This window comes from Triticum aestivum, chromosome 4B, assembly GCF_018294505.1.
Source record: "Triticum aestivum cultivar Chinese Spring chromosome 4B, IWGSC CS RefSeq v2.1, whole genome shotgun sequence".
Lineage (NCBI taxonomy): Eukaryota > Viridiplantae > Streptophyta > Magnoliopsida > Poales > Poaceae > Triticum > Triticum aestivum.
Window position 1 is genome coordinate 306074988 of NC_057804.1, and position 72089 is coordinate 306147076.

A 72089-nucleotide genomic window follows, 5' to 3' on the forward strand; every position below is an offset into this window, starting at 1 on the left:
TCTGCTATTATTTCTTATCGAAATTCTTTTTTCAAAAGGCATATGTACACCGCGATATCCCTTAATATGCCAGGGGCTTCATTGTACCCATAATATGGCAATAAAGTCTGAACACCTTCACGGTCGTTCGGCACCCCGAACTTATAGCATCATATGCATCAGCTCTGAATCATGCCTTGGGTCAATAGTTGGGTTTGCCCGGCTCCCATGTTCTGCTGCCTTACGTTCCGCTATGTCGGCTAAGGCAGCACAGGGAGAACTACTGCGATTGTGTCCCGGTTCTTTCGGACGAGCGCCTCAGTAGAGAAAGCTGAAAACTAACTGTCATGATACGGCGAGAGCTGGTCAGCTGTTCAAGAGGTTATAAGATCTTTAAGGATTTCTTCCGCATAATTCCATAACTAATGCAGCGTACGATGGATCGGCTCTTCTGCCGATCAGGTGCTTATAGAGCCCCTCGTGCGGTCTTCCGAACACCAGGGGTTGCGCCTACCTTCCTTTTGTCAAACTCCTATGGCTAAGTGCGAGTGATAAAGCCCTATAGTCTGATTGCCTGGTTCGTTGTGCTGAGCACCTCCTTCAAGTACCCAAAACTGGGATAAAGAGTGCTCAGGTTTATCTCGAACACCCCTGTACTTCCTACGTGGGGGCGGAAGCCGACGACTGGCCAACTCTCAGGATTAATATATAAAACGGCCGCGCAGGAGGAAAAACTTTCAAATAACAGGAAATAAATAATGACCTTGTTCAACATTACAAAGGACAACATGACTGTATTCATGGAAATATAGTGTCCTTGGTGCATAGCTCCGCCGCAAGGCGGGACCCTTTCAGGACACTATCATAATATAACTCAGGCTTGCGGTGCTCCTTCCCCTCCGGCGGTCCCTCGGTCATCAGCTTTTCAGCGTCCATCTTCCCCCAGTGCACCTTTGCATGGGCGAAGGCCATTCGCGCACCTTCCATACAAACCGACCGCTTGATGACATCAAATCGAGGGCAGGCGCTCACAAGCCGCTTCACGAGCCCGAAGTAGCTGCTTGGAATTGGATTGGCGGGCCACAGCCGGATAATTAAGTCCTTCATGGCTAGCTTGGCGGCCTTATGCAATTCGATCATCTATTTCAGTTGATCGGCAAAAGGCACCGGATAATTCGGTGCCAGATACTGCGACCAGAAAAGCTTATCTGCAGTCCTCCTTTCTTCGGTTTGGTAGAATTGGGCGGCATCAGATATGCTGCATGGCAGCTCCGCAAATACCCCTAGAGAAATCCGAACTCAAAATTAGAAGCATGATTCTCTCCTCAAATACTCGCTTTACATGGAAAAAGCCTTACCCGCCGTGATCTTCCTCGCCTCTTGAATCTCCTGCAGGGCGCCTTGGGTTTCCCCCCGGGCATCGCATGCGGCCTGATGAGCCTTGGTGAGTTCGGATTCTTTCTCCGTTAAACTCTGCTCCAAGGTCTCGCATTTCTTCACGGCCTCTTGAAGCTCTTGCTCAGCTTCAGTAACCCTGGCCTCGTGCTTCTCACGAAGAGCCCGCTCTGCGGCTGCCTTTTTCTCGGCCTCGGCCACAGCCTTCCTAAGAGCCTCGACTTTGGTCATCGCCCCTCGAGCACATCATAACAATAGTTTCATCATGCTAACTTATTCATCTGCACTGAATGCGAACAAGGTTTCCTGCATACCTTGGTTATCCTCCAACCGCTTCTTCACTCGGCCGAGTTCTCCTTCGGCCCGCTCCAGACTCTGCCTTAGTCCAGAGACTTCCGCAGTTTGAGAGGCGGCGGTCGCGACAGATGCCTGCTTTTGAACAAAAGTAAGATGCCATAAAGTGAGTCTCCTGCGAACATATATTTGATCCTCTGTTCGGATCTTTCTTTCACCAAACAGTGTATCAGGGGCTACTACCTATATTATAATGCTCTTCAAAATCCCACAAAACATACCTCAACCGCGTTATAAGGCTGATGCAGGCTTCATCCAGTCCACTCTCAGCGGACTGAATCTTCTCAATCACCGCACCCATAAGGGCACGGTGTTCATCGATGATGGAGGCGCTTTTTAGCGCCGCCGATAAAGTATTCGGCACCTCTGGTTGGACAGAGGTTGCCGGTGGAACAGGCACACCCCCTCCAGCCGAGGGAGGCCGCCTGCCTGATTCTAGAGTCGTATTGGTCTCCAGAATTGCGTCCGGTTGGGGGCCAAATTCAAGATGGCCCGCGCCGTCGACGTCCATGGGAGCCTTCTCTCCCATGTGTCCGGCCCCTGCAGTTAGACCTCCTGGCGCCGCCTTCATAATCTTTTCCCCCTCTCCTTGGCCTGGGTCCATCTGGGACAAAACCTCGGTGTCATCCACATGTTTGGAGGTAGGGGCCTTCGGGGGTGTCCCGCTCTGCATAGCATCCGAGCCTAGTAAATCCTTCGACGAGGATTGTTTGGTACGGGACCTCGCCGGACAGCAAAAAGTATGGCTCAGGTTAAAATATTATGACATGATGAGTCTAGACGCATGAACGTGTTTGGATCTTATATACTCACAAGTTCACCAGGGGCTGGGCCCTGGGATCCCACTCCGGACTGCTGTCAGCAGCGGCGGTGGACTCCTCTGGAAGGGGAGCTTTTCCCTTCTTAGGCGACTCGGCCTCCAAAGATGTGGAGGTCGTCCTTTTCTTTCCTCCCCTCGCTGGGGACGGGTCTTCCTCCTCTTCTTCGTCCTTTCCGGAGGAAGATCAGGCATCGGAGTCTTCGGATATTGTGTCCGAAGTGCCACGGTGACAAAGGCCGCCCCTGGTCCTTTTGGCCTCCTTCTCGGCCTTCTTCTTTGGCGCCGTGTAAGGCGCCAGGACCAGCATCTTTGTCAGAAGTGGGCCGGCCAATTCTTCCGGCAGAGGGGCCGGACAGTAGATCCGCCCCACCTTCTTAATCCAGCCGTGGGAGAGTTGTGGAAAACACATTAAGCATTTTCCTCAGGATATGCGAATAAAACATATGAATTGCCAACATATAGTGACTTACCGAACTTGCAGGGCGGGACAGTTGGTACCCGCGGTCCTCGGCGGAGTCCGGCCACGATTTGCTGGACTTAAAAAGCACCTTCTAGATATCGTTGTGCGAGGAGCCAAAGAGCTCCAGTAGGGTTTGATGCTTGGCCGGATCAAACTCCCATAAATTGCAAGCCCTGTGTTAACAAGGAAGAATCCGGCGAACTAACATCACCTGGACTACATTGACGAGTTTGATATTCTTGTCTTCCATATCCTTGACGCGCGTCTGGAGCATGGACAGTTCGTTGGACATAGACCGGTTTAGGCCCTTCTTGGGCCAAGACGTAAGCCGAAGAGGGGCTCCGGATCAAAACTCAGGAGCAGCGGCCCATTCCGTGCCGCGTGGCTCAGTGATATAAAACCACTACTGCTGCCACTCTTTGACCGAATCATTGAAAGTACCTGTTGGCCATGTGACATTGGGCATCTTGCTCACCATGGTGCCTCCGCACTCGGCGTACTCGCCGCTCACTACCTTGGGCTTCACACTGAAGATCTTCAGCCATAAGCCGAAGTGTGGCAAGATGCGGAGAAAGGCCTCACACACAACGATGAATGTCGAGATGTTGAGGAAGGAATTGGGGGATAGATCATGAAAATCGATCCCGTAATAATACATGATGCCGCGAACGAATGGGTGGAGAGGAAACCCCCAGCCCGCGTACAAAATGAGGAAGGAATACAACCCTCTCATGGGGTTCCGGAGTAGGGACAATCTGTCCCGCCGTCAGAAGACGGAGGTTTATTTTCTTGGCCAGATATCCGGCCTCCCGAATCTTTTTGATATCCTTCTCCTGGACGGTAGAGGCCATCCACTTGCCTCCTGCTCTGGATCCGGACATTTTCGGAAGACCTTTGTGGGCGGAGAAGATGAACGCTTGGGTGCTAGAGCTCGAGCGAGGGGGAACGGATGAGTAGAGGAAGAAGAAGGCGTGGGTGAAAAGGGGGGGACCTCATCCCCTTATAAAGGCAGCAGAGATCCTGCGCCTCCCCACTTGCCCAGAAAACTCGCTTATTCCCCAAGCGCCGTGTTGATGGCGCTGTTGGGTTACCCACACCCGTATTGATGAGAATCCCGTGATAAGGGGACACGATCTCTGCTTCGATAAGACGTGCCAATAAAACCGCCTCACGATATGTGCGGTGGCAGGTTGAGAAAAATGGTTCGCATAATGACCGGGCCGCGGCGTGATGTCACACTATGAAAAGTTGTCAGCAAATTAGATTTGTGGAATATTGTACTCTCTACGGTGGTATGTGGAATTTGTTTTGCAGAGCCGTACACGATCCTTGTGTTCAAAATATTCTATGGAGTATTCGGAGAAGGAACCCACCTTACAATGCCGAAGACAATATGCGCGCCGGACTCATCAGCATTGAAGCCTGGTTCAGGGGCTACTAAGGGAGTCCTGGATTAGGGGGTCCTCGGAGAGCCAGACTATATACTTTGGACGGACTGTTGGACTATGAAGGTACAAGATTGAAGACTTCGACCCGTGTCCGGGTGGGACTCTGCTTTGCGTGGAAGGCAAGCTTGGTAATTCGGATATGTAGATCTCCTCCTTTGTAACCGACTATGTGTAACCCTAGCCCCCTCTGGTGTCTATATAAACCGGAGGGTTTAGTCCGTAGGACAACAACAATCATAATCATAGGCTAGCTTCTAGGGTTTAGCCTCTACGATCTCGTGGTAGATCAAATCTTTTAATACTCATATCATCAAGATCAATCAAGCAGGAAGTAGGGTATTACCTCCATCGAGAGGGCCCGAACCTGGGTAAACATTGTGTCCCCCGCCTCCTGTTACCATTAGCCTTAGACGCATAGTTCGGGACCCCCTACCCGAGATCTACCGGTTTCGACACCGACAAGAGGTAAGGTGACTAACACTACTAGGGAAAATCCTATACACAGAATCTTACCAGCAGCGCTCCTCAAAATAGGACGCTACTGCTATTTAGCAGCAGCGCGTGATAGCAAAGCGCGCTGCTGAAAGGAAAATAGCAGTAGCACGTCCACCACAAAACGCGCTACTGCTCTAATTGCCATGACCTCGGCCCCCCACTAGTTATAGCAGTAGCGCCCTATAATGAACCGCGCTACTGCTATGGAAGTTAGCAAAAGAAAACCGCTACTGCTAAGATCAGCCCACAAGTTTAGTCCCACCTCGCTCCGTGAACAGGGTGTTTACCACCTTAAATATGTTATTTCTGAAACTATCACAACCAGTTGGTCTTCACTGAACTCTATGTGTAAAATTTGTGGCCGCAATATGAGTCCTCTCCGGTTCCTCCCAGAGAGGACTCATATTGACAATTCAGATTGTACCCAAAAAGATCATTGATGGCCAATGTATTTTTGCATTGACCTATTTTTGTATAGTTACACTTAGCAGTAGTGGTTTATATGCAAAGTGCTACTGCTATTCAGATTAGCTGTAGCGCGTTTTGGCAAACGCGCTACAACTATCCCTACCTTATCCCCACGCGCACGACCGACCCTCTCTGTCACTCACACTCTCACTCTCGCCCGCGTGTCGATAACTGTCGTCGTGCGTCGCCGCCGCCGCCTTCGTCCGTCCGCCGCCGAGGTACTCCCCTCCTTCCGTCCCTCCTCCCTCCTCCTTGCACATCCTCCCTCCGCCTGCGGCCGCCCCTCCCTCCTCCGCCGCCGCCCTCCTCCCTCCGCCACCGGCAGCCCTCCTCCCACCGCCCTCAACCTCACCGCCGCCACCCGAGCCCACCCAGCACCGCTGCCTCCCGAGCCCGGTCCTGCCCTCGCTGCCCCTAGCTACCTCTCCGTCGCCCCCCACCCCCTGCCACTAGTTAGTACTAGATTTAGTAGAAGTAGTAGATGTTAATTTAGGGTTCGTAGCTAGTACTAGATGTTGCTTAGTTAGTACTAGATTTTTAGTAGTAGTAGATGTTAATTACTAGTAGTGATGGTACTAGTTAACTAGGGCAGTATGATTAAGAGTAGTTGTAGTTGAACTACTTTAGTTGTAGTTGAACTAGTTTAGTAAGTAAATTAATAAACTAGTTGAACTAGTTGAATTAATAGAACTAATGTATTTTTAGTAAGATAATTAATATAACTAGTTGAACTACTTTATTTTTAGAAAGAACTAGTTTTTTTCTATTTATAGTAAGTTTATATTTAGTAAGAACTAGTTGAATTAATAAAACTAGTTGAACATGTCATATTTGTTGTTATTTTTTAGTTTAAGCAATTATCCGGGATGTATTAGTGATAACTTATACGGTTTCAGGTGACCACCGTCGTCCCCGTCACCGACCCCCGCCGACATCCCCGCCGTCGTCCCAGTCACCGACCCCCTCCGACATCGAGGTGAGACCAGCCAAATATCCTTGTATATCTTGTGTTGTTGCTCAAATAGGATATGTGGTTGCCCAAGTGGCTGTTCATGTTTAGTTTACATCTCCGAGTGGCCTATGTTTTGCCGGAGTGTTGATTAATTTCCGTTCCAGCAAATTTCAGGCGCTCGATATGTCCTTTTTTAGCAAAGGTCATGCCGGATTTTTTCGTGAATTCTGGCATGACTTGTGCTAGAATATGTACACGTTTAATCTTTGAATTATGAACGTAGGAAATGTCGTACTCGGACAACGACAGTCTCCCGGGGGAGTGCAGCTGGTGCCACGACGATCGAGGTATGTGCGACAGGTTCGTTGAGCTGGACGAAGATGGGCGCTTCAGCATTAAGCTCGAGGAGACCTTCGATGTTGAAACGGTACGCAACAACGACAAGTGTTTTTTTCGTAATTAAGCATGACTTCAACTATTTCAACGTCTAATTTTCATATTTTACAATTCGACTAGCTTATCCCACGCCATGCAAGACGCTATGTCTTGGAGAGGATGGGTTTTGAAGACCATGAAAATTTTGAAACAAAGAAAATACACCTAAGGACCCATCATAATATGGATTTTGAAGTAAATCTGTGCAATGCTCAGAGCATAACCCATTTTGGTTGCCAAAATTGGGAAGCACTTTGCAAAATGTATGGTTTTTATGAGGGTATGATTGTCACCATGGATCTTGCTGATCCTGACATCAAGCAAGACAATATGGACATTTGGGTCCTTGTTGATACGCTTCCGATTGTACCGCTATGTGAGTTTCTCAAACATAGTTATTAACTAAGTTATATTGTTTATTTCAAAATAGTTGATAGCTTATTTCCATTGACAGCTTATTTTGATTCTTCAAAGACTGTGCGGAAGATGGTAGATAAAACCCACTACACCGATGGCACCGAATTAACGTATAAGGAAAAAAATCATCTGATCGCATTTTGTACTCTTCTTGAGAATTACAATAACTATTATCGAACTCCTCCAAATTATGGTGAATACGTGCCACTAGTGCATGTGTTGAACCACGGTAACTTCTCTGGAGATACCCTGGTAAGATTTTTTACTATTATGACATCCGTGCATCTTTTGCATACTTCTAAAACTAGTACATCATTGCTAACTACGAAGTTATTATTATGTTTTTCAACAGAAACTCCCGATGGATTGTGTGCCTCATCTGATATCTCTGAATGGTCGCCTCTCAGTTCTGAACATACTGCCAATCTAGGGAGCTCACCTGTGCATATCGGATTTCTAAAACCGGTGAACACATGTTTATCAAAGAATGGAAGAAATGTATGGACATTCGCAAGGAGGTTCTTGGAAGTAACATTGAGTGAAAGGCAAGAATTGGAGACAGGCTAATCTCCATTCTCCATAATGGAGAGTCAGGGGCTATCTTGTTTTTTTCTATTTTACCTTAGAAAATGTAGTAGGTCTTAATCGAATGTAGTAGGTCATATGAGGTACAATATGTTTATTATGTGGTAATGTGTTAGAGTTGATAATGAGGATTACTTGTGATTACGACTAGTGACCAATTTGCTATGTGATATCATTGATGAAAACGATGATCTTGAGGAGGTGTTATATGACAATGATGTATTATGATGATAAGTTGTTAATGATATGATGATGATGATGATATTATTATATCATTGGGTGAAAGAACCGCGGATTAGTTTCAAGTGGATGGACATCCACTTGAAACTAGTCCACGGTTCTTTCACCCCGTGATGCAATAACTCATTGTGATGTAAAAACAATCTCTAAATTCCTGTTGTATGAAAACTTGTGTAAAGGTGTATGAATACAACATGAAATAAAAAAGAAATAAAATACTAAATAATAGTAGTAGCGCAGGAAAGGAGAAGCGCTACTACTAATTACCAGTAGCGTTGTTCTGAAGAAGCACTACTACTAAGTCAATTTAGCAGTAGCGTGGATCTAGCCTCGCTATTGCTAAACTTTAGCTGTAGCGCCTTATCAGTAGCGCTCCTTCCCGCGCTACTGATAGGCCTAAAACTCGCGCTGCTGCTAGGCTTTTCCCTAGTAGTGTAAGGCTGCATTATTTCTATACTACCAACACTGCTTTAAATCCCAAAACACCTTAGACTAGTCACAATGGATAATAACTTAGACTAGTAACAGGCATATGTTACTAGTCCATGTTACGACCTCTATAGTGGAGAGTAACATTGTGTGGTATCATGCAACACTTCATTTATTAGATTGTAGACTCATTTTGTCTTGGTATGTGTGATGTTAAAGTAACTAGATATGTTACCACATGCCTCTCTTTCCTCATTAATTACTCGCCACATCATCTATTTTGCCTAAAGATGTGTGATGTTACCACCTATGTTACTCCCACTGTGGATAGTCTTACCACCAAAGCCACATGACACGATTATGATTTAAATCCCAATGACTCCCACGCAAAAAAACACGGCATGCTTGTCACATGAATGCAGGAATGTATAAAAGGTTGTTTTCCTCTTGTTGAACATAACGGGAGGATTGTGTAGCTGGTTAGCCTATTCGCTCATCAAACTTGAGGTCTCGGGTTCGATAACTACACTTGAGCATAATTTCGTTTTTTTTGACTTCTTTCTTCCACCCAATGACAGGTAGGCCCTGCATGACAGACAGAGAACGTGATCTAGGGCGGTGCCAGGAGGATTCTTTGACTGGTCAAAATCGATGGATACGGAGCTATACGATCTCGTAGTGACCGTATAATCACCTCATCATGTATAAGCTGCAGCCTCGGTGCTTGTTTTCTAGGATTTGCACTCTTCACACTCGCTCTCCATTATATATATACACGTTGGAGCCTCAGCGCTTGTAGTTGCTCTCTTCACACTCTCTCACCCTCTCCAGATCTATACAAGACTTTGTTGGCCTCTCTAGAATGCTTGTAGTTCAAAGAGGAAAGGAATGGGGGAAAGTAGTGGGGAAAGTTGTATAGCATGAATCTAGAACATGGTTCAAAGAGGAAAGGAAGGGAGGAAAGTACTAGTACAGACTGGCTATCCAGCACCTATGTTGGCGAAAAGGGAAAACAATGACAAATGCAGTACGCACATCTGTAACAAACTGATCTTTTGTTTTGGGGGACAAGGCTGTAGAGTTTGAGCAAGACTAGATTTGCTGCACTCACATAGGGAAATGTGTCTAAAGATAACAAAACTAGGACCAACACAAATATGCTCCTTGGTTGTTTGTTCTTTGTTGCAACAGACTCTGCATCACCCCTGCATACATCGCTAGATGCACATGGTGCTGGTGCGTCCATTGTCCCGTGCAACTCTTTAGCTATTGTTAATCTAAGGCCCTGTTTGGCTAAAAACTCCCTAGTCCCTACCTGCTTGGTTCCAGGGACTAAACATGGACTGAAGGTTATTAAATGACATGCTAAAAGACCATGTTACCCCTAGTAATGAACTAATAGAGACAAGGTGCGATGCGGGGCAGGGGAAACTGTTGGAAAAAGTCCCAAAAAGACTCTCCCTCGGGGTCTTCTTTCTTTAGTCCCAAATGCCCACTTTTAGTCCCTAAAAGTCCCTCCTGTTTGGTTTAGACGGGACTGACATGGAGATTTTTTTAGTCCTTACACCAAAATGTCCCTATAAACAAACACCCTCTAATAATGACGCTAGAAAATTGATGCAATGCCACAGTTAAAAGCAAATTACATGTTTAACGAATTTTATTGTTAATATAATCTTTCTGTTAATATTAATCGATGCCACCGTTTGAGAAATGCTACTGTCTTGCTTTCTTTCCCATTTGAATAAGTTAGATGCTTCCTTTTGTTGGCTTCTGTGTCATCCGCCGTTATTGAACATTAGTTGTTTCCTTTGCACCTCTGTGTAAATAGGGTTATCTACTTCACCTTGATTGGCAGTCCTGTAAGCTCATCTTGCATACAAATTTTGGGGGTACCAGGGCCTGCATCCACCAAGAACATTTCTTCCCTTAAGCGTAAGCGTAAAACTGAAGATTGTGAGGCGTTTCCACTACATAATAAGAAACTAGAATTAGATCTTGGAAATGATCGACTCCAATAGATGCTCATCATAAGCTTTTTTTCCTCCTATTCCTATTCATCAGAAGTATCCAGCAACGCCACGCCAGAGTGACTTCCGAAGCGCTACGGACGGGACGAAATCCGGCAACCAGTTGCTGGCTCTGAATAACCAGCCCAGCAAGAAGCTAAATTCTTCCATAACATAACATAACGGGGCGGGGTTGCGTGCGAGCCGAGTGACGTAGGTGCACAAGAGTACTTCGCACCACAACCATCTCTTTTTTATAGGTTCTACGGACCGATGCCTCCTGCTTCATCTGGTAAAAAAGAGTCATAGATATGCCTGTAATTAGAAGGAAGAACTGCCATAAAAATCTTCCTTGTGTATCGTCTGTAGCGGAACTATGAACGGGAGCTAGCAATCCGGACCGTATTGAAAAGGTTCCTAAGACACAGCATGGAAGAGTCAAAATATTCAGAAGCGAGGTCCAAGAATGAAGAAGGGGTATATGCCGGAGATGTCGCCAGTGCTATGGGCTTTGGGTTATGTAGATCAAAAATGATGAATGGGATTGTGGCACTCCACTCGCCGCCAATGCGGAAGGATGCCGCCGAAAAGAATGGAACGCTGCTTCGCTCTGCTGGATGCGTCGGATCCCATATAAGAAGCTCGCTCTTTACCCGATCATTCAAACATTTTGTGGGCGGCGCGCCTGCTCTATTGTTGCGTAGCAATAGAAGCGTTGTGACCTTTTGTTGCACTACACAAAACACATTTTCTTTAAGAGTGTTTGGTGCAGTTCAACCAAAATGTCACACCGACAACGTTGCTTGATTGCTTGATCTTAGTGGAACTGCACAAGAGGAGATCTTACTTCCTATCTGTGTTGGCAAATTTGGTTCAGATCTTCTTCTTGTGAGTTGTTTGAATTCCACGTCATGAGAGGTTAGCACTAGTCTTCTTTCACATGATTCTGCAGTGTGCTTTCATATGTTCTCCTACTTGTACGGTAATGTTGCTTGATTTTAGTGAACTGCACAAATGGAGACAAGACTTCCAATCTGTATGTGCACCGCAATATCCCATTGAGGTAAGATAAGGATATTTCACAACTGTTGGCCTGTATTTTGCCACTTTCATCAGAAAATTAATGCCGTTGTTTAGTGCTATACTTGTGCTCCCTAATTGACATGGCAAATCTTACATTGAAGGCGAAGCTTTTCTGTTATTGAAACAAGTGATGAAGGGGAAGAACAAGCGGAAGAAAAACAAAAATCAACTCCCGGTGTTGTAATGAAGCAATGGAACTATGATGACACAAGTAATGATATAGTGTTGCATCTTAATTTATTGCAATGGCTGGAATGAGCAATTGTTTTGCCACTGATTTGATGCCACTCTTAATGTAATATGTAATTGTCTCCACTTGTGCAAACAGGGACCTTCTTTGAAGATACCATATATTTTAGTGGAACTGCACAAGAAGATGTTGGAAACATTAAACTAATCGAGGAGTATATAGTAAGCATGGCCACCACAGTAGATAGCAACAGATGGTTTCGGAGAAGTGCTTCATTTGTATGCTCTACACAATAAGCCTCCTGACAAAGGTTGGTACTCGCCCACAGATTTCATCCATATGATTGAGCTTTGTCATCTTTATTGGTGTTGTGCTACTATTTAGATACTGTCATGAGAAAGTGGTATTGTACTTGAGAAGTGCTTCATCTGTGTTGTTTTAAATATTTCCTTTCCTTTTTTTCGAGCAAACAGGGATGCTAGCATTTAGTTGTCCTCTTGTCTTTGCACAACAGGATCATCCTCCTCTGAAGAAGAATATGGACTACGTGAAGTGACTAGTTCCGATTATGCCAGGATGAAGAAGCCATGTCTATCTTCTCATCAGAAGGAGCAGTTGAAGGATAGTTACATTACTCCCCACAAGACCAAACTAACTTCAGCTCAGAAGGACTGACAGATCTCCATTTTTTTGCTCCGATGCGCTAGTACAATGCTGTTCTAGGATTCTTTCCGGTGAGTTCCATTTTTCTAAAAGTGTGCTCTACATGGACCATGTAGGTGCTTGTTTAAACTGTCAATTCATAGTACAATTTGCTTTATACTAATCACTTTTTTGTATTTCTGCAAACAGGGGTGCTCAGCTTGATTTCAATGGGAACTGCAAACAATGTTCATGAATACATTGAATCATTCATTTCCACCACAAGAAAGGAGGTGCCGATAAGTTCAAGGTGTTGCAACATATAAGGGAGAAACCATGCAAGCTAGGCGCGAATTTGGTTGATTTTGGTGGAACTGCACAAAAAGAACAGCTGGTTTATTTAGCATGAGGTGCCATGTCAATGTCCGAACTGATGGCTAACCCTGCCCATTCTATTATCATAGGCATTTGATATTTTGGAACGGCCCATTCCACTATCGTAGGCATTTGATATTTTGGAATGGGACAACCTTGTCAAATTTTCTCATTGATGTTAGCAAGAAGACATACGTTTGATATTTTCGAATGGGACGCCCTTTGCTATTACCAGCGTCGATCGATTTTTCTTTATTCTTTAGTTGTGAAGTAAATATTGGCTCTAACATGTGAATCACTGAGATGCACAATCATCGATTGTTTTGAATGTTCTCTATGAATTGTCAGGCCTGTGTGTTTGATTGCAATGTACAGGAACGCTAAAAAGCTGCTCAAACTCTTTGTACTCCTTCCGTTCCTTTTTACTTTGCACATTGTGAAAGTGCATACTTTTTTCTATAAGATTGGTCAAAGTAGAGATACTTTGAGTGCAAACAAAACTTATATGCAGACTAGAAAGGACCGGAGGGAGTACATGTGAAACTACTGCAAACGAGGTGATCACCCTGGGAATAATGCTAGTACCTATTGTTTTGCATGTTCATCCAATGCCAGTGATATAAGAATTCGAACTAATCAATGCCGTCGCGGACATGTGGCCCTATGATCCTGGCTTCCCTAATGAGCAGCGGGCGCTGTATCAGACCATCCGTAGGGGCTGCGAGGCCCTCTCCGTCGTCCTTCGAGTTTTTGTGCTCGCCATGGCGCCGCCGTCTCGCGTTGTCAACATGGTCAACGGACATGAGGAATGAGGAGATGACTTTACTTGGAGAGGATGACAATGGGGACCCCCCAGGGCCATAGCCGCACGTACGCAAGTGCCTCCTTATTATATACAACTGTAAATTTTTTTGCTTCCTCCTAGTTTCTTGACATCACGGTCCCACACCATTGTCAACCTATGTAGTCAATAAACGAGAGAATTGCACAACGAGCAACCGACAACTGGGACCAAGCAGCTCGAGCAGTATTTGTGTTTTTAAGGTGTGAGCACTACAGAGTTTTTCTTAAGCAATGTTTTCGTTGTTGTTCAGAGGAGAGCAGGGTATTAACTGGGTGGGCTGTGGCCCGTCTAGCCCAGGCCAGATATCCAGCCGAGATATTAATTTTTTCAAGCTGAAAAAGGCTAGCCCAGCTATACTTTTTTTTGAGGAATACCCAAGCAAGGTCAACTTGTTATTCTCCGCCCCACTGGGCTGCAAATCTTTCCTAGGAGGGATGCATTAGTCTTAACAAGAAAATGGGCTTTAAGAAATAATAAATGGGATGTAATTGTATTTAATCTGACTAGAAAATGCGCATAATGTTTCATTGCATTTTTACGTAATACAAATTTATATTGAAATTGTATTTAATCTGACTAGAAATTTCTGGATAAAAACATTTCGGATCCCATCAAAATGTGCGAAATTTTATTGAATTCTGTTTTGAATGGTTGGTTGAAATTATTAATCGTTGTCCTAGGTAGAAAATGGGTTGTACTTTTAACAAACTGTAAATGGGCTGTAGTAAATTCCATTAGAATTCAAAAATGGGCTGCACATTCTTACAAATCTCAAATGGGCTATAAGATCTCTACCACACACTTGTGGGCTTACTAAGTTGACACGTCCCCTCAAATTTTAATTGACACATATGCAAGGCTTTGTCAACTTATAGTCAACACACGGTTCTAGCAGTAGTGGCTGTTGGATGTCCATCCAACGGATGTCGTGCGTCTTCTTCAATCTCGGATATTCTAGCTTCACCCGCTCAAAAAATGATTCCTCCCCCTGACATCTGGGGCGCACCATTTTGGAAGCTGACCTGTGGGCCTACTAAGTTGACATGTACCAAGGGCTTTGTGAACTTAGTCAATATAAACGATTCTAGTTGTAGTGACTGTACGATGTCCATCCAACGTCCATCGTGCTTCTTCAACCTCTGGTCTTCTTGCTCCAGCCGCCCAAAGCAGTGTCAGTCATGCTGCCTGCTCCTGTCTCCCGTGGCCGGTTGTGCTCCCACGGAGGCCTCACCGCCCCCTACTACTCCCACCGCTGGCCAAGCCGTCCCTCCACTCACCCACACCCCCTATTATTCTGCGACGACGGCAGCCTCACACCGCAGCCGAACCAGTGAACCCTCGTACTCCTCTCCATGTGGGCATCCACTGCCGCGTCCTTCCCGGCTCCGCGTCGTCCCATTCCTAGGCCTCGCCATCGTCCATCGCCTTGGTGCTCTCAGCGCGGCGGGATCAATGTGGTCAACGACCAACTTCCAACGGAAGAATACTGTACGTGGAGAGGCTGACAGCTGGGTCCATGGCCACAGCAAGGAAGTGCCTCCTTATTATGCAGAATATATTGATTCCTCCACCTGACAGCAAGGACCCACCGGACGGGCCACCGTATTTCACGAAAAAGATGTTTCCCCTGTCTGCTGGGACCTACCAGCTACATCTTCGCACGCAAGGAAGTGCATCCAGATTACGGGCAAAAAAATGATTCGCCCCCCGACTGCTGGGACCCACCAGCTACATATTTGCACGCAAGGAAGTGCCTGATAGTCGGGTCCCACCTGGTCAAAGCGTGCGTAGCGTTGTCATTCTGGTCGCAACGTGTACGTACATACGATCGGTCTGTCTGTAGGCTACAGCGATGAACCGTACCCGTGTAAGGAAGGGCATGTGTCCTAGTACAGGCGTGCACATAGCATGTACACGTGCGTATAGCGGCCAGGGTGCAAGAAAGAAAATACGACCACGTACGTACTTACGAGCGGGGTCTCGAGCTCCTCCCGAGGGAAGGTGTTGCGATGAGGCCAGACAATCAGCTCTAGGGTTCCCTGAGGTTGATATAGCCGTGGGGCCGCCCTCAATTGTTTATCACGAGCATGGAGCATAGCGCTTTCGTATGATTACGGGTATAGCCGCTCCTCAGCAGTGTCGTCTGCTAGCGCGGAGCATGGTGCTTCCACTGGTGTGTGGGAGGGGGCCCCCTAGAGGAGAGCCCTTGGGGCGTGTACAGCCCCGCCCTGACATGTGGCTTGCACGGTAGGGCTAGACGAGGTGTATATGGGCACTCGTGAGCCAGCGCGGGACTCACGAGGCCCTACCTCAAGCCGGGTTGCTATAGGACCTTGAAGTATGTCTAGAGGGGGTGATTAGACTACTTGACCAATTAAAAACTTAACCTTTTCCCAATTTTATACTTTGGTAGATTTTATCTATGTTTGGACAAGTCAAGCAATCTTCACACAATTCAAGCAAGCATGCAAAGAGTATATGAGCAGCGGAAATTAAAGCATGCAACTTGGAAGAATGTAAAGGGAAGGGTTTGGAGGATTCAGACGCAATTGGAGACACGGATGTTTTTGTCGTGGTTCCGATAGGTGGTGCTATCGTACATCCACGTTGATGGAGACTTCAACCCACGAAGGGTAACGGTTGCACGAGTCCATGGAGGGCTCCACCCATGAAGGGTCCACGAAGAAGCAACCTTGTCTATCCCACCATGGCCGTCGCCCACGAAGGACTTGCCTCACTAGCGGTAGATCTTCACGAAGTAGGCAATCTCCTTTCCCTTACAAACTCCTTGATTCAACTCCATAATCTTGTCGGAGGCTCCAAAGTGACACCTAGCCAATCTAGGAGACATCACTCTCCAAGAAGTAACAAATGGTGCGTTGATGATGAACTCCTTGCTCTTGTGCTTCAAATGATAGTCTCCCCAACACTCAACTCTCTCTCTCATAGGATTTGGATCTGGTGGAAAGAAGATTTGAGTGGAAAGCAACTTGGGGAAGGCTAGAGCTCAAGATTCATATGGTAGGAATGGAATATCTTGGCCTCAACACATGAGTAGGTAGTTCTCTCTCAGAACTGGTAAGTTGGAAGTGTAGGTTTGTTCTGATGGCTCTCTCCACGAATGAAGAGGAGGTGGAAGGGTATATATAGCCTCCACACAAAATCTAACCATTACACACAATTTACCAAACTTAGTGGGACCGAATCAACAAACTCGATCGGACAAATTTAGTAAATCTAGTGACCGTTAGGGTTTTCGATGGGACCGACATGCAACTCGGTAAGACCGATATGGTTAGGGTTAGGGCATAACGTAATCTCGGTGAGACCGATTACACAAACTTGGTGAGACCAATTTTGGTAATTAGCTAACCAGAGAGTTGGTCAGGTAAACTCGGTGGGACCGATTCACTCTTTTCGGTGAGACCGAAGTGTTACAAAAGGGAAACAGAGAGTTTACACTGCAATCTCGGTGGGACCGATCACTCACTTCGGTTAGACCGAAACGTTACGAAGGGAAACAGAGAGATTACAATCCCATCTCGGTGAGACCGAGATCCCTATCGGTGAGACCGATTTGCCTAGGGTTTGTGGCAGCGGCTATGACATTTGAACTTGGTGGCGCCGGATAGAAAGAATCGGTGGGACCGATTTTGACTTTGGGTTTAGGTCATATGTGGATGTGAGAAAGTAGTTGAGGGTTTTTGGAGCATATCACTAAGCACTTGAAGCAAGAGGCTCATTAAGCAACACCTCATCCCTCCTTGATAGTATTGGCTTTTCCTATAGACTCAATGTGATCTTGGATCACTAAAATGTAAAATGTAGAGTCTTGAGCTTTTGAGCTTGAGCCAATCCTTTGTCCTTAATATTTTGAGGGATCCACTTTCATCATCCATGTCATGCCATTCATTGAGCTTTCCTGAAATATTTGTCTTGGAATAGCATTAGCTCAATGAGCTATATGTTGTTATGAATTACCAAAACCACCTAGGGATAGTTGCACTTTCAATCTCCCCCTTTTTGGTAATTGATGACAACATATAGATCAAAGCTTTGACAAATGATAATAAGATTGAAAAACATCGTCGCTTTGAGAAGTATGTGTCACGCCCAATATGCGACCCTATCCAAAAGGAACTCGAAGGTCCCACCAAGGATAGACCCGCATATTGAAACGCTTTTGCAAGGTGGATATCATTACATCAACATTACATAATAGGTAGGGATACATACATAAGGCATACAATGCCACACGAATACAACATCATCTTACAAGAGTAACATCCGACTACGGATGAAACACAAATAGAAGCTCAAACGACATCCACCCTGCTAGCCCAGGCTGCCGACCTGGAACCTATCCCCTGATCGAAGAATAAGCAGAAGAAGAACTCCAAACAAACAAGCATCGCTCTCGTGTCATGATCATCGCAAAACATGTACCTGCAACTATTGTGGTAGTAATCTGTGAGCCACGAGGACTCAGCAATCCCATTACCATGGGTATCAAGACTAGCAAAGTTTAATGGGAAAGGAAGGGGTAAAGTGGTGAGGTTGCAGCAGCGACTAAGCATATATGGTGGCTAACATACGCAAATAAGAGCGAGAAGAGAGCAAGCGGAACGGTCGTGAAGCTAGCAATGATAAAGAAGTGATCCTGAACTCCTACTTACATCAAACATAACCCAAAACCGTGTTCACTTCCCAGGCTCTACCGAAAAGAGACCATCACAGCTACACACGCGGTTGATGCGTTTTAATTTCGAATCTGGTTTCAAGTTATCTACAACCGGAAATTAACAAATTCCCATATGCCACATAATCGCGGGCACGGCTTTTGAAAGTTTATACCCTGCAGGGGTGTCCCAACTTAGCCCATGATAAGCTCTCGCAATCAACAAAGGATATACCTTCTCCCAGGAAGACCCGATCAGTCTCGGAATCCCGGTTTACAAGACATTTCGACAATGGTAAAACAAGACCAGCAAGACCGCCCGATGCGCAGACAATCCCGATAGGAGCTGCACATATCTCGTTCTCAGGGCAACACCGGATGAGCAATCCGTACAACTAAAACCAGACCTCAAGTTTCCCTGAGGGGGCGCTGCAAAGGGGCTCTAGTTTGGACCAACACTTAGACAAGCATTGGCCCGGGGGGGCTAAAATAAAGATGACCCTTGGGTTAATTACTCCCAAGGGAAATGTAGGTGGTGGTGAGGCAAATGGTAAAACCAAGGTTGGGCCTTGCTGGAGGAGTTTTATTCAAAGCGAACTGTCGAAGGGGTCCCATAAATCACCCAACCGCGTTAGGGATGCAAATTCCGGTAACATAATACCGATATGACGAAAACTAGGGCGGCAAGAGTGGAACAAAACACCAGGCATAAGGCCGAGCCTTCCACCCAAGTATATAGATGCATTAATTAAATAAGAGATATTGTGATATCCCAACATAAACCTATCCACCATGGAGCAATCTTCAACTTCACCTGCAACTAGCAGCGCTATAAGAGGGGCTGAGCAAAGCGGTAACATAGCCAAGCAATGGTTTGCTAGGAAGGGTGAAAAGGTTAGAGGCTGACATGGCAATTTGGGAGGCTTGAAGAGCAATTGATAGGTAGCGCAGCAAAGCGATGGAACGAAGCAACTAGCAAAGCAATGATAGTAGTGAGATCCAGGGTAGCGGTCATCTTGCCTGAAATCCCGCTAGGAAGAAGAACGAGTCCATGAACAAGATGAACGGGAGTAGTCGAACGAATCCTCACAATCGCAACATTACGGGAACTAAGAAGCAACACCGGAAAGAAAGAAACAACATGGTAAACAAACAAGCATAAGCATGGCATGATGCACAAACAAGTATGATGCATGACCGATTTAATGAGGCATGGCATGGCAATATGCACAAACAACACTACAAGTTAAGTTGAGCTCAATATGCAACGAGTTGCATATTGACAAAACACCACATCCATTATTTAGTTCTCTCTCGTTTAGGAACACAACAATATTACATGTTATTAAACATGGCAAGAGGTGAAACATAAATAAACTACCTAACTAGGCAAGTTTAAGTGAGGCCGGAAACAACAAACAACAATTCCGGAAAATCCTCATGTCATCTAGCAATTTAATGCAACAAAAATTTTAAACATTTTAATTGTTGTTATCATGATGCGGATGACATATGCAAGTTTTAGGCAATATTTATGAAAATGTTGACATGAGCATGTTATGAAGCATTTGGTCACCATGGCGGAACAAAAAGGGTGCCACGGCGGCGAAATGGAAATGGTGCCACGGCAACATTCCGGTCCCGGTAACTCGATTGAGATACCGATGCAAGAGAGAAGTGTGCGGATGAGTGTGTCATGCAAAAGGTGATGGGGTGATCCCGGTTACCGGGTTCCCACGGGTCGACGGCATTGCAAACGAGGAGGAACGTGCAAGGATCAATTCGGGACATGGTCCAAACATAGGGTGCATCTCATACAACACATGCATTCGGTCCACGGACGTCGTCTCGGGGTTATACCTTTGAAGCGTGCATTTTCGGGTGGAACGAGTTCGTCGAAGGAAGTAGTGGTACACGGGCCGTAGTGGAAGTAGTCGTTCTCGCGACGGTAGTGGAAGTAGTGGTTCATGTTTTGTAGATGTTTAGGTCATCGGTAGAGGTACTTGGTGAAATCCATGGGTGTCAGTAGTTGTACACGGGTCTTTGGCGTCGAGGTACTTGGCGTTCCAAAACAAAGCAACACCAAAAGGCCTCGGGTCTTGGCGTCCTTGACGAATCCAAGTGACACCAGGCACACGTCCACGGTAGTCTTCGGACTTGGGCTCCAGGTAGGACTTGAGGGTCTTGGTGGCGGCCAGAGGCAAGCAGTAGGTGAGGCGCATGGAGGCGGACAGAGCTGCTGGTCTTCGGCACCATGTCCACAGCGGAGATGGAGGCAAGAGTCGGCGATGCTTGCGGAAGATGCGGCGGCGCGGCATAGATCGGGAAGGAGGTCGAGCGCTGCAGGCACGCGACAACGATGGCGTCGCTGTTGTCAGCAGCGTCCTTGGTGCGAAGCGGGGGGAGGCGAAGCTGAGGAGGGGGCACAGCAGAGGAACGAAGTGGCCGGCGTCGGAGCTTCGCGCGGATCCGAACGGCGAGGCCAGCGCGGGACTTGGATCTGCCAGTGGAAAAGATGAATGGAGCGGCGGAGCTCGGGAAGACCATGGCGCTGAGCTCCTGTTGGTGGCGACGAAGAGAGGCGGCGGCGCTCCTGGCAGTTGACGAAGAGGGGGATGTCGGAGAATGGAGCGACGACGGGGCGGTAAGGCGGTCCTTGGTGGTGGCGAAAGGGCGCGACAGCGATGGGGCCGCCGGAGTTGGCCGCTCCGGTGGTAGCGCGGAGGCCGAGCTTGGCTCGATGGCGAGCGTGGGGGTCAGGCGCGAGGCTCTGCTCCTCTCTCTTTCTCTATGGGAGGTAGTGCGAGGGAGCAGACGAGAGGGAGATGGGTATCGGGCGATGGGTATGTGGCAGCGCAGGAGGAGAACGAAGGGGGAGATGGGGATTGAGCGATGGTCGGGCTAGGGTTAGGTAGGGGTGCGAGCTGGGCTTAGGAGGGTTAGTTGGGCCGCTGGTTGGGCCTCATGGCCTGCTGGGAGCAGGCCGAGCTGCGGCTGCTCTTCTTCTTCTTTCTCCCCAAAACAGAAAATGTCAAAGAAGAAAAAGAAGAAGAAATGAAGGTAGATATAGAATTTGGGCATGGGGATTATTTTACCGGACTCACAAAAATGTGAGGAATTTGACAAAAATAGACTGAGGATTCTTAGAGGAAGCAAAATCCACACATGTTGGATTTAACTCAGACAAGTTTGAATTTCGAAACCCATTCAAATGAACTCCAAATGGGTTGAAATTATAGGGGGTGACCCTACACACCAAATGTGATTTATGGGCAGATTTGGAACATTTATGGAGAAGTAAAATTGCAACTCAATTTTACTAAAAGGTCAACAAGGAAGGATAGAAAGTTGAGTCGGATAAAAGAAGAGTTGAAGAATAATGCAAATATGTTATGGGTGATTTCCCGTTAATGGAATATTTATTATAGCTCCCTAATAATATTGGGAGTATATGTTCTAAAGAGAAATCACCATTGTGAATATCCCTTGATTTAAATGGACCGAAGATCCATACGGTTTATGTAGTTGAGTTTTAAAAAGGGGGTGCAAGATGCCATGATGCAATGCACATGAAGCAATGAGATGAAAAGTCTGACATGAACAAAATGCAAAACGAAGACAAAAACCCAACCACGAAGGAAATAATAATATCGCATCTCCGGAAAAGGCAAGAGTTGGAGTTACGAATATGGAAAGTTGTATCTGGGGCGTTACAACACTCCACCACTACGAGAGGATCTCGTCCCGAGATCTAGGAGGGCACCGGAGAGAAACGAAATAGGAAGAGAGGATGTAAAACTAAGTTGCTTCTTTGACAAACGAGTGAAACCAACAAACCTCGAGAGGTTGAAAACTTGAAAGAATAACACAATAAAGTTGAACGAAATTGAGAGCATTGCAGTAGAAAAGAGAAACAAGGAATACCATTTGAACCTTGGAGGTTGCAAAGCTATGAATGACGAGTACAAAGAACAAGAAGGAATTGAAACCACTCTGGTTGAAACGAGATAAGAATGAATAAGAATGATATAATTTTGGCAGCACTCCGACTGAAAATGGAAGGAATTGAACATGAACTTGAGAAGATGGGATGATACTTGATGAAATCAACAACGCACTGCCTCTGGAACTATTAAAAGAATGGCACAAGGGGTAAGAAGGATTTCAGACAGCAATCCGGTTGAAAAGAGAGGCAAAACTTGATAAGATGAAAAGAACTTGAAGACGTGACACAACACTCCGGTTGAATGGATAAGCATGAAAAGAACATGATCCTCAATTCGAGAAGATGAGTGAAGAGAGCAACATCACAATGCCTCCGGAAGAAATGTAAGAATGGAATGGAATGAACGGAGGAAAACTTGATCTTGAAAGAGCACGCTTATAGGAAAAGCTAGAACGGAGTTGTTGGATTAACAACAACGAAAGGATAAGCTTATTGTGGGCTTATGGAAAACATCTCAAAATTATGAGGTGACAACCGGACACGAAAGAGAGAAAGCTTCTTCCACCGAGGTGATAAAGAGATAACTTCGATCATTGATAACCACCACAATTAGCAACATTCCTTAGGGAAGGCTTTAGGTGAAATATTACACAAGATAACTCCAAAAATGAGGTTGATGGTTGAAAAGATCTCTTGAACAAAGAGAAAATGATGAATTTAAATATGTCACTCTTGAAAACTTGTGAATCATGAAACGCGAAGGGAAATTGTCAAGAATGATATAACACCAGCTCAAAAGATAAGGTAGAAAGAATTGCACTTTGGAATGCAAGATGAAGAATGCCTGAACTCCTCCAACAAGAATCTTGAAGAACACTTCGAGAATGAATTAAATCCTTGATGAACCACCATGAGGAGCCTCTTGGAAGATCTCCGGAAAAGAAAATGATTATGAAGAAGAATTGGAGGTTGAAGAGAACCAGAATTGAAGCCTTGTAATGATTTAGATGGAGCTACGAAATGAGTAAACTTTGAACTCCTGTCACATCCCTAGTTCTGGTATGACCTGGGCTAGCTAGTCATTTGTGCATCATGTTTAAATTCCATTTAAATTTTAAATGAGGATTTGTGAAACCCTAAGAATCATTTCTGGAAATGACCCAAATAAAAATTGCTCCAAAAGGGTCCAAGCATATGCTCATGTTTCTCTCTGAAAATATTGGACAGAGATAAAAATCAAACCAATATTTTTAGGAGCTCATAAGTATTTATTTTGGGCATTTGGAATTAATGCATAATTATTTGCATTGGATATATATTTCTTATATATATAATATATGTCCAAAAATTATGCCATTTGTTGAGGAGCTCTGGAATAATACCACTAGTTCCTACAAAAATTGGTATAAGTAAATAAAATGATTTAGTATTATTATTAAATCAAAACAAATGTCAGAAAAATAGAAAAGAAAACAAAATGGGAAAAAACTACCTGGACTTACCTGCAGCCCCTGTGCAGCCCAGCGGCCTAGCAGGCTGGCCCAGCCAGCAGGCGGCCCAGCCCAACTGCCAGGAGCTTCTTCAAGCTCCTGCCAGTAGGAGCTGTTGCGTGGCCGCGCCACAGCCGGCCGTGGCCATGTCTCCCCGCCACCTCCTGCTTCTCCCCCTCGACGCCTGGATCACGCGCGTGTCGCCATGCACCCCCCCAAGCCTCCCTCGCTCTCTCCTCAGTCCTCTCCTCTCCTCTCCCTCGCTTTCTCTCTCGCGTCCGAACGCGCCCGCCGCCACCGAGCACCACCGCGGCCACCGGCCACCCCTCGCCCTGCCGCTGCGCCCAAAAGCTCCGCCATGTCACCGTCCACCTCTCCGTCGAGCCACGCACCTCTGGACGGCCTCCATCGTCGTCACCGTCGTCTTCTTCACCACCGGCCGTCGTGGATCTCCACCGCCCGCACGTCGCCGTCCGGCCGTCCCCGAGCCCGCTTCGACGCCTTCTGCAACTGCTGTGAGATGCCGCTCCTCCTCCCCCTCTCCTTTCTCGCCCTCGCACACCACAGCCGCATCCCCGCTCGTGCCCGAACACCGGCCGCCGCCGCGAGCTTCGCTCCGGCGCCCCCGCGGCTTCCCGTCTGCTCCCCTGGATGCAGACGAGGACGGGCTACGCCCCGGTGGTCTCCGCCCGACCAGCCGCCGCTCGTAGCACAAGTCCGGCAAGTCGCCGCCGCGTTGTTGGTCGTCGCCGGCCAAAACTCCGACAGGCTGACGTGGCCTTTAGTTAGGCACTAATTACCCCCCTAGAGACACTGACAGTGGGCCCTGCCCTACTAATCTGTAGTTAGGTTAGTATTAGAGTTAACTAACTATGTTAGTTAATTGAGACACTGACGAGTGGACCCCACACGTCAGGTTTGACCCTGGTCAGCCCCGGTTGACCTGCTGACGTCGTGCTGTCGTCATGCTGATGCAGTTATCCATTTTCTGGATTTAAAATAACTCAGAAAATTCCAGAAAATGGTTTAAACTTCAAAAAATCATAGAAATTTAACCGTAGCTCAGATTGAAATAATTTATATATGAAAAATTATTAGAAAAATGCAATCTGTCCATTTGTACTAGTTTCATGCATGACAAACCAACCTAAACCTCCTGTATAGGTGAAAACATATGAATGGCATTTATAAATGTTAAGTTTGGAGTTGCATTTGAACCCTTGGTTCAAATGGACTTCATTCAAACAGAATGCTAGTTGCATTAGCTCAAATAGCATCACATCTACATGCCACGTTCATGCATCATATTGTTGCATATGCTTGTGTATTGATTGTCGACACCATTCCTTCTTGATAGGTCCTGCTCCGGAGAGTGCTCCAGAGTACCTGTCTGAGGAGTAGTGCCTTCCTTGTTGATCTCCCAGGCAAGCAAACCCCCTTGTTCATTCCGATACAATCCTAATCTATCGCTCCTGCTCTCTTTTATTGCATTAGGACAACAACGATTCAACTGCTACTTTGTGTTGCGGTAGTTGAACCCATTCCTCTGCATGACCTGTCATTGCCACAGTAAATAGTTGAAACCCACTAGCATGTGTAGGAGTTGATTGAGCCATGTTGTGTTCTTACCATGCTATGTCTGATATTTCTTAGAGTTGTGTCAGGTCTAATTCATTGGGAATGAATTGGAGTGTTACGAAATGTTCTGATGCTGAGAGTGAAGTGTGTGAACATGATTTGGTAAAGGTAGCGGTGAGAGGCCATGTAGGAGTACATGGTGGGTTGTCTCACTGGAACCGTCCTTAAGCACTGAGTTCTATGTATGTTGTCCAATGACTCGATACTACCACACATTGGGATCCTTAATTGACTCTCTCGACTTATTAACCGACTTGATCTCTGTCCAGGAGTCGCAACTAGTTTCTGGTGTTTGTAGGTAGTGCTATTTTTCTACCGAGTGGCACCCGGCAGGGTGGGCTTGGGACAGACTAGGCATAGGTGGCACAGTGTACCAAGTGGCACCCGAATGGTGGGCTTGGGAACCCTGCTCACATTGTTTGGGGCCGTGAGCGACACCCCGGCCGGATCTCCTTGCGGATGGAACCCGAATAGGCGATAAACCTGGACTAGAGTCTTGTGTGGTTAGTCAGGTCGTGGCCGACACCCTCGCTAGGCTTCTGCTTGAAGGTTGCTGAGATACATGACGTGTACATGGCGGTAAGTGGTGAGAGCGTGTGTGAATAAGTACACCCCTGCAGGGTTAACATGATCTATTCGAATAGCCGTGTCCGCGGTTATGGACTTCTTGGATGCTTACATGGTACATAGACAACTTGAAGTGGATACTCTAAAATGCTCAAGACAAGTGTGAGTGCTATGGATGGCTTTCCCGTAGGGAGACGGGGATGAATCCATAGTAGTGTATTGTGTGGTGATTAGTGGACTCGTGTGCGCCATCTCACCTCAAAGAAGTTCTTGTAGTCGTAGAATAGGATAGCCACGGAGTCAAAGCTGGCTTGCTGCAACTAAACCCCACATTACCCTCTTGATACAAGTGCATGTATGATAGGATCTGATGTAAGTCTTGTTGAGTACTTTTGTACTCATGTTTCTTTATTTATGTTTTTGCAGGGGAGACTTCGGTCTTACTAGTGTTCTCGTGGACTTTGACGAGTAGCTTGTACCTCAGCTACGATCTTGATCGGATGTTGTAGATAGTCAGGCTCTTCAGCCTTTTTCATTTGTAGATGTCTGTACTCAGACATGTAATACTTCCGCTTGTTGCTTGTATGCTCTGTATGATGGGTCCTGTGACCCCTGTTTGCAATAAATGTTATGATGGCTCTTTGAGCCTTATCTATATGAGATGTTGAGTTATGCTGTGATGCCAGGTTGTACATCACATACTTGCATGTTATGCGTACGTGTAATGTGTATTGCTATGTGTGGGATCTGACTATCTAGTTGTTTATCCTTAGTAGCCTCTCTTATCGAGAAATGTCTCCTAGTGCTTCCACTGAGCCCTAGTAGCTTGCTACTGCTCCGGAACACTTAGGCTGACCGGCATGTGTCCTTCTTTGTTCCTGTGTCTGTCCCTTCGGGGAAATGTCACGCGGTGTCTACCGGAGTCCTGTTAGCCTGCTACAGCCCGGTTTACCGGAGTCCTGCTAGCCCAGTTGCTACAGCCCGGACTCACTCGCTGATAACCGACACGTTCGTTGCTGGGTCATGAATGCCTGTCCCTGTAAGTTAGTGCCACTTTGGGTTCACGACTAGCCATGTCATCCCGGGTTATTTGTCATACGGATGCTAGCGACACTATCATATACGTGTGCCAAAAGGCGCAAACGGTCCCGGCATGGTAAGGCGACACCCGTGGGAATACCGTGCGTGAGGCCGCAAAGTGATATGAGGTGTTACATGCTAGATCGGTGTGGCATAGAATCGGGGTCCTGACAGCTTTGGTATCAGAGCCTGACTGCCTGTAGGATTACCAAGCCAAACTGGTCGAAGTGGAGTCTAGAAATTCTTTAGTTATGTAAGGGAATTGATTGTGGGAAGGAACGTAAGGCTCTTTTTACTCCTTATACCTCATGGCCTTCTGATCTGAGTCATCCTATCTTTCCTACGGGGTTAAGGAACTAGGCTTCTCTTCCGTCTATCAGGATCATGTGTTACTACCCCGTAGTCCCATAGGATTTGTTGATTAGAGTCATATCCCAGTTTCGAGTACTTCCGATGTGGCATGTTTAGTATGATCTCAGAACCTTGAGTGGTGATGTTGAGTTGTTGTACTACCCCATTTTGGCAGGATGTCTTATTCTGAGCATCTTACTACCGTTATGCTGCCAGAATTTCCCTAGGAGTTCGGGAGTTACTAATACCCTTGTCTTACATTCTACAGCCTATAGTTGATGTTGATTCCGTCCTTGGTTTCATTTCCCAGGATGTCATCAGTTAAGCGAAGTTCTGTTGCTCATAGCTAGAACCACGGAGATGGTAGAGATGAGGATCCTCCTGACCCGCCTTCGTTGACAGAGTTCATGATAGAAATGGAGAGGAACAAGTGTGAGTCTAACCGCTTGTTGGCACGTATCGAGGAGAACACCGCACATCAGTTCAAAGGGTCTGCAACCATTCATGACTTCATTCGCTTGCACCCACCTACCTTTCATCATTCCATCGAGCCACTCGATGCAGATGACTGGCTCCGTAGCATCACTCATAAGCTGCGTTCCGCGAACGTAGCTGAAGATGACAGGGTCACCTATGCCACATACCACCTGGAAGGTCCTGCTAGTCTTTGGTGGCAGAACTATGAGGCTATGCTTCCAGCTGGCCAGATTCCTACCTAGAGAGAAACATGAGCATTTGCTTGGACCCTTTTGGAGAAATTTTTATTTGGGTCATTTCTAGAAATGATTCTGAGGCTTTCACAAATCCTCATTTCAAATTTAAATGGAATTTAAACATGATGCACAAATGAATAGCTAGCCCAGGTCATACCAGAACTAGGGATGTGACAACTCCGGACAAGAAACATGAATAATTTGGAACTGAGAATTACTTCCTGATGAACAGACTCCGGAAGAAGGAATTAATCCCTTGGATGAAACAAGAATAAGAATTATGTCATGCCTATCCTTCACCAATTTAAATTGATGACAAGCAACGGATTTGGCATATTACTTATTCTCATAGAAAGGATTAAGAGAGATATAGCGCAAACTTGAGAATGTATTAATGGAACCACCGGTGAGATTTGGAAACAATGAATGAATTGATATCATAATGAAGGAAGTGAAAACTTGAACGAACCCCCGTAAGAATTGAAAATGAACGTTGCAAAGGCACAATCCACCGGGAAGAATTGGAAAACAAATAAAGATACTTGAGGGAATTTAGATACCTGAGAACAAAGAGATCATGAACTGATTAGAGGATATTTGAATGATGCACCGGTAAGATTTGGAGAACGATAGCTACACGCTGAGAATGAAGAATTATGACATGATGGCCTTTGGAGGAAAGAAATAGAAACAACTCATGAAATGCTCCGGATGGTAAGAAAAAAATTCTCACAATCAAAAACAATTATGAGAGGATGGCATAAAGCTAGAACCATGAATCTCTGGAAGAACAGGTAAGGATTTAAGAGGAACTCCTCTTCGGTCTTCAAAATCCGAGAATGACAACGAGAAACACCACCATGAATTGTTGAGACACTCCCGAAGGATTAAAAGAGGAAAGGTTGAGCCAAAGATGAAAAGAATTTGAAAGATCTTGGAGAAATACATATGACTGATGATAATTCATACTTACGTCCAACTTGGAAAAGAATTGAAGAGTAACTCTGGAAAAATTAGAAGAGTCAGGTAAGATCCTGGAAAAAGACCTGTGGGTTAGGGCCCACTGAAAAGGAACACCGTTGAAATGATTACTTGAAAAGGAGATTGCACCGGTTGAATTAAATGGCTTGAATGAGGTAACAACCTCAAAATAGTTAGAATTGATGCAGAGTGGAAACACGAATCTTCAGAGATATCTTCAGAACTCCAAAACTATTGAATAGCAAGCGGGGAATGATTAAGAGATACACCGGCATACGCAAACACTTGAAACGAGGAAGGGAATATGATCAGCACCGAAAACTTGACTTGAATCCACCGGAGAAGAAAAGAAAACGGAGGATGATGAACATGAAACTGTTGAGCATTTTCATGGGAAATCACCGGATATGAACATTGAAAGAAAAGAATGAAGAGGCCTCCCACAAATAAAAGGATACAAGATTAAGAAATCTGAGTCCTTGAAGAAAAAGGGTGGGAGGGCGGGAAAACAAAGGCAACTTGGGGACGGATGAAACAAACACCGGTGAGTAAACTTAGAGTTGATCTTGCGGATGTTGAAAATGATCGGATCCACTTGAGGAGAAGCACACCGGTTGGTAAAAAAATTGACATGACAATCTCGATGATCAAAAGGATTAGTACTCCCATAGAAATATGAGAACACCACTTGAAAGGTATGGAATCAACACTTGACATTGAAGCAACTCAAATACCACAACTCAAAACAAAACAAGAATTTGGCTTGCAGAATAAGCCGGAACAAATACATATGATAGAGATTTACCCAATCCCATATTAGGAATCTGTCGGAAAGATAATCTAGGAGCTACTTGAATTCCCACCTATAAACTCCCGAAACTTTCTGGTTATGCAATCTGGTGTTGGGGATACAGGGGAAGCAATATATCTCACCCAAACTAACAATCCCTACATCCAGTTGTATCCATCTGTCAACACATAACCAAGAAAACTCCGGAAATTGTGTACCTCAACCTTCGAAAAGCATCTGTTATACGAGTTATGGCAATACTCCCAAACTCCCCGGTACTGGGTGGCGTCGAGGTTATCTCACCAACAACTGCATAAAAGAGATTTTTGATGTCGGCAAAACTCAGGTATTCCAGAACTGCAACGATAAAATTGTGACGACAACACCTCGGAGCTCAACTCCCCGGGTCACTGCCACATAAAAGACAGGAGGCACCAAGAACAATGTTCTCGTCACAAAACCATCGGAACGATTCCAAGATACCCGCGTGATCCTAAAAAAATAGTGAAATTTTAGGAGAGGAAAGTCAAAACATCTACGTCAGGAGACCTCACCAGAGTGACGAAGGGACTGAGGAGTAAAAAGAATTCCTACTCTTCGATATATATAATCCTAAGACTAAAAATAGTTTTCTTCTAGACTCAACAACGGCCAACAATCAAGGGGGCTCCTATGGTCGGTCGAGGCTCTGATACCAACTTGTCACGCCCAATATGCGACCCTATCCAAAAGGAACTCGAAGGTCCCACCAAGGATAGACCCGCATATTGAAACGCTTTTGCAAGGTGGATATCATTACATCAACATTACCTAATAGGTAGGGATACATACATAAGGCATACAATGCCACACGAATACAACATCATCTTACAAGAGCAACATCCGACGACGGATGAAACACAAACAGAAGCTCAAACGACATCCACCCTGCTAGCCCAGGCTGCCGACCTGGAACCTATCCCCTGATCGAAGAAGAAGCAGAAGAAGAACTCCAAACAAGCAAGCATCACTCTCGCGTCATGATCATCGCACAACCTGTACCTGCAACTATTGTGGTAGTAATCTGTGAGCCACGAGGACTCAGCAATCCCATTACCATGGGTATCAAGACTAGCAAAGTTTAATGGGAAAGGAAGGGGTAAAGTGGTGAGGTTGCAGCAGCGACTAAGCATATATGGTGGCTAACATACGCAAATAAGAGCGAGAAGAGAGCAAGCGGAACGGTCGTGAAGCTAGCAATGATCAAGAAGTGATCCTGAACTCCTACTTACATCAAACATAACCCAAAACCGTGTTCACTTCCTGGGCTCCACCGAAAAGAGACCATCACAGCTACACACACGGTTGATGCGTTTTAATTTCGGATCTGGTGTCAAGTTATCTACAACCGGACATTAACAAATTACCATCTGCCACATAACCGCGGGGACGGCTTTCGAAAGTTTATACCCTGTAGGGGTGTCCCAACTTAGCCCATGATAAGCTCTCGCGATCAACGAAGGATATACCTTCTCCCAGGAAGACCCGATCAGTCTCGGAATCCCGGTTTACAAGACATTTCGACAATGGTAAAACAAGACCAGCAAGACCGCCCGATGCGCCGACAATCCCGATAGGAGCTGCACATATCTCGTTCTCAGGGCAACACCGGATGAGCAATCCGTACAACTAAAACCAGACCTCAAGTTTCCCTGAGGGGGCGCTGCAAAGGGCTCTAGTTCGGACCAACACTTAGACAAGCATTGGCCCGGGGGGGCTAAAATAAAGATGACCCTTGGGTTAATTACTCCCAAGGGAAATGTAGGTGGTGGTGAGGCAAATGGTAAAACCAAGGTTGGGCCTTGCTGGAGGAGTTTTATTTAAAGCGAACTGTCAAGGGGGTCCCATAAATCACCCAACCGCGTTAGGGACGCAAAATCCAGGAACATAATACCGATATGACGAAAACTAGGGCGGCAAGAGTGGAACAAAACACCAGGCATAAGGAAGAGCCTTCCACCCTTTACCAAGTATATAGATGCATTTTTTAAATAAGAGATATTGTGATATCCCAACATAAACATGTCCACCATGGAGCAATCTTCAACTTCACCTGCAACTAGCAGCGCTATAATAGGGGCTGAGCAAAGCGGTAACATAGCCAAGCAATGGTTTGCTAGGAAGGGTGAAAAGGTTAGAGGCTGACATGGCAATTTGGGAGGCTTGAAGAGCAATTGATAGGTAGCGCAGCAAAGCGATAGAACGAAGCAACTAGCAAAGCAATGATAGTAGTGAGATCCAGGGTAGCGGTCATCTTGCCTGAAATCCCGCTAGGAAGAAGAACGAGTCCATGAACAAGATGAACGGGAGTAGTCGAACGAATCCTCACAATCGCAACATTACGGGAACTAAGAAGCAACACCGGAAAGAAAGAAACAACATGGTAAACAAACAAGCATAAGCATGGCATGATGCGCAAACAAGTATGATGCATGACCGATTTAATGAGGCATGGCATGGCAATATGCACAAACAACACTGCAAGTTAAGTTGAGCTCAATATGCAACGAGTTGCATATTGACAAAACACCACATCCATTATTTAGTTCTCTCTCGTTTAGGAACACAACAATATTACATGTTATTAAACATGGCAAGAGGTGAAACATAAATAAACTACCTAACTAGGCAAGTTTAAGTGAGGCCGGAAACAACAAACAACAATTCCGGAAAATCCTCATGTCATCTAGCAATTTAATGCAACAAAAATTTTAAACATTTTAATTGTTGTTATCATGATGCGGATGACATATGCAAGTTTTAGGCAATATTTATGAAAATGTTGACATGAGCATGTTATGAAGCATTTGGTCACCATGGCGGAACAAAAAGGGTGCCACGGCGGCGAAATGGAAATGGTGCCACGGCAACATTCCGGTCTCGGTAACTCGATTGAGATACCGATGCAAGAGAGAAGTGTGCGGATGAGTGTGTCATGCAAAAGGTGATGGGGTGATCCCGGTTACCGGGTTCCCACGGGTCGACGGCATTGCAAACGAGGAGGAACGTGCAAGGATCAATTCGGGACATGGTCCAAACATAGGGTGCATCTCATACAACACATGCATTCGGTCCACGGACGTCGTCTCGGGATTATACCTTTGAAGCGTGCATTTTCGGGTGGAACGAGTTCGTCGAAGGAAGTAGTGGTACACGGGCCGTAGTGGAAGTAGTCGTTCTCGCGACGGTAGTGGAAGTAGTGGTTCATGTTTTGTAGATGTTCAGGTCATCGGTAGAGGTACTTGGTGAAATCCACGGGTGTCAGTAGTTGTACACGGGTCTTTGGCGTCGAGGTACTTGGCGTTCCAAAACAAAGCAACACCAAAAGGCCTCGGGTCTTGGCGTCCTTGACGAATCCAAGTGACACCAGGCACACGTCCATGGTAGTCTTCGGACTTGGGCTCCAGGTAGGACTTGAGGGTCTTGGTGGCGGCCAGAGGCAAGCAGTAGGTGAGGCGCATGGAGGCAGACAGAGCTGCTGGTCTTCGGCACCATGTCCACAGCGGAGATGGAGGCAAGAGTCGGCGATGCTTGCGGAAGATGCAGCGGCGCGGCATAGATCAGGAAGGAGGTCGAGCGCTGCAGGAGCGCGAGGACAATGGCCTCGCCGTTGTCAGCAGTGTCCTTGGCGCGAAGCGGGGGGAGGCGAAGCTGAGGAGGGGGCACAGCAGAGGAACGAAGTTGCCGGCGTCGGAGCTTGGCGCGGATCCGAACGGCGAGGCCAGCGCGGGACTTGGATCCGCCCGTGGAAAAGATGAACGGTGCGGCGGAGCTCGGGGAGACCATGGCACTGTGCTCCTGTTGGTGGCGACGAAGAGAGGCTGCGGCGCTCCTGGCAGTTGACGAAGAGGGGGTGTCGGAGAATGGAGCGACAACGGGGCGGTAAGGCGGTCCGTGGTGGTGGCGAAAGGGCGCGACGGCGATGGGGCCACCGGAGTTGGCCGCTCTGGTGGTAGCGCGGAGGCCGAGCTCGGCTCGATGGCGAGCGTGGGGGTTCGGCGTGAGGCTCTGCTCCTCTCTCTTTCTCTGTGGGAGGTAGCTCGAGGGAGGATACGAGAGGGAGATGGGGATCGGGCGATGGGTATGTGGCTGCGCAGGAGGAGAACGAAGGGGGAGATGGGGATTGAGCGATGGTCGGGCTAGGGTTAGGTAGGGGTGCGAGCTGGGCTTAGGAGGGTTAGTTGGGCCGCTGGTTGGGCCTCATGGCCTGCTGGGAGCAGGCCGAGCTGCGGCTGCTCTTCTTCTTCTTTCTCCCCAAAACAGAAAATGTCAAAGAAGAAAAAGAAGAAGAAATGAAGGTAGAGATAGAATTTGGGCATGTGGGTTATTTTACCGGACTCACAAAAATGTGAGGAATTTGACAAAAATAGACTGAGGATTTTTAGAGGAAGCAAAATCCACACCTGTTGGATTTAACTTAGACAAGTTTGAATTTCGAAACCCATTCGAATGAACTCCAAATGGGTTGAAATTATAGGGGGGTGACCCTACACACCAAATGTGATTTATGGGCAGATTTGGAACATTTATGGAGAAGTAAAATTGCAACTCAATTTTACTAAAAGGTCGACAAGGAAGGATAGAAAGTTGAGTCGGATAAAAGAAGAGTTGAAGAATAATGCAAATATGTTATGGGTGATTTCCCGTTAATGGAATATTTATTATAGCTCCCTAATAATATTGGGAGTATATGTTCTAAAGAGAAATCACCATTGTGAATATCCCTTGATTTAAATGGACCGAAGATCCATACGGTTTATTTAGTTGAGTTTTAAAAAGGGGTGCAAGATGCCATGATGCAATGCACATGAAGCAATGAGATGAAAAGTCGGACATGAACAAAATGCAAAACAAAGACAAAAACCCAACCACGAAGGAAATAATCATATCGCATCTCCAGAAAAGGCAAGAGTTGGAGTTACGAATATGGAAAGTTGTATACGGGGCGTTACAGTATGTGATAAGCAAGAGCTCCCCCTAAATTTGTGCATAGTTTAAGATTTGCTTTGGACTGCAAATGCACAAGGAATTAGGCTCATGGGTTACTCTTCCATGTCACATACATCTTGGTGGAGCGCTCAAAATAATAAAGATTGAATACATGCACTCATCACCAAGCAAAGTGAATGATCATATAAGGATAAGTAAGATAATATCATCTAACAAGCATAAGTGTAGCTTATGATCAAACACATGATCATCAATGTCTCACAGATAATAGCATAGTATCTCAAGCAATCAAAAGCAAACAAAGTTCAACCAAGAAAACAAGAGAGAACAAAAGCAAACTCTCTCTCTCAAGAAGCCTATGATCTATACATTTTTCTCCCCCTTTGGCAACAAGTTACCAAAAAGTTCCTAGAAAATGCATAGTACTATATCATCTCTCAGGCTTGGTCTTCAGTTGGTGGTGTAGAGATGGCTCCTTGGACGAAGACTTCAGTTGATGTGGATGGAGCTGAAGGAGTTGGTGCTGGAGCTGGTTGCACTGGAGCTGTAGCTGGTGCAGATGAAGTGACTCTGGTGTCTGTTACTGGCTCTGTAGCTGATCTCTGAGCTCGAGGCACTCTGGCAAATGCATATGTAGTTGTCCTGCCCTTCCTCTCCTGCATGTCATCCTGTAGCTGCTCCACAACTGACTGAATCTCAGTTACTTTAACATCTAAATCATAGAATTTTTGTTCCATGATTCTTTCCAGGCTCTCCTGGTTTTGAGTAAGGGTGGCCAACCCTTTCTCAATCCTCAGAGTTGATGCTATCAAGTAACCAAGCTGGTCATGCTTGTTCTTCAAAAAGTACTCAGATGCCTCCTCTTGAGTTGGCATCTTGGCAGCCTTCTCTTTCTTTGCTTTCTCCTTCTTCTCTTGAGCTTGTACTGATGATGGTTCATTATCATTCATCACAACTTGATTGTCCTCAGAGTCTGGATAGAGAACAAAGTGTTCCTTATCCAACAGATATTTTCCTGTGCCCATCTTCGAGTTAATCAACTCCTGAATTTGTGGGGCATATCCACAACTTCTCTTTTGGTCTGTTGCTGTCCTCTTGATAGTCTCAACCATGAGGCTCATGGCCTTGAATTTCTATGGCACATCAAATATGTGTAGCAAATTAATTGCATGCCCTCTGATCATGTTGTGGTCACCTGACTTGGGCAAAAGTGTGTGCCTTAGGATCCAGTTGATCGTTGGCAGCCCTGATAGAAGAAAATGGACTGACCCAAACTTGAAAGTCTCAAGAGCTTTGTCTGGGATCTCCTTGTACATATGTGACATAGAATTGTGATCCATCTTTTTCTTGGCATAAACGTCCAAGTCATCTTCACTCTCCTTTGGGGCATTGATCAGATTTTCCCATTCCTCGATAGTTGATTGGTATCTCTTACCTTCAGACATCCAAACTATCCTGCCATCTGGATAGAAATGTGCTGTGGAGTAGAATTGCATAATGAGCTCATCATTCCAGTTTGTGAGCTTTTGCCCAACAAAGTCTGCAACTCCACACGCACTGAAGCTGTCATACACTCCAGGATAGTGTTCTTCATTTTCCTTTATGTAGGTCCAGTCGACCCACCTCATATCACACACTATAGGCTTCTTGTCCAACAAGATTGTCTCATAGAAATCTTGTTGTTCCTTTGTGTGGAACCTGTAATCAACAACAGTCCTTCTCCTGGTGGCATATGGATCTGACTCTCTCCATAGCCTCAACCCTGAGTCTCTCCTGATCTTCATGTTCTCAGCCACAGGATGAGCATCATTGTGGTCTGGAATCTTGGGTTTGAGCTTCCTCAGGATTTGTCCTTCATCATCTTCCTCTGCAGCAACTTCAGGCACTGGGGCCTTGTTCTTCTCAGCAGCTAGTATACTCCCGGTATTCCTCTTAGGTGCACTCTTGGGCTTAGAGGCAGCTTTGGGTGCTTCTTTGGGCTTTGATGTTGCAGCCCCTGACTTTATAGCATCACCCATCAGCTTTTGTGCCTTGGGTGCTGGTGTAGCAACCTCTTCTTCCTCTTCTTCAGAGTCTCTCCTCATAGAGGGATTGCCAAGAACTTTGGCAGTAGTGGTTCTGACTCTCTTTTTCTTTTTGTCTTGACCAGCAGCTTCATCTTCTAACTCAATAGTAAACTTCATGGTTTCTCTAGTGGCAACCTTCCTGGGTTTGGAAGTGGGAATCCTTCTTGTAGGTGCCTTCTTCTGCACTACTGGCTTAGTGGCTGCAGCTGAACCATATTCTTTCTTGACCACCTTCTTCTTAGAAGTGGCCTCATCCTCTACTGCCACATAGTCTTCATCCTCAGATTCTGAGGTTTTCTTCCCTCTGGCTCTTGTGGCAGCTTTAGGCAAATTGCTAGGAGTGCTTCTGCTGCCATCATCTGAAGTGCTAGAGGGACTAATGCCCTCACTCATGTGAATCTGCTCTTCTGACTTGTTCTGGCTGTCACTTTGGTCTGACATGCTGCAAACACTGACTGTTGACCCTGTGAATAGTTATAGATGAGATAGAGTGGATGAGCATCAGAAAATGCAGAGATTTTTGCAAAAGAATGATTCAAAAACTTAGTTTTAGTTTTCCACAGAAAGCATTTCGGATCAACTGATTTTCAAACTCGGTGATACCGAAGCAGTTTTGGAACCTAAACTAGTGAACTCGGTCAGTCCGAGTCACAGTTCGGTGGCACCGAGACTGCTAGGGTTTCACAAAGTTCTAAAATCGATCACACCGATTAGCAATTCTCGGTCAGACAGAGAGTTACTGGTGCAATGGCGTTAGCCGAATCGGTGGGACCAGGTTTTTCAACTTGGTGGGTCCGAGATGGTTTCGACGGAAACCTAACCCTAAATTTTCAAATCGCATCTAGTCTAAGGATTGTTTTGACTGGATAGAGGTGTTTCAATCGTGGCAAGAATCATAATGAACACAATGTACTGATAATCAGACGAGGATAGCACTATGATTGAGTTCATACCCTAGTTCGGCGATGAACTCGCTACGGCGGCAACGGCGGGGATGAAATCCGCTGACGGCGGTGGAGACCAGCGACATGAGGCAACTGGCGACGAAGTCGACGATCCGGAGACCTAGAAGGCAGAGCGAGCTATGCGCGGGCGAAGAGGTTTGGAGAAAGTTTTCCAAATTTTTGCTCGTGTGAATATATAGCCCGACAGTGTCAGTGTGACCGAGTGGAACGACTCGGTGGCACTGAGATGCATAACTGTTGACAGTTACAGCAACTCGGTGTGACCGAAAAGTTCAAATCGGTTGCACCGAGATTGAAAACCTAGATCGACTTAGTGATCTCGGTATGACCGAAATGGAAGAATCGGTCAGACCGAAAAGCACAAAGAAGTTTTGGAAGTTTAAGTCTATGATGAATCGGGGACTCCGAGTGCTCCTCACACAGAGTGGTTCGAATCTGACTTGATCAAATTTTGTGATGTAGCATGAATAGAGTTTGAGACAAGAAAAGCATAGATAGCTAGAGAAGGTTCTTAGGCATTCTTGTCCATCCACTTGGCCAAAGAAAAAGAAACCAATCAATCAAAACAACAAGTTTATGTCCTCGAAATGAGTAAAATATGCAACCAACATGCTCACACAATAAAATGGCAAATGAAATATGTGGCAAAGCATGCACAACCAATTCTAGCATCTATCAAACAATTGGCGATGACTAGGTCATCTATATATGAGTATATTGACTTAGGAGTCAAATGAGAACATTTGATCATAGGTCATACTCATCGTTTAAGCTCAAGTGGGGTTACCACTTTTACATTGATGTGTTCACATCATTAGAGTTGCTTTGACTCAATTCTTAGAGTTAAGCTCCCCCTAGATGTGAGATCCCCCCTTAGAGGGATGAACTAACCTTGGGTTTTGTCGATGATGACTTCATGTAGGTGTTGAAGATGTGGATGCTCAATGTTGATGTAGATCATTTGGAGCAATCCTTTGGAGTGAGTTGCACTTTCAATACCTACATGGGTTAGTCCCACAAGGAACAAACAAGAATATCCATAGACATAGAGTGATGCACACACAAGATGATGTCCATCAAAACATTAGGTTACCTTGTCCCTTGCCTTACCAACATGAGGGTTTGTGACTCCTTGAACTAGTGCAAGATATGGAAGTTGATTGCACTTGTCCTTGCCATAATGATATGAGTGAAGAATGTTGGCGGAGTCACCCTCAAGAACACTCTAGTTCTTCTTCTTTGGGATCCACATCATCTTGATGGGAATCCTTGGAGTTATAGTTGTACTTGATGAAGTAGAACTTGACGTAGTCTTGGGAACCCACTTGACCAAGGCCTTAGGTGCTTCTTCAAATGCATCAATCTCCTCTTGAAGCTTGTCCTTGCCTTTGTTCTTGTGGTCTTGTGGTGGAAGATCATCTTGTGCTTGTGTTCCCTTGAAGGAAGTAGGATCATACTTCTCTTGTTGAGGAACAAACTTCGTCTTGGGGTATTGATCTTCTTCCCACTCAACTCCATTGGCATTGAACTTTCGTTCAAAACCAACACCTTGATTCTTCCGGTGCCTTCCTTGCTTGCGTACAATTTCCTCGAATTGCTTACTCCCGGCAAGGCTCTTGTATACACCTTTCTCTATAATTACCTTCAATAAGATATTTTCTTGATCAAGTGTAACTTGGCTAAGAGAATCATTAGTGGAATCAAGAGAACTACTAGAAGCAACAATATTGGGTTTAGCATTATTATTGTTACTACTAGAGGAAGAATCTTTCTTGTTCTTGTTACTAGACTTGACTTGAGGCATGTAAGTAGATAAGAGTAAACGCTTGGCAATGTAAGAAGAACTTTTCTTACGGAGATCATCATTGATTGCCTTTAAGAACCCATGCTCTTGCTCAAGATTGAGCTTTTCAAAGCATAACTTCTCATGAACCCTTAAAAGTTCTCGATGATCTTCGAAGATAGTTTCATGAGCTAACTTAAGAGTGTTTAGTTCTTTAGTTAGAAGCTCAATCTTCTCCTTATCATTGTCATTCGTTTATCTTGATTATCATGATTAATTGACGTTTCATCATAGTATTCATTACTAGAGTTGTCAATAAGTAAATCATCATCACCTAACAAGTCATCTTCATCACTATTAAAATCAACATACTTGGGGTGTGTTACCTTAGGACCTTTGGCCATGAAGCATCTTCCAATTCCTTCATTTGGTGAATCAAATATGTCGTAGGAGTTGGTTGACACAAGTGCTAGACCGGCAACACCTTCATCTTGAGTATATTCGGAGTCGGAGTGATAGCTTCTCTCGGAGTGATTGTCGGAGTCGGAGCCGGATACCCATTCACCAACATGAGCTTGATGTCTTCGTTTTGTGTAGCTCTTTGATGACTTGTCCTTCCTTTCTGAATCCTTGCTTCTCCGTGAGGGTCTTCATTCATAACGATCATCTCTACTCCTTCTCTCTCTTGGTGGTGATTCTTCTCTTCTACTTCTTCTTTTTAGAGAATCTTCTCTTCTTTTGTAGGGTGTCGTACACTCATTGGAATAGTGTCCGGGTCTCCCACAATTGTAGCAATTGCGCTCTCGACTAGAAGATCTTTTGTCATTGTAGGACCTTGACTTAGAGCTTCTTTCTTTGCTTCTACTCTTCTAGAATTTGTTGAAGTTCTTCACCATTAAGCTCAGTTCTTCATTGAAGGTTTGTTTCTCACTTGATGATGTGGGGGCTTCACATGAGGCTTTGTAAGCACCACTTGACTTGTTGTGAAGTTCCTCCTTACCCTTGAGTGACATCTCATGAGCAACAATTCTTCTAATGACTTCCGTTGGCTTGAGATCTTTGTAATTTGGCATCATTTGGATCAATGTGCACACGGTATCATATTTTCCATCCAATGCTCTTAGGATCTTCTTGATGATGAATCTGTCGGTCATCTCTTCACTTCCTAAGCCGGCAATCTCATTTGTGATAAGAGCAAGCCTAGAGTACATTTCAGCGACACCTTCACCATCCTTCATTTTGAACTTGTCAAGCTGACTTTGGAGCACATCCAACTTGGATTCCTTGACGGAGTCGGTACCTTCATGCATATCAATCAAAGTATCCCAAATTTCCTTTGCATTCTCAAGGCGGCTGATTTTGTTGAATTCTTCGGGGCACAAGCCATTGAAGAGGATATCACAAGCTTGAGCATTGTATTGCAGCATCTTCAATTCATCCGTGCTAGCTTTACGGTTCGGTTCTCTCCCATCAAAGAATTCACCTTGCAAGACAATACACACAATAGCCCAAACGGCGGGGTTATGTCCGAGAATATGCATTTTCATCTTATGCTTCCAACTAGCAAAATTCGTGCCATCAAAGTAAGGAACTCTACGGTGATAATTTCCCTCGCTAGACGCCATACTCTCCTAGGTTGTGAAACCAAGGCTATGACCACCAAAAGCTATGGAATCAAAGCAAATGGAGACCAAAGCTCTGATACCACTTGTAGGACCTTGAAGTATGTCTAGAGGGGGGTGATTAGACTACTTTACCAATTAAAAACTTAACCTTTTCACAATTTTAGACTTTGGCAGATTTTAGCTATCTTTGGACAAGTCAAGCAATCTTCACACAATTCAAGCAAGCATGCAAAGAGTATATGAGCAACGGAAATTAAAGCATGCAACTTGAAAGAATGTAAAGGGAAGGGTTTGGAGGATTCAAACGCAATTGGAGACACGGATGTTTTTGTCATGGTTCCGATAGGTGGTGCTATCGTACATCCACGTTGATGGAGACTTCAATCCACGAAGGTTAACGGTTGTGCGAGTCCACGGAGGGCTCCACCCACGAAGGGTCCACGAAGAAGCAACCTTGTATATCCCACCATGGCCATCGCCCACGAAGGACTTGCCTCACTAGCGGTAGATCTTCACGAAGTAGGTGATCTCCTTGCCCTTACAAACTCCTTGGTTCAACTCCACAATCTTGTGGGAGGCTCCCAAGTGACACCTAGCCAATCTAGGAGACACCACTATCCAAGAAGTAACAAATGGTGCGTTGATGATGAACTCCTTGCTCTTGTGCTTCAAATGATAGTCTCCCCAACACTCAACTCTCTCTCATAGGATTTGGATCTGGTGGAAAGAATATTTGAGTGGAAAGCAACTTGGGGAAGGCTAGAGATCAAGATTCATATGGTAGGAATGGAATATCTTGGCCTCAACACATGAGTAGGTAGTTCTCTCTCAGAACTGGTAAGTTGGAAGTGTAGGTTTGTTCTGATGGCTCTCTCCACAAATGAAGAGGAGGTGGAGGGGTATATATAGCCTCCATACAAAATCTAACCGTCACACACAATTTACCAAACTCGGTGGGACCGAATCAACAAACTCGGTCGGACAGATTTAGTAAATCTAGTGACCGTTAGGGTTTTCGGTGGGACCGACATGCAACTCGGTAAGACCGATATGGTTAGGGTTAGGGCATAACATAATCTCGGTGAGACCGATTACACAAACTCGGTGAAACCGATTTTGGTAATTAGCTAACCAAAGAGTTGGTCAGGTAAACTCGGTGGGACCAATTCGCTCTTTTCGGTGAGCCGAAATGTTATGAAAGGGAAACAGAGAGTTTAGATTGCAATCTCGGTGGGACCGATCACTCACTTCGGTTAGACCGAAACGTTACGAAGGGAAATAGAGAGATTACAATCCCATCTCGGTGAGACCGAGATCCCTATTGGTGAGACCGATTTGCCTAGGGTTTGTGGCAGTGGCTATGACTTTGAACTCGGTGGCGCCGGATAGAAAGAATCGATGGGACCGATTTTGACTTTGGGTTTAGGTCATATGTGGATGTGAGAAAGTAGTTGAGGGTTTTTGGAGCATATCACTAAGCACTTGAAGCAAGAGGCTCATTAAGCAACACCTCATCCCTCCTTGATAGTATTGGCTTTTCCTATAGACTCAATGTGATCTTGGATCACTAAAATGTAAAATGTAGAGTCTTGAGCTTTTGAGATTTAGCCAATCCTTTGTCCTTAATATTTTGAGGGATCCACTTTCATCATCCATGCCATGCCATTCATTGAGCTTTCCTGAAATATTTGTCTTTGAATAGCATTAGCTCAATGAGCTATATGTTGTTATGAATTACCAAAACCACCTAGGGATAGTTGCACTTTCAGTTGCGCCTGGTCTTGGGTCTTTGATAGATGTGTGTTCCTGCAAGACGGTTAGCTATAAATGCTCTACGTCCTCAGGTCTCGGCCCTCGAGCGAGCTCAGCCGGCGCTGGTATGCCAGGTCGCGATGCCGTGGTCAAGGCCAGGGGTGAGGGCTGGAGAGCCAGTAAGAGCTCCCGAGTCGCGATGCTCAGAAGCACCCCGTTTAACACACAAGCGAATCGCATGAGAGAGGGAGGGACCCGTGGTAGGTGCCAATTGAGCAGGTGATAATCTCAAGTAGATTAGGCATGAAAGGCAAATCAGCTTAGGTAAATGCAGGATGGATACATGCCACTAGGTCAGACCCAAGCGGCTTGGGCATGATGCAGCCCGAGGGGCGCCCCCAGCAAGGTAAGCTAAAGACACAAAAAGAGATACATGCCGCAAGGACGAACCCACGCGGCATGGGAATGATGCAGCCCTGAGGGCGCTCCCAGCTGAAATGAACTTGGGAGATGTCACCTGGTTCCGTTGTAGAGGGGGTGGGGGTGTTGGGGCAGCTGAAGATGCGTGGTGAAGGGGCCGACCCTCACGAGCCACCGGGGCCCTGAGCCTCAGGAGGCTCTGGCGGTCCAGGTGGTTCCTTGAGGACCGTCTCCATCTCTTCTAGGACCACGTGGTGCCTGGCCTCTTGAGCCACCAGAATGATCCACAGGTGACGCTGGTAGGTGGCAGCCGCGTTCGATAGGCCGAAAGGCATGCGAACGTAGTTGTGCGGCGGACCCTCGCAGCGTCCCACCCGCAAAGGCCAGAAGCACTCCTGAGATGCGGCTTGGTTGAGCCCTGGGACATCGATGATGGCGCGCAACCCACCATCCTTGCCTGGATGGGGAGCCGCGCTAGGCAAGCGGCGGTCGCCTTGCACTGCCCTCGCTTCCTGAAGGTCATGAGTGGTCTTGGCAATGAACTCCTGAACGTTGGGCTTTCCATGCCCTGTGCCTTCCTGAGGAAAACGTGCCATGAAGCACGCCTCCAAGTGGTGCCCGAGCGCCTCCCTCGTGATGCTGGCGACGTCTGAGGCCCTCCAGAAGAGATCCACCGAGCCCTACCCGAGGAGGGTGCCGGGCGCGCCTTCCTATGCGATGGAAGGAGGCGCCCCAAGCACGGGCACTGATCTTGACGTGGCACCGCCCGAGGTGCCGACCTCCTGAGGCCCTGCGTGGAGCGGTTGCTTCTTCTTCTTGGGGATGGCCTCAGGAGGGTTCTCACCCCTGCTGTCCGAGTCCTTGATTGTTATGGCTTGGAAGGCACGCTCAAGGGAGCACACCGCATCTCTCTCTTCACAGGGGACTGTGATGATTCTGCCCCTTCCTGGCATCTTGAGGATGTTGTAGCCGTGGTGGGTCATTGCCATGAACTTGGCCAGGGCTGGATACCCGAGGATGGCATTGTGCGGTAGGTGGATGTGGGCGACATCGAAGTCGATGAGCTCGGTGCGGTAGTTTTTGCGCTGTCTGAAGGTGACAGGGACGCGGACCTGCCCTATCAGGGTGGTGGAACCGTCAGTAACTCCTGAGAAAGGCTTGGTAGGCTGGAGCTGATCGTATGGCACTTGGAGGTTGTCGAACATCTCAACAAACAAGACGTTAAGCCCTCCGCCTCCATCGATGAGGGTCTTGGTGACTAGCACATTGTTGATGACTGGTGAGCAGAGCATCGGGAGAATGCCAGCAGTAGACACGCACTTGAGTTGATCTGCCGGGCTGAAGGTGATGTCGCACTTGGACCACCTGAGCGGGCGCGTGGCCTCGGGCCTGGGGAGGGCTACGTTCACCTTGCAGGCAAACTGCTTGAAGATGCGCTGAGAGGCTGGGGCCTAAGCTCTGCCCAAGATGCAAGCGATAACACGTGGCTCCTGGAAGCCCCCAGCCCCCTCGCCCTGATGATGGTCGGCATTCCTTCTTGGCAGCGGCGGCAGCGGAGGAAGTTCTGTGTTCCCCTGGGTCCAGTCCTCGCAAGGCTGATCCCTCCAGGCGCCCTCGCGAGGCTGATCCCTCGAGGTGCCCTCGCGAGGCTGGTCCTGCCAGCGATCCTCACGAGGTCAGTCACGCCACTCCTGACGAGGGCCACCGTCGTCCCATCATCCTCCACCACGTCCTCCTCCTTGGTCGTAGCCCCAGTCATTGCGCTCGGGGCGTCAACCGAAGCGTCCTTCTCGAACGGCCCTGAGCTCCTGGCAATCGTTGGTGTTGTGGGTGTGGAGGTTGTGGTAGGCATAGAACTGTCGGCTGCCCTTGGACGACTCTGGCTGGTCCCTGCCATGCTTCGTGTCTGGTTCCGCCCTGAGCACGGCCTCTCCCTTGCGCTTCACGTCCTTGGCCTTGGTCTTCTTTTCTTTCGGGTCAGCAGTTGGGAGCTCGAGGAGGGAGAGGCATCCCTCCTCAGCCCTTGCGCAGTTGGTCGCCGGGTTGAACATGTCGGCATTCTGGGAACGGGGGTCCCCAGACTTGCCTACCTGCGGCATGCAGCGTGACTCAACCAGTGGCCCAGTACGGCCCGTCTTCATCAACCAACACTCAAGACCCTCGCGAGAGGCCAAGCCTTGCGGGGCGGATGACACAAGGCCTCCTCAGGAGTGGCCTCACCAGGCAGGCTCGCGAGGAGGCGGAAAGATCAAGGCAAGGGGTACCTCGCAAGGTACCCGTGACGCAAGCCAAGACGATCAAGACCAGGTGGGTGCCAGGCGGGCGCCAGCCCGCGCAGTGTCCTCGTTTCCTCTTTGGTGCAAAGGGGGCAAGCATAGGCGCGGAGTATCGAGGCATCAGGCAAAGGTTTCCATATCGGTGCAACAAGACCAAGACCAGCAAGACGGCGGGACGGAGGTCACCGTGGAGCCAAAGACGGCGTCACCACTAGCGCCTTTGGTAGGCGAAGACCACCTTTAGTCAGGATAACTTGTACTTGTTGTCCCCTTTCAAAATGGTCGTTGTTGGATCCCTTCCCGCTCAATATTTGGGAAGAGGACCAGGGCCTCTGTAAATAGAGCTTGCCAGCACAGTAGAATAAACAAGTTAAGTCCACCTACACACCACACCATCCCAAGAACACCTCTCCTCGCGAGGCTGTTCTTCCCCAGTACTGTTCATCATCAGCCCAAGAGGCAATCCACCACCACACACAGGAGTAGGGTATTACACCACAACGGTGGCCTGAACCTGTATAAATCATGTGTCTCTTGTGTTGTTCATCGATCCAGTTTTGGGATCGTGGCGAGGCTGAGAGCGAGATTCGGTAGAAGGAGATCTTCGTGCGCACCACAGTGTTTGAACCTTAAGGGTTTTTCCAGAACCCGATATCCGACATTTGGCGCGCCAGGTAGGGGTGCGCCGGAGCTCTTCCTTCCATCGACCCGCTCTCCACCAACACCACACTTCGCCCTCATGGTGGGCATCGCGCCTCCAGCTCCGGTGGCTGGCGCCAGCATCGGGGCCAGGGGGCTTCGAGCCTTGGCCCCCGTCTTGCGGTAGGTGCAGTGGCCGCACAAGTTCAAGCCAAAGATGCCGCCGTGCTCCAACGGCACGGCGGACCCGCTGGCTTTCCTGCTGGCATACGAGGAGGCCGTCCTCAAGGCCGGAGGTGATGACAAGGTCATTGCCAATTGGCTTCCCATGGCCCCTACTGGCGTCCCACGCGCTTGGCTGCTCAACCTGCCGGCATCTTCTGTGGCCTCCTGGGAGGAACTGCGCGACCTCTTCCTCGCCCACTACGCGGCGCCGGCGCCCCCGGTCGTCGCAGCTCTCCTGGGCGGCTCGCAGGCACCACCCTCAGACCGCCATGCCAAGCTGTTCTTTCGCCAGATCGGCGTCGCCCTCGCTCGACAAGGAGCTCCCCCGGGTTGGGTGGCACCCAAGGCCGACCTGACCTTCAACTCGGACAATCACCCCATCAACACCGCCTGCTCGGGCGCGCTCCCGATGCTCTGCACGGCCACCATCTGCCAGGTGGCCGTCACCAAAACCCTCATAGACGGTGGCGCCGGCCTCAACGTGCTCTTGGTGGAGGCCTTCAGCCTCCTCCATGTACCGCTGGAACGGCTCCGACCCAGCAAGCCCTTCTCGGGCGTCGGCGGTGGTTCCTCCAGCTCCCTGGGGCTGATCCGCCTTCCTGTGACCTTCGGCAGCCACGACAACTACCGTACAGAGCTGGTCGACTTTGACATCGCCCACATCGGCCTCCCGTACAACGCCATCCTCGGATACCCTGCCTTGGCTCAGTTCATGGCAGCGACCCATCTGGGCTACAACCTCATGAAGATGCCCGGGAGCCGCGGCATCCTCACCGTAGCTGGAGATACCAAGAAGGCTCTGCTGGCACTCAAGCTCGCCCTCAAGACCGCCGCGGCGGCACAGCCTGCCGGCACGGACACCTCCAAGGCCAAGGGGGCTGCACCGACCAAGAAGAAGCAGATGTTCACTCAGGACAAGGCGGAGACCAAGCAGGTGCCAGTTGAGGAGGACGGGTCCTCAGAAGCCACCTTCACCATAGGTGCCAACCTCGACCCCGACCAAGAGGAGGCGCTGGTGAAGTTCTTGCGCTCGAACAAGGAGGTGTTCACGTGGGAACCCAAGCAGCTAGCGAGGGTCCCAAGGGAGGTGATTGAGAATCACCTGAATGTTTGCCCCAATGTACGCCCCGTGAAGCAGAAAGAGAGGCGGCAGTCCACTGAGAAGCAGGACTTCATCGTCCAAGAAACCCGCAAGCTAGAGGCAGCAGGTGTTATTCATGAGCTTCGTTACCCCGAATGGCTGGCGAACCCCGTTGTCGTGCCAAAAAAGGGAGGAAAGGAGCGCATGTGCATCAACTTCACCAACCTCAACAAGGCCTGCCCTCAAGATCCGTTCCCGCTCCCCCGCATCGACCAGATTGTCGACTCCATAGGCGAGTGCGACCTGCTGTGTTTCCTGGATGCGTTTTTGGGTTATCACCAGATCAAGATGGCGGTGGAACACGTGGAGAAGACAACCTTCCTGACCCCATGCGGGGTGTACTGCTACACCTGCATGCCGTTCGGGTTGCGCAACACGGGCGCGACCTTCCGGCGGCTGATGCACATTGCCTTAGGCTGGCAGCTCGGGAAAAATGCCGAGGCTTACATCGACGACATTGTGGTGAAATCTTGGGAGGCAAGGACCTTAATCCAGGATTTGGAGGAGACCTTCGCGAGCCTCCGCCAGGTGGACCTGCGACTCAACCCGGGGAAGTGCATGTTTGTCGTCCCTTCCGGCAAGCTACTGGGCTTCCTCGTGTCCGACAGGGGGATCGAGGCCAACCCGGAGAAGGTCAAGGCAATTGAATACATGAGTCCACCGCAAACCCTCATAGAAATGCAGAAGCTCGCCAGTCGCGTGACTGCATTAGGACGCTTCATCTCCAAGCTGGGGGAGTGCGCCCTACCGTTCTTCAAGCTGATGAAGAAGAAAGGCCTGTTTGAGTGGACACACGAGGCCGATCAAGCGTTTCAAGACCTCAAGAAATATCTGACCAACCCTCCAGTGATGGTGGCACCACGCCCTCTCGAGTCCCTGGTGCTCTACCTCGCCGCCACTCCCTACTCCGCCAGCGCAGCCCTGGTGGCGGTTCGGGAGGAACGCCAGGCTAAGGCCGTGTCACGCCCAGCCACGACTTCAGCCGTGGCGACACAAGACCAAGAGGACCTCGCGAGGACCACAACCACGATAGCCAGAGACCAACCTCAGCAGGAAGACGTCCCCAAGGCTGAAGAGGCCGCACCAAGCAGTCGGGCGCTGGGGGCTCCATCGTCTCAGGAAGCACATCACCCTCTGGAGGACACATGCTTCGTCCGCACACCCACCCTCGTCAAGCATCCAGTGTACTTCGTCAGGACGGTGTTGCGGGATGCAAGGGCACGATACCCCATGCCTTAGAAGCTCTTACTCGCGCTCTTGCTGGCCTCGCATAAGCTGCGGCACTACTTTCAAGGTCATCTCGGCCTACCCATTAGAAAGGGTACTCAAGAGCCCCAACTCCACTGGAAGAGTCGCCGAATGGAACATCGAGCTGCAGGTGTTTCAGTTGGAGTTTAGCACAACCAGGGTCGTCAAGGGAGCCGCGCTTGCTGATTTCGTGGCAGCATGGACAGAGGCGCCAGGGCTCATGGCGGGCGAGGATCGGTCTCTCTCCCCAGGAAGTGAGGCACCAGATGGCTTGGTCATGTACTTCGATGGAGCATTTCTCGCGGCAGGGCGCGGGGGCTCTACTACGTCGTACATCTCTATTTCTAGTAGGGAGAGAAGGTCTCCAACAGCATACCAGAATATGAGGGCCTCATAGCAGGCCTGAAAGCTACAACAACACTAGGAGTGAAGCGCCTCATCATCAAGGGCGATTCACAACTCCTCGTCAACTTCTCCAACAAGGTGTACGAGCTAAAGGACGAGCACATGGAGGCATATCTTGCGGAAGTACGCAAGATGGAGAAGCAGTTCTGGGGGCTGGAGCTGCAGCATGTGCCCCGCGGCACCAACCAAGAGGCTAATGACATCGCCAAGAGGGCGTCTAGGCGACTGCCTCAGGAACCTGGCGTTTTTGAGGAGCGACTCTTCAAGCCGTCGGCGGCACCATCACTTTCAAGCACGGCGCAGCCTCGGGAAGAGCTCCCTCAGCCACCTGCCACAGGAGCCCTGGCATGTGGCCCGACCTCGGGAGCACGCCTACTCTTGGCGCTGGAGCCTCAGGAGGGATGCTATAGCACGGAATTCAAGGACTACCTGATGCAAGGAACGCTGCCAGAGAAAGAGGAGGACACGGAACGTGTGGCCCGGCAGGCCACGGACTACTGCATCCAAGACGGGGAGTTATACCAGAAGTGGCCAAATGACGTTTCCCTATGTTGCATCTCCAGGGAACAGGGGAAGGAGCTGTTGGCTGACATACACGGTGGAGATTACGGACACCACTCATCATCACGGACCCTCATCGGCAAGGCGTTTGGCAGTGGGTTCTACTGGCCTACGACACTCAACGACGCGACCGAGCTGGTGAAGTCCTGTGAATCCTGTCAATTCCACGCCAAGCAGATCCATCAGCCAGCTCAGGGCCTGTAGATCATCCCGCTCTCCTGGTCATTCGTGGTCTGGGGGCTGGATATCTTGGGCCCATTCCCTCGAGTGCCTGGGGGCTACTGCTACCTCTACGTCGCCATCGACAAGTTCACCAAGTGGGCAGAGGTGGAAGCCGTTCACACCATCCCAGCCGGTTCTGTGGTCAAGTTCATCAAGGGCCTCGTGAGCCGGTTTGGGGTCCCTAACTGTATCATCCCCGACAACGGTTCGCAGTTCACCAGCAATCTCTTCAAAATGTATTGTGCTAACCTCGGAACATAGATATGATACGCTTTGGTGGCGCACCCCCGGAGTAACGGCCAGGCCGAACGCGCCAACGCGGAGGTCCTGAGGGGCCTCAAGACCATGACCTTCAAGAACAAGCTGGAGGCCTACGGCAGGGGCTGGTTCGACGAGCTCCAGTCTGTGTTGTGGTCCATCCGCACTACCGCCACCAAGCCAACTGGCGAGACCCCGTTCTTCCTCGTCTACAGAGCAGAAGCGGTTCTCCCTCACAAGGTCAGGCATCGCTCCGCGCGGGTCCTAGCGTTTGATGAGGCGCAGCAGGATGCCATGCGGGGAATGGACCTCGTGATGGGGGAGGAACGTCGCCGTGAAGCTACGCTACGGGCGGCAAGATACCAGCCGGCGCTGCGGCGGTATCACTATCGCAACATCATCCCCAGGATTCTCAAAGTAGGTGGCCTCGCACTCAGGCGGGTTCTCTCTAGGGAAGGGCTCCATAAGCTTTCACCCATATGGGAGGGCCCGTTCAAGGTCGTCCATGTCTCCAGGCCGGTGTCGCGCGCCTGGAGACTCAGGAGGGGGTACCCATCCCGAATGCCTGGAACATCCAACACCTCTGGAAGTTTTACCCCTGAAGAAAGGCCGAGTCCCTGTGAAGAAGGCCCGGTGCCTGTGAAGCTCGCCGCCCGAAGAAAGGCCCGGTGCCTGTGAAGCTCGCCACTAGAAGAAAGGCCCGGTGCATGTGAAGAAGGCTCAGTCCCTGTGAAGCTCGCCGCCCGTGACACTCTCACGTAATAATGAGTGGGGTTGTACATGCCCCGGAGTCTCTGGAGTGCCGCCCTTGGGCCTCGGGGGCTCCCGCCCATGCCCAGTGGCAGCACTTAGCTCCGCGCTGGTGAGAAGACGTTGAAGACTAGACTAGGTGCTGGACGTGGCTTTTCATTTGCTTTTCGCAGCTGGCTCGCTCTTCCTTGTTTGAACCTTTATTAAAGTTGCTTCTAGTGTTCTTTGCAGGTTCAATCTGTCGTCTTCTACCCTCATTTCCTATTTTTAGCTTTTTGTCTGACTCGTTCTCTCTCTCGCAAACCTCGCGAGGGGGCTGCGCGGGTGCCCTCGTGAGCCCTTCCTCTCCTGATTTTCGCGAGGCTCTCTCGTTCGAGTTCGCAGCGGGAGCACCCCTCCCAGTCTATGCCCCTCAGGCATCGCGACACGAAGCACCGGGCCATGGCCGGCAACCCTCGCGTCCAAGGTTCGGAAATGATTCTCCCAACAGATTTTTTGCAGCTCTTAAGGCGCCTGGCGAAGCCTGAAGCAGGCACCTCGCGAGGCGGAAACTGCTTCAAACGTCCCAAGCTAAGTTGTTCCTACTTGCAGACGCGTAACAACGACACCATAACACAGCACAGGAACAATAAATGCAGCACTAGAACTAGGGAGTCATAGTCTGTTGCACGCCCCCACGGGGCCCCATGCTTCTCTCTCACGATGCAGGGAAAGGAGGAAAACAAAACAAAAGCAGCACGCGCCTTGCAACAGCTCGCGAGGAGGGATCTGCGGTGTCCTCCTGAGCTCAGTCAGAATCCACCTCGCGCTTCACCGAAGCGCAGCGACGGGACGACCCGCCGCCGCCCTTGAGGCGGGCATAGTTGCGTGGTGGTTGATCGTAGCCACCGCTAGAGGAGCTGTCACCGGAGGAGGAGCTGCTGAAGCTCGACGAGCTACGGTCTCCACCAAGAGCAGGTTTGCCTTCGCCCTCGTCACGTCCGTCGCCAAGGCCGAGCACATCATCGCCATCATCGTCTTCAGGGCAGCACCCAACACGGGGGCCATCTTCTCTGAACACCCTCACGTAGAGGGTCGCGTCGCCGTCATACTTGAAGTGGAGGGTGCACCGCCTGCCCAGACCACGCGCACGGGAAAACGTCTGCCAGCCCCGGGCCAGGGCTACGTTGCCGGCGATGGAGATCTCCACCGCGACCCAGGAGGCCTTGCTACAGCAGTCATCCGCCTGCAACTAGAGCCCGCAGGGGCCAGCGGCCGGCAGTTCACAAGCAAAGGAGCGAGGAAGCTGAAGCCAGTTGCCGGCCGGGTTATCCGACCACACAACAAACTCCGGCAGCACCTCCGCCGAGTGGAAGCGCGGCCGAGGAGGCCGCGCAGCCACGGCACGCCTTCCCCCACCAACCGGGCTGCCTCGACATGGGCGGCCACCACCGCATGAAGGGCCACTGCCGCGACCACGGGAAGCCACAACAGGGGTCGCGGGATGCTTGCGAGGACGACCGCGAACGCTCTTGCGTGGAGGAGAGCCGGGCCCTTCCTGGCGAGCCTTCCCCTTCTCCGCGGCCAAGAATCTCTTCACGAGCGCCATGGGGGCGCCGCAAGCAGCAGGAGCGAGGAAGGAGAAGCGAGCAAGCGGAGCAAGAAGAGATGGGCGGTGAGGGCTATCGCCCGTCCTCATTTATAGACCAAGGGAGGCCAACCGTCGACCTCCACGATCGCAGGTAATGATGACTCTCTTTGCATGGAGCAGGGACTCGTCAAATCAGGCAGTTGCCGAGGCAACGTGGGGAAGCAGAGATGCCCATGTCCAATCAGTCGCCACGTGGCAACCAAGGCCGCAGGCTGTTGGGGCCCGCGGCGCTCCGCACTTGCCCTTTGGCTTTGCCATTAAGCCAAGTCTGAGCATGCCTTGGGCCCGGGGGCTACTGTCGGCGTTCTGGGAACGGGGGTCCCCAGAATTGCCTACCTGCAGCCTACAGCGTGGCTCAACCAGTGGCCCAGTACAGCCCGTCTTCATCAACCAACACTCAAGACCCTCGCGAGGGGCCAAGCCTCACGGGGCGGATGACACAAGGCCGCCTCAGGAGTGGCCTCACCAGGTAGGTTCCCGAGGAGGCGGAGAGATCAAGGCAAGGGGTACCTCGCAAGGTTCCCGTGACGCAAGCCATGACGATCAAGACCAGGCGGGTGCCAGGCGGGCGCCAGCCCGCGTAGTGTCCTCATTTCCTCTTTGGTGCAAAGGGGGCAAACGTAGGCGCGGAGTATTGAGGCATCACGCAAACGTTTCCATATCGATGCAACAAGACCAAGACCAGCAGGACGGCAGGATGGAGGTCACCGTGGAGCCAAAGACAGCGTCACCACCAGCGCCTTTGGCAGGCGAAGACCACCTTTAGTCAGGATAGCTTGTACTAGTTGTCCCCTTTCAAAATGGCCGTTGTTGGATCCCTTCCCGCTCAATATTTAGGAGGAGGACCAGGGCCTCTATAAATAGAGCTAGCCACCATAGTAGAAGAAACAAGTTAAGTCCATCTACACACCACACCAGCCAAAGAACACCTCTCCTCGCGAGGCCGTTCTTCCCCTGTACTGTTCATCATCAGCCCAAGAGGCAATCCACCACCACACACAGGAGTAGGGTATTACACCACAACAGTGGCCCGAACTTGTATAAATCTTGTGTCTCTTGTGTTATTCATCGATCCAGTTTTGGGATCGAGGCGAGGCTGAGAGCGAGATTCGGTAGGAGGAGATCTTCATGCGTACCCAAGTGTTCGAACCTTAAGGGTTTCGCCGGAATCTGATATTCGACAAAACAGCTCCAGGGATGTGCACAGCTCCTCGTGGATGGGGAGCTCCTCCTTCATCTTGACGTCTTGGACACCATCAGAGAACGCTGAGATGATGGCCTCGTCCGTCACCTTGGGGATCTTGAGGCGGACATTGTTGAAGCTCTGGATGTATTTCTGTAGGGTCTCCCCGGGCTGCTACTTGATGCAGCGCAGGTCACCCGTGGCCAGGGGGCGGTCGTGAGTGCCCTGGAAGTTGGCGAGGAAGCGGCTGCGCATCTTGACCCAAGAGGAGATCGGGCCGGGAGGCAGGTTCAGGAGCCACGAGCGGGCATCGTCCTTGAGCGCCATGGGAAACCAAGGCGCCATGACTTTCTCGTCGCCGTTGGCCGCCTCGATGCTCAGCTCATAGAGATGCAAGAACTCCACGGGGTCGGGGGTGCCGTCATAGTGAGGAGGCAGGTCCATCTTGAACTTGCCGGGCCAGGCGACACTAGCAGCTCGGGGGTGAGGGCACGGCAGCCTGCTGTGGTCACCGAGGTCCTTTGCTAATGCGGAGCTTGCTCTTGATGGTACCCGTGCACTGCTGCCACAGGTAGCACGCGGTCTTGTCGCGCCGGTGCAGGGAGCACGGGGGAGCCTACTTGAGGCCGAGGGATTTCTTGACAGCTTCCTTCTTGTCGCGCGGGCGCTGGACGCGGTGGGTCACGCCCAGGGGCCGCACGCCTTGGCGCCAGAGCGCCATCTTGGGGCAGAGGTGGTGGAGGCGCTCCATGGGCCACGTCGCCCATACCTGGCGGAGGGCGAGGCAGCGAGAGATAAGGTGCGGGAGAACCCCCTGCGGCATTGACGAGCTCGGTGATGCTGGCGAGCCATTCCTCGTAGAGGTCGTCGATGGGGCGGTAACACAGGAGCTCACGTGCCATAAGCAGCGCGGCCTGCGCGTCCGTGGGGGCGCGACGAGCGTGGGATGATGAACCGGCTGGGGTGAGTGATGGAGTGGCAGTGCGGCCGTCCTGCCGCACCGAGGGGTGCAGCGAGGATGCTTGTTGCTTGTTCCCCGCCGGGCCGGTGGCGGCGTTGGCGGCAGGCGACGGAGAACAATGGGGAGGCCCGCCGACAAGAGCCGTCTGGGGGACGCGAGCGGTGAGAGCGGCCCGGCGCTCAGTGCAGGCTCGGCGGGTGTCAGACATGGATGCGACGAAGCGATGGGACGCGGATCAGTGGAAGGAAGACATTGGCACACCCCTACCTGGCGCGCCAAATGTCGGATTTTGGCTTCCAGCAAAACCCTTGAGGTTCGAACACTGGGGTGCGCACGAAGATTTCCCCCTACCGAATCACGCTCTCAGCCTCACCGCGATCTCTAAGCCTAGCTCGATGAACTCTCAACACAAGAGACACAAGATTTATACAGGTTAGGTCCATCGTTGTGGTGTAATACCCTACTCCTGTGTGGTGGTGGTGGATTGCCTCTTGGGCTGGTGATGAACGATACAAGGGAAGAACAGCCTCCTGAGGAGAGGTGTTCCTGAACTGGTGTGGTGTTCTACTTGTTCTGATTTCGGTCCCTTTCTACTCTGGTGGCTAGTCCTACTTATAGAAGCCCTGGTCCTCTCCCCAAATATTGAGCGGGAAGGTATCCAACAATGGCCAATTTGAAAGGGGACAGCTAGTACAAGCTATCCTAACTAAGGTGGTCTTCGCATGTCAAAGGCGCTGGTGGTGACGTCGTCTTGGGCTCCACAATGACCTCCGTCCTGCCATCCGGCTGGTGTTGGTCTTGTTGCACCGATATGGAAAACTTTGCCTGATGCCTTGGTACTCCGCGCCGGCGCTTGCCCCTTAGCACCAAATGGGAAACGAGGACACTGCGCGTGCTGGCGCCCGCCTGGTGCCCGCCTGGCCTTGGTCGTCATGGCTTGCGCCAAGGGAACCTCGCGAGGTACCCCTTGCCTTGATCTCTCCGCCCCCTCGCGAGCCTGCCTAGTGAGGCCGCTCCTGAGGAGGCCTTGTGTCGTCTGCCCCATGAGGCTTGGCCCCTCGCGACGGTCTTGAGTGTTGGTTGACGAAGACGGGACATACTGGGCCACTGGTGGAGCCACGTCGTGGGCCGCAGGTAGGCAAGTCTGGGGACCCCCGTTCCCAGTATGCCGACAGTAGCCCCCGGGCCAAAGGCGCGCTCGGACTTGGCTTAGCGGCGAAGCCAAAGGGCAAGTGCGGACCGCCACAGGCACCAATAGCCTGTGGCCTTGGTCGTCGCGTGGCGACTGATTGGACGTGGGCGTCTCCGCTTCTCCACGCTGCCGGCAACTGCCCGTCTGACAAAAGGCTGGCATGGGCAAGGCTTGCCTTCATTGCTTTCATCCTCTCCTCGCAGGAACCTCATGAGGTCTACAGCGGGCGGCACCATGAGCTCCCTCTCTTTCCCATGTGATTCGCTTGCGCGTTAAAAGGGGGGCCTGAGCATCACGACTCAGGAGCTCTTACTGGCTCTCCAGCCCTCACCCCCTGGCCTTGACCACGGCATCACGACCTAGCATACCAACGGCGACTAAGCTCGCTCGAAGGCCGGGACCTGAGGACATAGAGCACGAAGGAGAGTGCGGGGAAGAAAGGGGAAGCTTGCACGGGCCTAACCTAGCTGCACCACGGCTGCCGACACACAAGTCTGGCGCAACGCAAGGGAACGACTCCAGATTACTGAGATAAGTCTCACGCTTGGAACAACTAATCGGTACAACGCGAAATTCTCACTTTTATGTGGCCCTGTGGTGGCAACGTCGCCTTCCTTTCTCACCTCTTGGTGGCTGCTTGCACGCTAAAGGGGACCTCCTGAGCATCGAGCCTCAGGGGCTCTTACTGGACCTCAGGCTGCTCACCTCCTGGCCTTGACCACGGCATCGCGACCTGGCATACCAGCGACGGATGTAGCCTGCCTGGGGACCGGGACCTGTCAGCGCAGAGCGCCAAGTCGTCGCGAGGTTATAAAGGGGGAACCAAGCCGGGGCAGGACAATCACTCGCACGATTTCATAATAAGGATAACATCAACAAAAGACATCGCAGATCCTTTACACGCCCCCATGGGGTGTTTCTCGATTCCTTGCAGGGAACAAAGAAGAGAACTCTAAGGAGCCCTAACTACACGTGTCTTCGTGGCCGACGCCATCATCAATAGTGGGCCAAGGGAGACCGGCGCCAACCCCATCCAGATCAGCGGCGGCGACGGCCCGATGTTGCCGCCTTGCTCTGGGCGCAGCGAGAGCTCGGGGGTGTATAGCTGTCGTCGCTCGTCTCCGGAGTCTCAAAGAGTCTGGGAGAGTCCCTAGACTCCCAAGCACCGCTACTGCTACCGGACGAGCCGCTGGAGGGGCGGACGGCAGCCCCAGGCCCCGCTGCATCGATCTCTTGACTGCCCCCTCCGAGGCAGCACTCCAGGCGGCGGCCTTCCGCGTCGAAGACCTTGAAGGACAACTTGGAGGCGCCATCATATTCAAAATGGGTCACGAGGGCTCCCCCCGTTCGGCAGACCCAGGCGACTTCGCCCCAGCCTTGGGTCATGAAGATCCTGCCTGAGGAAATGACTTCAACCTCCGCTCCGGTCGCCGGGGTGCCATAGTCGGCGTGCTGCAGCCAAAGCTCGAGAGGCCCCCTTGGCGGCATCTAGGTGGAGAAGAATGAAGGTAGGCGGATCCAGGTGCTTGGAGGCATCGCCGCATGCAGCACGAGCTCGCGAGAGGAGTCTGTGGCATGGACCCCAGGAGCGACGGCGCGCGCCACCACGGTGCGCCAACCGTGGCTGCGGCGCGGGCGGCGCCGCTCACCGCCCTTTTCTCCGGAGCCCTCGCCTTGGGCATACTAGGGTAGCGGGTACCCAGGAGGTGGCCGCTCGCACCAAGGCCTCACCATCTCCCGCCTCAAAACCTCACCACGTCGGTGGACCGGTCTCTTCTTCGGCGGGAGCGGGTCGGGTTCATCCCAGGGAGGCTTCCCCTTTTCTTCGGCCAAGAATCTACGGATCAGCGCCATTGGTGTCAAGACCGGAGGTGGAGCAGGGAAGAAGAAGTGAGCGGAGCAGGGAGACATGGGCGATGAGGGCTCTCACCTCTCCTCATTTATAGCCCAAGGAAGGCCAACCGTCAACATCCACAATCGCAGGTAATGATAACCCTTTTTGCATGCAGCAGAGACTCGTCAAGTCGGGCAGTTGCCGAGGCAACATGGGGAAGCGGAGACGCCCATGTCCAATCAGTCGCCACGCATCGACCATGGCCGTAGGCTGTTGGGGCCCGCGGTGCTCCGCACTTGTCCTTTGGCTTTGCCGCTAAGCCAAGCCCGAGCGCGCCTTGGGCCCAGGGGCTACTGTCGACGTTCTGGGAATGGGGGTCCCCAGACTTGCCCGCCTGCGGCCCATGGCATGGCTCCACCAGTGGCCCAGTCTGGCCCGTCTTCATCAACCAACACTCAAGACCCTCGCGAGGGGCCAAGCCTCACGAGGCAGACGACACAAGGCCTCCTCAGGAGCGGCCTCACCAGGCAGGCTCACGAGGGGGCGGAGAGATCAAGGCAAGGGGTACCTCGCGTGGTTCCCGTGACGCAAGCCATGACGACCAAGGCCAGGCGGGCGCCAGCGCGCGCAGTGTCCTCATTTCCTCTTTGGTGCTAAGGGGGCAAGCACAGGCGCGGAGTACCGGGGCATCAGGCAAAGGTTTCCATATCGGTGCAACAAGACCAAGACCAGCAAAGCGGCAGGACGAGGTCATCGTGGAGCCCAAGATGGCATCACCACCAGCGCCTTTGATAGGCGAAGACCACCTTTAGTCGGGATAGCTTATACTAGTTGTCCCCTTTCAAGTTGGCCGTTGTTGGATCCCTTCCCGCTCAATATTTGGGGAGAGGACCAGGGCCTCTATAAATAGGACTAGCCACCATAGTAGGAAGGGGACCAAAATCAGAACGAGTAGAACACCACACCAGCTCAAGAACACCTCTCCTCAGGAGTCTGATCTTCCCTTGTACCATTCATCACCAGCCCCAACAGGCAATCCACCACCACCACACAGGAGTAGGGTATTACACCACAACGATGGCCAGAACCAGTATAAATCTTGTGTCTCTTGTCTAGAGAGTTCATCGAGCTAATCTTAGAGATCGCGGTGAGGCTGAGAGCGTGATTCGGTAGGGGGAAATCTTTGTGCGCACCCCAGTGTTCGAACCTCAAGGGTTTTGCCGGAATCCGAAATCTGACACCCCGTTTCAACCGTAGGAGGTCCAACAGAAGTCTGTTTCCTCTCTTTTGCGGTATGCCAGACCCCTCCAGATGAACAGGATCCCGTTTCGACCGTGGCCGGTCGAACACAAGGCCGTTCCCTCCATTCTGGGGTACGCCAGGCCTCGTTTCCATCAGTTGTTCCGTCCAAGCCGGTTGGATCCCATTGAACACGGCATATTATCACCAAGTCGGTTGCCTCCCGATGAACGGGACGTTGTTTCTTCGTTCCGACCCAGTCGGTTCGCTGCCCGATGAACAGGACGCCGTTGCTGTCGTCTGTTACCTCTCCGTGTACACAAGCCCTGGTCATCCGTATATATATGCGCGAGTATGTACGTATGTGGCCATATTTTCTTTCTAGCACCCAGACCGCTATAGGTACGTGTACATGATACGTGTGCGCCTCTACTTGGACCCGTGCCCTTCCTTACACGGTCGCGGTTCAGCGCTGCAGCCTGCAGACAGACCGATCGTATGTACGTACACGTTCGCGACCAGAATGACAATGCTACGTATGCTTCGACCAGGTCCCGACTGTCAGGCACTTCCTTACGTGCAAAGATGTAGCTGGTGGGTCCCTGCAGTCAGGGGGCGAATCATTTTTTTGCCCGTAATATGGACGCACTTCCTTGCGTGCAAAGATGTAGCTGGTAGGTCCTAGCAGTCAGAGGGAAACGTTTTTTTCGCGAAATACAGTGGCCCGTCTGGTGGGTCCCTGCTATCAGGTGGAGGAATCATTATTTTCCGTGTAATAAGGAGGCATTTCCTTGCTGCGACCGTGGACCCAGCTGTCAGCCTCTCCACGTAAAGTACTCTTCCGATGGAAGTTGGTCGTTAACCACATTGACCACGCCGCGCTGAGAGCACCAAGGCGGTGGACGACGGCGAGGCCTAGGAAGGGGACGACACGGAGCCGGGGAAGACGCGATAGTGGATACCCACGCGGAGAGGAGTACGAGGGTTCATTGGTTCAGCTGTGGTGTGAGGCTATCGTCGCCGCAGAATAACAGGGGTGTGGGTGAGTGGATGGATGGCCTGGCAAGCGGTGGGAGTAGTAGTGGGCGGTGAGGCCTCCGCGGCAGCACAGCCGGCCATGAGAGGCAGGAGCAGGTGGCACGACCGGCGCTGCTTTGGATGGCTGGAGCAAGAAGATCATAGGTTGAAGAAGCATGACGGCCCTTGGATGGACATCATACGGTCATTGTAGCTAGAATCGTTTATATTAACTAAGTTGACAAAGCCCTTGGTATGCGTCAACTTAGTAGGCCCACAGGTCAGCTTCGGAAACGGTGCACCCCAGATGTCACGGGGAGGAATCATTTTTTCGGCGGGTGAAGCTAGAATATCCCAGATTGAAGAAGAAGCATGACATCCGTTGGATGGACATCCAACGGCCATTGCTGCTAGAACCGCGTGTTGACTATAAGTTGACAAAGCCTTGCATACGCATCAACTTATTTTTTAAGGGACGCGTCAACTTAGTAAGCCCACAAGTGTGTGGCAGAGAACTTATATCCCATTTGAGATTTGTAAGAATGTGCATCCCATTTTTGAATTCTAATTGAATTCACTACAGCCCATTTATAGTTTGTTAAAAGTACAGCCCATTTTCTATCTAGGACAATGATTAATAATTTCAACCAACCATTTGAAACAGAATTCAATAAAAATTCCCACATTTTGATGGGATCCGAAATATTTTTATCCCAAAATTTCTAGTCAGATTAAATACAATTTCAATATCAATTTGTATTACGTAAAAATCCAACGAAACATTGCGCGCGCAACAATTAGTGAAATTAAAATTTTCAAAATCCAAAAATAATATTTTATAAAGTAATTATGTGTTTGGTGCATTTTGTTATAGTTTTTGCCCAGTTTTTATAATTACATCCCATGTATTATTTCTTAAAGCCCATTTTCTTGTTAAGCCTAATGCATCCCTCCTAGGAAAGATTTGCAGCCCAGCGGGGCAGAGAATAACAAGTTGACCTTGCCTTGGTATTCCTCAAAAAAAAATTATAGCTGGGCTAGCCATTTTCATCTTGAAAAAAATTAATATCTGGGTTGGATATCTGGCCTGGGCTAGACGGGCCACAGCCCGCCCAGTTAATACCCTACTCTCCTCTAAACAACAACGAAAACATCAGTCAAGAAAAACTCAGCAGTGCTCACACCTCAAAAACACAAATACTGCTCGAGCTACTTGGTCTAGCTGTCGGCCGCTCCTTGTGCAATTCTCTCTTTTATTGACTACATAGATTGACAATGGTGTGGGACCATGATGTCAAGAAACCAGGAGGAAGCAAAAAAAATACAGTTGTATATAATAAGGAGGCACTTGCCTATGTGCGGCTATGGCCCTGGTGGGTCCCCACTGTCATCCTCTCCAAGTAAAGTCATCTCCTCATTCCTCATGTTCATTGACCATGTTGACAATGCGAGATGGTGGCGCCACAGCGAGCGCAACAACTTGAAGGACGATGGAGAGGGCCTCACAGGCCGTACGGATGGTCTGATACAGCGCCCGCTGCTCATTCGGGAAGCCAGGATCATAGGGCCACATGTCCGCGATGGCATTGTCGTTCGCTTGTTCACCGGTGCTCGTTGAGGAGACAGAGGTTGCAGCACAGGTCCTCCTGCGCTGGTAGCTCTTCCGCCATTAGGGCGTCAAAGTGCGGCTGCACCTGCTCTATGGTGAACACGGCATGAACCGGCTTGGACAGTGGCGCCGACTCCTGGTCGGAAGCTACGCCCATCGTCTGATTGTTGTCGCTCAGCTCAGCGAGCTTGCTCGCGAGCCAGCATGTCCGGCTGCTAGACTGACCCGCTACGAAGCACGAGTCTGACTGCCCTGGCCCACCCAGACCGCCTCCCTCACCCGCGCGCGCTTTCCTCCCAAAACAGTCAGCGTCGCTCGCCTCGCTTCCTGGTGCAGGCGATTGCTCCGCCTTCAAACGACAGAAGTGTTGTCTGTCCGTCCGTCTGCCGCCCACATTAATGATACATGGTTGCCGAGGCGGCTACTCGGGCGCCACACATCTGTCCCTCAGCCCCCCACCATTGCAATATAAACTGCTACGCCGACCATAGCCGCAGTCATCCGCCTCCGTTCCCTTTCTCCTGTCCACACCACTACTGCCCACCATGGATTCCTCGCGCTCCAGCGCTCTTCGGGACGGGCGGACGACGGACCACAAGGAGATGGCAACCATTGTTGCTGACTGGCTAGCCGGCAGGTAGCCGAAGGACGACGACGTCCCAATGGAGAACATGGTAGTCGACGATCCGGCGCCAACCCCCTCCTCTGCGCCATCCTCGCCGGTGCATTGCACCATGACCATCGGCGAGGCCCAAGCCCAATACATGGACACGGTGAGGCAGAAGCGTGAGGAGCAGTTTCGGGAGGCGCAGGCCGACATCGCCTACAACCACCATCTCCTCTGAGAGCACCTACAGGCGGAGGAGCAGATCGCCATGGAGCGGGCGGAGTAGGAGGCGCTGCTCGACTCGTACCGCTCCGCACGCGAGGCCCGCATCAAGCGCTCATGGTACCGCATGCGGGTGGCGGAGGCTGCGACCGCCTACAAAGAGGGCGATGAAGCGGGCGAGGCGCTGTTTGGCGAGACCGAGGACGAGGCAGAGGACAATGCCGGCTCCGATGAGTCCCCGCTCCGCTGGCGTCGACGAGGCCCTGCTCCACCGAGGCCCCGTGGTGCCAACAACGAGGCAGAGGACACTGCCGGCTCCGCCGAGGCCCCACCCCGCCAACAACGAGGCAGAGGACATCGCCGGCTCAGCCGATGCCCCACCTGCCAGCAATGAGGGGGAGAATTTCCCCTGCTCCGCCGAGGCGCTGCCCCGCCGACAACAAGGCAGAGGACATCGCCGGCTCCGTCGAGGCCCCGCCCCACCGGCACCGAGGTGGAGGCCCTACTCCGCCGAGGCCCCGCCACACTGGCACCGAGGCGAAGGCCCTACTCCGTCGAGGCCCCACCCCGCCAACAACGAGGCATAGGACATCGCCGGGTCAGCCGAGGCCCCACCCTCCCGGCAACGAGGGGGAGGATTCCCCCCGCTCCGCCGAGGCGCCGCCCCTCCGGCAACGAGACAGATGACATCGTCGGCTCCGTCGAGGCCCCGCCCCGGTGCCAACGAGGCCATGCCACATAGAAAAAGAGGAAGATTAGAACATGGTAGGTCGCCGCCGCTCGGGTCTAAGTAAGGCCACTGCTGCTACCCTCCGGTTGAAGCCAAGCTAGGCGGGTTAACCATTGATGGACGATTAGCTTCTTGGCAGCAACATGGAGTTGGAGAGCTATGTTGGACAAGGACGCTGCTTCTACTTCACTGTTAGTGCAGTTGGCTAACTGACACGTGGGCCCAACAGGTATATGGGCCACGTGTTAGTTGCGCAACTGCACCTGCAGTTAAGTCACTGATGCTCAGTCCGCTGGAGAAGAAGCTTCTATTTGGCTCAGCCGGACACAGGTGGGTAGCTTCGGTTAATTAATTATACCTCCAGCGCACCCCTTTTTAGTTGCAGAATGTATGAAATGTGATGAAATTCGGCATGTTTATATCAAATCCGACCGTGTATGAATGAATTTATTTCGATTAGTTCGAATTCTTGTATCACTTGCATTGGATGAACATGCAAAACAATACGTACTAGCATTTCATGTCTACTACACAACCTTCTTGTAGACGTTGTTGGGCCTCCAAGTGCAGAGGTTTCTAGGATAGTAGCAAATTTCCCTCAAGTGGATGACCTAAGGTTTATCAATCTGTGGGAGGCGCGGGATGAAGATGGTCTCTCTCAAACAACCCTGCAACCAAATAACAAAGAGTCTCTTGTGTCCCCAACACACCCAATACAATGGTAAATTGTATAGGTGCACTAGTTCGGCGAAGAGATGGTGATACAAGTGCAATATGGATGATAGATATAGGTTTTTGTAATCTGAAAATATAAAAACAGCAAGGTAACAAGTGGTAAAAGTGAGCGTAAACGGTATTGCAATGCTATGGAACAAGGCCTAGGGTTCATAGTTTCACTAGTGCAAGTTCTCTCAACAATAATAACATAATTGGATCATATAACTATCCCTCAACATGCAACAAAGAGTCACTCCAAAGTCACTAATAGCGGAGAACAAACGAAGAGATTATTGTAGGGTATGAAACCACCTCAAAGTTATCCTTTCTGATTGATCTATTCAAGAGTCCGTAGTAAAATAACACGAAGCTATTCTATCCGTTGAATCTATCCTAGAGTTCCTACTAGAATAACACCTTAAGATACAAATCAACCAAAACCCTAATGTCACCTAGATACTCCAATGTCACCTCAAGTATCCGTGGGTATGATTATACGATATGCATCACACAGTCTCAGATTCATCTATTCAACCAACACAAAGTACCTCAAAGAGTGCCCCAAAGTTTCTACCGAAGAGTCAAGACGAAAATGTGTGCCAACCCCTATGCATAAGTTCACAAGGTCACTGAACGCAAGTTGATCACCAAAATGTACATCAAGTAGATAACGTGAATATCCCATTGTCACCACAGATAAGCACATGCAAGACATACATCAAGTGTTCTCAAATCCTTAAAGACGCAATCCAATAAGATAACTTCAAAGGGAAAACTCAATCTGTTACAAGAGAGTAGAGGGGGAGAAACATCATAAGATCCAACATAGCAAAGCTCGCGATACATCAAGACCATGCCAAATCAAGAACACGAGAGAGAGAGAGAGAGAGAGAGAGAGAGAGAGAGATCAAACACACAGCTACTGGTACATGCCCTCAACCCCTAGGGTGAACTACTTCCTCCTCATCATGGAGAGCACCGAGATGATGAAGATGGCCATCGATGAGGGATCCCCCCTCCGGCAGGGCGCCAGAACAGGGTCCCGGATGGTTTTTGGTGGCTACAAAGGCTTGCAGCTGCGGAACTCCCGATCTATTGTGCTCCTGGATGTTTTCGGGGTATATGGATATATATAGGCGAAAGAAGTCGGTCAGGGGAGCCATGAGGGGCCCATGAGGGTGGGGGCGCGCCCAGGGGGTAGGGCGCGCCCTGGACCCTCATGGCCACCTCGTTGCTTCCCTGACGTCTACTAGAAGTCTCATGGATTGCATTTGTTCCAAAAACGATTCTCCCAAAGGTTTCATTCCATTTGGACTCCGTTTGATATTCCTTTTCTGCGAAACACTGAAATAGGCAAAAAAACAACAATATGGACTAGGCCTCCGGTTAATAGGTTAGTCCCAAAAATGATATAAAAGTGTATAGTAAAGCCCATTAAACATCCAAAACAGGTAATATAATAGCATGGAACAATCAAAAATTATAGATACGTTGGAGACGTATCAAGCATCCCCAAGCTTAATTCCTGCTCGTCCTCGAGTAGGTAAACGATAAAAATAGAATTTTTGATGTGGAATGCTACCTAACATATTCATCAATGTAATCTTCTTTATTTTGGCAAGAATATTCAGATCCATAAGATTCAAGATAAAATATTAATATTGACATAAAAATAGTAATACTTCAAGCATGCTAACCAAGCAGTTTATGTCTTATCAAAATAGCATAGCCAAAGAAAGCGTATTCCTACAAAATTATATAGTTTGGCCATGCTTCATTTTCGTCACACAAAATGCTCCCATCATGCACAACCCCAATTTTAGCCAAGCAATTGGTTCATACTTTTTAACGCACTTCAGCCTTTTCAACCCTCACGCAATACATGAGCGTAAGCCATGGACATAGCACTATGGGTGGAGTAGAGTATGATGATAGGGATTATGTGAGAAAAAAAAGGAGAAAGTCTCACATTGACGCGGCTAATCAACGAGCTATGGAGATGCCCATCAATTGATGTCAATACGAGGAGTAGGGATTACCATGCAACGGATGCAATAGAGCTATAAATGTATGAAAGCTCATCAAGAAGAAACTAAGTGGGTGTGCATCCAACTTGCCTGCTCACAAAGACCTAGGGCATTTTGAGGAAGCCCATCATTGGAATATACAAGCCAAGTTCCATAATTTAAAATTCCCACTAGTATATGAAGGTGACAACATAGGAGACTCTCTATCATGAAGATTGAGACTTAGAGTCATCTGGATCGGTGTAAAAGCTTGCATCAACGTAACTCTTTACGATGAACTCTTTATCACCTCCATAACCGAGAAGCATTTCCTTAGTTCTCACTAAGGATAATTTTGACCACTGTCTAGTGATCTACTCCTAGATCACTATTGTACCCCCTTGCCATGGCAAGGTGCACAATAGGTATGGTACACAGCACATCATACTTTATAGAACCTATGACTGTGGCATAGGGAATGACTTTCATTCTCTTTCTATCTTCTGCCGTGGTCGGGCTTTGAGTCTTACTCAACTTTACACCTTGTAATATAGGCAAGAACTTCTTCTTTGACTGATCCATTTTGAACTCTTTCAAAAAACTTGTCAATGTATGTATTCATTGAAAAATCTTATCAAGCGTCTTGATCTATCTCTATAGATCTTGATGCCCAATATATAAGCAACTTCACCGAGGTCTTTCTTTGAAAACTCCTTTCAAACTCTCCTTTATGCTTTCCAGAAAATTCTACATCATTTCCGATCAACAATATGTCATTCACATGTACTTATCAGAAAGGCTATATGCTCCCACTCACTTTCTTGTAAATACAGGCTTCACCACAAGTCTGTATAAAACTATATGCTTTGATCAACTCATCAAAGCGCATATTCCAACTCCGTGATGCTTGCACCAGTCCATAGATGGATCGCTGGAGCTTGCACACCTTGTTAGTACCTTTAGGATTGACAAAACCTTTTGGTTGCATCAAATACAACTCTTCTTTATGAAATATCCATTTAAGGAATGCAGTTTTGACATCCATCTGCCAGATTTCATAAAATATGGCAACTGCTAACATGATTCGAACGGATTTAAGCATTGCTACAGTTGAGAAAATCTCATTGTAGTCAACACCTTGAACTTGTCAAAAACCTTTTTGCGACAAGTCGAGCTTTGTAGATAGTAACACTACTATCAATGTTCGTCTTCCTCTTGAAGATCCATTTATTTAATATGGCTTGCCGATCATTGGGAAATTCCACCAAAGTCCACACTTTGTTCTCATACATGGATCCCATCTCAGATTTCATGGCCTCAAGCCATTTCGCGGAATCTGGGCTCATCATCGCTTCCTCATAGTTCGTAGGTTCATCATGGTCTAGTAACATGACTTCTAGAACAGGATTACCGTACCACTCTAGTGCGGATCTTACTCTGAAAGACCTATGAGGTTCGGTAGTAACTTAATCTGAAGTTTCATGATCATCATCATTAGCTTCCTCACTTATTGGTGTAGGAATCACTGGAACTGGTTTATGTGATGAACTACTTTCCAATAAGGGAGAAGGTACAATTACCTCACCAAGTTCTACTTTCCTCCCACTCACTTATTTCGAGAGAAACTCCTTCTCTAGAAAGGATCCATTCTTAGCAACAAAGATTTTGCCTTCGGATCTGTGATAGAAGGTGTACCCAACAGATTCCTTTGGGTATCCTATGAAGACGCACTTCTCCGATTTGGGTTTGAGCTTATCAGGTTGAAGCTTTTTCACATAAGCATCGCAGACCCAAATTTTAAGAAACGGCAACTTTGGTTTCTTGCCGAACCGCAGTTCATAAGGCGTCGTCTCAACGGATTTTGATGGTGCCCTATTTAAAGTGAATGTAGTTGTCTCTAATGCATAATCCCAAAATGATAGTGGTAAATCGGTAAGAGACATCATAGATCGCACCATATCCAATAAAGTGCGGTTACGACGTTCGGACACACCATTACCAGGTGGCGTGAGCTGTGAAACTATTCCACATTGTTTTAAATGAAGGCCAAACTCGTAACTCAAATATTCTACACGATCAGATCATAGAAACTTTATTTTCTTGTTACGATGATTCTCCACTTCACTCTGAAATTCTTTGAACTTTTCAAATGTTTCAGACTTGTGTTTCATTAAGTAGATATACCCATGTCTGCTCAAATCATCTGTGAAGGTCAGAAAATAATGGTACCCACCACGAGCATCAATACTCATTGGACCGCATACATCTGTATGTATTATTTCCAATAAGTTACTAGCTCGTTCCATTGTTCCGGAGAACGGAGTTTTAGTCATCTTGCCCATAAGGCATGGTTCGCAAGCATCAAAGGATTCATAATCAAGTGATTCCAAAAGTCCATCAGCATGGAGTTTCTTCATGCGCTTTACACCGATATGACCCAAACGGCAGTGCCACAAATAAGTTGCACTATCATTATCAACTTTTCATCTTTTGGCATCAATACTATGAATATGTGTATTACCATGATCGAGATTCAATAAACCATCAACATTGGGTATATGACCATAGAAGGTTTTTTCATGTAAACAGAATAACAATTATTATGTGTCTTAAATGAATAACCGTATTGCAATTAACATGATCTAATCATATTCATGCTCAACGCAAACACCAAACAACATTTATTTAGGTTCAACACTAATCCCGAAAGTATAGGGAGTGCTCAATGATGATCATATCAATCTTGGAACCACTTCCAACACACATCGTCACTTCATCCTCAAGTAGTCTCTATTTATTCTGCAACTCCTATTTCGAGTTACTAATCTTAGCAACCGAACAAGTATCAAATACCTAGGGATTACTACGAACACTAGCAAGGTACACATCAATAACCTGTATATCAAATATACCTTTATTCACTTTGCCATCCCTCTTTTCCACCAAATATTTGGGGTAGTTCCGCTTCTAGTGACCATTTCTTTTGCAGTAGAAGCACTAAGTTTCAGGCTTAGGTCTAGCTTTGGGCTTCTTCACGGGAGTGACAACTTGCTTGCCATTCTATTTGAAGTTCCCTTTCTTTCCCTTTGCCCTTTTCTTGAAACTAGTGGTCTTGTCAATCAACACTTGATACTTTTTCTTGATTTCTACCATCGTCGATTTCAGCATCACGAAGAGCTTGGGAATTGTTTTCGTCATCCCTTGCATACTATAGTTCATAACGAAGTTCCAGTAACTTGGTGATGGTGACTAGAGAACTCTGTCAATCATATCTTATCTGGAAGATTAACTCCCACTTGATTCAAGTGATTGTAGTACCCAGACATTCTGAGCACATGCTTACTAGTTGAGCAATTCTCCTCCATCTTTTAGGCAAAGTACTTGTCAGAGGTCTCATACCTCTTGACACGGGCATGAGTCTGAAATACCAATTTCAGCTCTTGGAACATCTCGTATGCTCTGTGACGTTTCAAAAACGTTTTGAAGTCCCGGTTCTAAGCCGTAAAGCATGGTGCACTAAACTATCAAGTAGTCATCATATTGAGCTAGCCAAACGTTCATAACGTCTGCATCTACTCCTGCAATAGGTCTGTCACCTAGCAGTGCATTAAGGACATAATTCTTCTGTGCAGCAATGAGGATACACCTCAAATCACAGACCCAGTATGCATCATTGCTACTATCATCTTTCAACTTAGTTTTCTCTAGGAACATATAAAAAATATAGGGAGGCTATAACATGAGCTATTGATCTACAACATAATTTGCAAAATATTATCAGGACTAAGTTCATGATAAATTAAAGTTCAATTAATCATATTACTTAAGAACTCCCACTTAGATACACATCCCTCTAGTCATCTAAATGATCACGTGATCCAAATCAACTAAACCATGTCCGATCATCACGTGAGATGGAGTAGTTTTCAATGGTGAACATCACTATGTTGATCATATCTACTATATGATTCATGCTCGACCTTTCGCTCTCCACTGTTCCAAGGCCATATATGCATATGCTAGGCTCGTCAAGTTTAACCCGAGTATTCTCCATGTGCAAAACTAGCTTGCATTCATCGATGTGAACGTAGAGCTTATCACCCCCGATCATCACGTGGTGTCTCGGCATGAAGAACTGTTGCAATGATGCATGCTCAAGGAGAACACTTATACCTTGAAATTTTAGTAAGGGATCATCTTATAATGCTACCGTCAAACTAAGCAAAATAAGAATATAAAAGATAAACATCACATGCAATCAAAATATGTGACATGATATGGCCATCATCATCTTGTGTCTTTGATCTCCATCTCGAGAGTACCATCATGATCTCCATCGTCACCGACATGACACCATGATCTCCATCATCTTGATCTTTATCAATGTGTCATCATATGGTCGTCTCGCCAACTATTGCTATCGCAAGGCGATAAAGTAAAGCAATTATATGGTGCTTGCATCTTATGCAATTAAGAGACAACCATAAGTCTCCTGCCAGTTGCCGATAACTTTAACAAAACATGATCATCTCATACAACAATTTATATCACATCATACCTTGACCATATCACATCACAGCAAGCCCTGCAAAAACAAGTTAGACGTCCTCTACTTTGTTATTGCAAGTTTTACGTGGCTGCTACGGGCTTCTAGCAAGAACCATTCTTACCTACGCATCAAAACCACAACGATTTTTCGTCAAGTGTGTTGTTTTAACCTTCAACAAGGACCGGCCATAGTCAAATTTGATTCAACTAAAGTTGGAGAAACAAACACCCGCCAGCCACCTGTGTGCAAAAGCACGTCGGTAGAACTAGTCTCATGAACGCGGTCATGTAATGTCAGGACTCCGACTCAATGCCACATCGATCTAGCATGTAACACCTCATATCACTTTGCAGCCTCACGCACGGTATTCCCACGGGTGTCGCCTTACCTTTGCCCGGGACCGTTTGCACCTTTTGGCACACGTATATGATAGTGTCGCTAGCATCCATATGATAAGGAGCCCGGACTAACATGGCTAGTCGTAAACCCAAAGTGGCACAAACTTACGGGGATAGGCATCCATGACCCAGCATCGAACGTGTCCGTCATCAGCGAGTGAATCCAGGCTGCAGCACTGGGCTAGCAGGACTCCGGTGAACCGGGCTGTAGCGGGCTAACAGGACTCCGGTATTCATCGCGTGACATTTCCCCGAGGGGACAGACACAGGAACGAAGAAGGACACATGCCGGCCAGCCTAAGTGTTCCGGAGCAGTAGCAAGCTACCATTGGAAACACTAGGAGACATTTCCCGGTAAGGGAGGCTACTAAGGATAAACAACTAGATAGTCAGATCCCACACATACCAAGCATTTCAATAACATACACACAATATGCTCGATATGTGCAAATACAACATGGCATCACAACATGGCTCTACGACTCAAGTATTTATTCACTAGGCTCCGAGGAGCGAGATATTACAAACAGGGGTCTCATGACCCAACATTTAGAGCATGCAAGTCAAAGCACAAGCGGAAGCTATCATGTCTGAGTACAGACATCTGTAAATGAAAAAGGCTGAGAAGCCTGACTATCTGCCAGATCCTGCCGAGGGCACAAGATCGTAGCTGAGGTAACAAGCTAGATGTCGAAGTCCACGCGGAACTACTAGCGAGACCCAAGTCTCTCTGCAAAAACATAAAATAGGCAAACGTGAGTACAAATGTACCCAGCAAGACTTACATCAGAACTAACTACATATGCATCATTATCAACAAAGGGATGGTGGGGGTTTAACTGCAGCAAGCCAGCTTTGACTCGGTGGCTATCCTGAACTACGACTGCAAGTAACTCTTTTGAGGTGGCGCACACGAGTCCACATATTCACCAACCAATACACCACTATGGATCCGCTCCCGTCTCCCTACGAGAACGCCATCCATAGCACTCACGCTTATCTTGCGTATTTTAGGG